This window comes from Miscanthus floridulus, chromosome 10 (assembly GCF_019320115.1).
Source record: "Miscanthus floridulus cultivar M001 chromosome 10, ASM1932011v1, whole genome shotgun sequence".
Classification (NCBI taxonomy): domain Eukaryota; kingdom Viridiplantae; phylum Streptophyta; class Magnoliopsida; order Poales; family Poaceae; genus Miscanthus; species Miscanthus floridulus.
Window position 1 is genome coordinate 8,192,733 of NC_089589.1, and position 70,358 is coordinate 8,263,090.

At 43.9% G+C, this 70,358-nt stretch overlaps 6 protein-coding genes and 1 pseudogene across 15 annotated transcripts; 5 read left to right on the forward strand and 2 right to left on the reverse strand.

The window, feature by feature from the left end:
• The first annotated feature begins 8,528 nt into the window (after nt 1-8,528).
• LOC136487591 (BTB/POZ domain-containing protein At1g01640-like) lies at nt 8,529-10,653 on the forward strand. Its single transcript, XM_066484711.1, has 3 exons — nt 8,529-8,934; nt 9,696-9,872; nt 10,043-10,653. The coding sequence occupies exons 1-3, from the start codon at nt 8,740-8,742 to the stop codon at nt 10,514-10,516; spliced, it is 846 nt and encodes a 281-aa protein (XP_066340808.1). The 5' UTR covers nt 8,529-8,739; the 3' UTR covers nt 10,517-10,653.
• A 195-nt stretch (nt 10,654-10,848) lies between these two features.
• LOC136487592 (uncharacterized) lies at nt 10,849-11,605 on the reverse strand (annotated as a pseudogene).
• Nucleotides 11,606-15,178: 3,573 nt separating this feature from the next.
• On the forward strand, nt 15,179-16,156 carry LOC136485936 (uncharacterized). The gene is made up of 2 exons (XM_066482730.1): nt 15,179-15,504; nt 15,597-16,156. Exons 1-2 carry the CDS (start codon nt 15,273-15,275, stop codon nt 15,974-15,976), a joined length of 612 nt encoding a protein of 203 aa, XP_066338827.1. The 5' UTR covers nt 15,179-15,272; the 3' UTR covers nt 15,977-16,156.
• A 4,282-nt stretch (nt 16,157-20,438) lies between these two features.
• On the forward strand, nt 20,439-21,246 carry LOC136485427 (uncharacterized). The gene is made up of 2 exons (XM_066482311.1): nt 20,439-20,701; nt 20,798-21,246. Exons 1-2 carry the CDS (start codon nt 20,470-20,472, stop codon nt 21,142-21,144), a joined length of 579 nt encoding a protein of 192 aa, XP_066338408.1. The 5' UTR covers nt 20,439-20,469; the 3' UTR covers nt 21,145-21,246.
• A 7,267-nt stretch (nt 21,247-28,513) lies between these two features.
• Nucleotides 28,514-53,322, forward strand: LOC136486175 (disease resistance protein RGA4-like). 9 transcript variants are annotated; one of them, XR_010766706.1, is made up of 4 exons: nt 28,514-29,632; nt 30,953-31,039; nt 42,495-42,636; nt 53,116-53,289. XR_010766706.1 is itself a non-coding variant. In XM_066483015.1 (4 exons), exons 1-3 carry the CDS (start codon nt 28,616-28,618, stop codon nt 34,329-34,331), a joined length of 1,137 nt encoding a protein of 378 aa, XP_066339112.1. In that variant the 5' UTR covers nt 28,514-28,615; the 3' UTR covers nt 34,332-34,377; nt 36,492-36,566. The 9 variants fall into 9 exon arrangements, 8 of the variants coding, with proteins under 8 accessions (XP_066339112.1, XP_066339110.1, XP_066339115.1 ...); XM_066483015.1 differs by lacking the exons at nt 42,495-42,636; nt 53,116-53,289 and adding exons at nt 34,299-34,377; nt 36,492-36,566; XM_066483013.1 differs by lacking the exon at nt 42,495-42,636 and having other exon boundaries at nt 53,149-53,322.
• On the reverse strand, nt 39,253-42,195 carry LOC136487113 (PLASTID TRANSCRIPTIONALLY ACTIVE protein 6, chloroplastic-like). The gene is made up of 7 exons (XM_066484245.1): nt 42,181-42,195; nt 41,584-41,712; nt 41,256-41,324; nt 41,058-41,162; nt 40,135-40,254; nt 39,830-39,919; nt 39,253-39,739 (listed from the first exon to the last, which is right to left on the reverse strand). The coding sequence occupies exons 1-7, from the start codon at nt 42,193-42,195 to the stop codon at nt 39,623-39,625; spliced, it is 645 nt and encodes a 214-aa protein (XP_066340342.1). The 3' UTR covers nt 39,253-39,622.
• Nucleotides 53,323-53,416: 94 nt separating the features above from the next.
• LOC136486176 (RNA-directed DNA methylation 4-like) lies at nt 53,417-57,362 on the forward strand. 2 transcript variants are annotated; one of them, XM_066483020.1, is made up of 10 exons: nt 53,417-53,730; nt 53,822-53,920; nt 54,222-54,316; nt 54,773-54,844; nt 55,038-55,079; nt 56,145-56,293; nt 56,378-56,496; nt 56,678-56,762; nt 56,849-56,919; nt 57,010-57,362. In XM_066483020.1, exons 1-10 carry the CDS (start codon nt 53,616-53,618, stop codon nt 57,156-57,158), a joined length of 996 nt encoding a protein of 331 aa, XP_066339117.1. In that variant the 5' UTR covers nt 53,417-53,615; the 3' UTR covers nt 57,159-57,362. The 2 variants fall into 2 exon arrangements, with proteins under 2 accessions (XP_066339117.1, XP_066339118.1); XM_066483021.1 differs by having other exon boundaries at nt 53,429-53,730; nt 56,681-56,762.
• Nucleotides 57,363-70,358: the final 12,996 nt, after the last annotated feature.

Here is a 70,358-nt window from a genome sequence, read left to right on the forward strand (position 1 = left end):
ATTCGATCGTGGTAAGAGATTTGTTAATTTGGGGACCAATTAGAAGAGTTAATCGTCGTACAATACTATTAGTACTGTTAAATACTCCTACATTGTAGCCATGGTTGGATTAATTTAGCTATTCTGCTCTTGATTCTTGCTCTTCACTTCAACTGTGGATATATGTGCGGTGCCAATTTCCAGTGAATTGCACTAAGTAGGAGCAACTGATTAAAGTGAGTGGATCAACCACATTTTTTTTAGGCATTTCTGAATTAGAATTCATAAATATCATTTTTTGTGCAATATAGACTCGAGCATTGCACATTGAGAATATTTTCTTCTGTCAAAAGGTCTTGATTTGGGATGACTATGACAATGAGGACATTGAAGATAACATGATCTTGCTTACTGATTTTGCTGTTGTCTGTGCACAGTGAGGACAATGTCATGTCTATGTTTTTTTTCCTGGATTAAGTATTTTTTCCTGTAGTAATAGAACATGATATGCTTGGATGGATTTTAAGTATTTTTTCCTGGACTGTGAACAAAATATCTTTGTTCATCATGATGTTCCTTTGGCTGATTTTCAGGTTTGCACTGCAGGGATGGATTTTAATCTCAAAGGTGGTTAGAAAGGTAAAACTGTCATGATAAAAGTAAGAATCTTCTTTTTGGATTGGAAGAAACTTCTTATTTGATACTTTGCTTTCTCTGCACTTCAATATCACAGGGAATTTTGTAGCTGTTGGAAGTTGGAACCACGGATTGTGCCATCAAAATATGGGACTTAGATATGGTAATTTCTAGATATGTAATTTCTCTTGGTAAAGGACTATAACCATGAGGTGCCTAATTGCAAAACAGTGTACATATTCTTTGGTGGACGTTTGATATTTCTCAATAGATTGATGATGTGCAGCCCCACATGGTGCTAGGAGGACTTTAATAAAAGAAGAAAAAGGCAAAGGGCAAAAAGGTTTGCAACTATGGGCCAGTTTGGTTGCCGAAATTTTTGGCAAAATGACACTGTAGTGTTTTCGTTGTTATTTGGCAATTAGTGTCCGATCATAGTTTAATTAGGCTTAAAAGAGTCGTCTCGTGGATTTCGTCTAAACTGTGTAATTAGTTTTATTTTTTATTTATATTTAATGCTTCATGCATGCGTCCAAAGATTCGATGTGACGGGGAATCTTGAAAAATTTGACGAAATGTTCTTATATAATATATGTCACAATTATTTCTGTCAGCATCGGGAAGCTGAAACATTCTGTGGGCTGTTGTATCATGTCCAAGCCATGCGAAAACACCTGTACATAAGTATACTGATTGACATGCGCTTTGCTTGTTTGCAGTTTGTTGATTCTAACCAGTTTAAAGAGAGACGAAAAGGAATTCGATGCTACTGCTATGTGGATCTTCTATTCGGCTGGTGGATGTTAGTGGCGAGAAGGTTTTTGCATGTGGCACACCAAGCAGATTGGCAGCAGGGGCGGTAGTGAGGAACGAAAGTTCAGGGAAAGAGAAAGACAATGGAGTTGCATTGTTTGTTACTCGTATCCATTAGAAAAATCAGGTGGTAGGTAGTCCAATTGCTCAGTAGATAGTCCCTTGATTTATTGACAATGATTTGTACTTCCATTGATGCAAAGTGTGTGTGTCCATTGCTACACATTGAAATAAAATATTCCGTATGGTGAAGATCAATGCTCAAATAAATTTGTTTTGCTTGTAGAAATACATGGGCACAGACAGAGTATATAAAATAAAAAACAAAAATGTACCAAAATCGCTTGCACAGAATTTAAAATGTTTTTACAAGAACGTAGGTACATAATCCACCGTGTCTAGGAAGCGTCTCATGTCTTTTAGACACAGCTTGATAATGTCTTTAGAAAGCGTCTCATGACTACTAGAGACGCTTGATATCATGTCTAGAAAGCGTCTCATGTCTGCTAGACACGCATGACAAAACATATCTACAAGTCTTGACACGGTGCGTGGGGAGACGCTCCTGACACGCTTTAGTAAAGCGTGTCTATGCTTCCGTAAATATGAAATGAAACGTATCTAACCTATATAAATAAAGCGTAGCTACAGGTGGGGTTTTCTTGTAGTAATGCAGATTGGAAAAAGAGTTTTGACTTACACGGATCTTGGGTGACGCTGGACGTAGGATAAGGTGTGGCCGCACACACAATTGATGATTTAGGTGGGGATGAAACCGAATCGGATATGAACGGATATTACAGATAGCTAATACGGTAGTCTCTTTATGAATTCAGAGTCAAATATGGATAGTGTCGGATGCGTCGGATATTACTCTAACTAGCAAATATGCTCGTGGCACTACCAAACCAACTCTACAAATCAATGATTTGTAGGGGCAAACTGATTTGTAGCCCAGCCGCCTCTATAAAGTTTTTTTTAGGGGCGTCTTGAGTTTACAGCCACCCCCTACAATCCGTTTTCCTGCAAAAAAAAAAATCAAATTTTCAAAGAACATATATATATATATATATTCATATAATTCAAAACATTATATTCACAAATCCACCAAAAAATTATATATCCATCAACGACATAATGCATATAATTTATCATTACATATGCACATAATTCACAAGTCCGATCCGGTCCACAAGTCCGATAACATTACAGACACAAGCTAAGACTAATGTCATATTATATACACATTGTTATCAACGACCTAAGCTTTTGTGGCGCCCGGGGTGTTACACCACCATTGCATGGGAGTGAGACACCATGGCGCGTCGCTTGGATGGCCATGACACTAGGTTGTCGCCGTTGGCACGCGAAATTGATCCGCGCAACAACACGATAGCTATCGTATTTTCGCAACGACGAGCGATTGCTTTCCAAGCAAAGCAACAAAGGATCCTCGCTTTCATGGAGGGGAACGGACCCTTTTTTCAGTGTAAAACGGCAAAGATGAATCAATCCCTAGGGTAGCTAGGGTTCAGCAAGACTACTAACTACTATGCTGGAAAAACGTATATGAAAAAAAGTAGATGTATTTTTTCCATGGCGCTATCAGACTTCTGTTTGTTGCCTTCGGGATTCTTCTCCTGTACTTGTACTACTTAGTAGCTTGTACCATTTCATCTATTGATTTAACGGTCACGATGATGACGACAATTATGTTTTGTTTTCTTGCAAAAAAAACAATATGGTGAATGTGATGTGGCTGTCTGTGCTGTGTGTGACTACCTGCCTTTCAGTTACAGTAATTAATTATTGCAAGAGCTTGAGGCATACTTTTCCACTTCCTTCTATTCTAGTTTTAGAGCATTCCCTTTTTTTTCCCACTCTCCACACTTTTTTTTTTTTGGATTTGGATGAGGACCAGGGCCGTGGATGTGGCCCAGTGCGCAAGTACCAAAACTCAGTTTCACCATGGCCCATAAACCCAGAAAGGAGCCCATGTATGTGTGGGCCTGCTGTGGGTGGGTCACTTCCCTCCACCCTGCTGATTGGCTCAACTGATTAATGGGCCATGACGTGTTCCACGTGAACACTTTACAACAAATCATGCACTCAGATACGCTGCGCACTCACCTCAAAAAAAAAAAAAAAAAAAAAACTTTGCGCCACCGTCATTCCATTACTACTGCGACAAATACTATGTGTATACGGAAATGCTGAACGTCCGTGCGGACGCATCCGCTTCTTTCCCAGGCCTGCAAATCGGCCTGTTAGGCCTAGAATGACATTTCTGCATCTCGTATCGGCTGTCGCGGTGTTCCCCACAGCCACGGGTGCACCACCGCGCCGCCGGCTCGCTCCCTTGCTATGGTCACCGCGCCAGCTCCTGCTCCTGCTCCTGCTCTGCTGTCCCTGCCGCTGCTCCCTCTGTCGTCCGCTGCACCTTACGACAAATGCACCGCCGCGCCCACGCGTGGCGACTGCTCCCTTGGTCGCCAGCTGGCCACAGAGCCGTTGCGCGCGTGCTCATGCTCGATGACGCCGACAGGCGCCGCCAGCGCAAGGAGAAGCGTCACGCCCGGGTGCGGAAGCACTTCGGCCTTGCCTCCTGCTACGGCTGCGGCGCCCAATGTAAACGGCGGAGGAGGCCGCACCAGGATGCATGTTTCAAGCGTACATTTTAAATATTTCAGATGTTTTAGAGGTATGTTGCAGATGTTTTATACGGATGTTACAAAAGTACATCAGGATTTTGCATATGTTGCAATGGTTATACACGTATGTTGCAAGTATCTGTGCCCAATGTTTCATGTGTTTTTTCCATATGTATGTTACAAGTGGGTTTATCTGGATGTTGCATATGTTTCACACATACGTTGCAAGCATTTTATCTGGATGTTGTGTATGTTTGTAATGGTTTTCAAGTGTTTTTAGGTATTTTTGCAAGTGTTTTAGAAATATGTTTCAAGTATTTCATCTGTACGCATGTTGCAAGTGTTGCATCGAGATGTTTCAGAAGTAGATCGGATGTGGTACATGGGATGCGCGTGAGAAGTAGGAGGGGGTGTGAGCGCGCGGCGTGGCCCTGCATGAGCGCACAAAACGTAGGCGTGGGTGAGGGTGTGCCGGCACGTGCACAAGAAACGAATCGCATGGGCCACAGTACCGTCAGAGGGATCGTATCCGTCGAATGTCCGCTCGTCAGCAGTTTCCATGTGTATATGCAACCTTTTTTGGGGTTGGGGGGGGGGGGGGACAAAAACCATGTATATGCAGCCGTGGAAAGGATAGGAGCATGATATATTTAAGGACAGTAGGTCAAAGGGAGCCATCCGCGTTGAGATGCGTCCATGCATCATGCAAACAATCATATCATATCCCTGTCACTCAAGGAAAAGAAAACAACAACGACACTAATTACATTGTTTATGTTTGTAGCTAACTAGCAAAACATACATGTGCATTGCACGGAACGCTCAATATGCTTGGAATCGGAATCCGTATCGTCGTTGGATGTGAGTTGTTCTACTAACTCGTATAAGTACGTGTTATGAATTAGGTCACATACCGGATACAAAGGGAGTGAGGATAGTTTGGTTGTTTGGGATAGATCGCCATATATCATCACCGGAGACGATTTGTTGTAGCTCATTGAGCATGGATTATGAATCTAGGTCACATGATACAGATCGAGCACAAGGTCAATTTGAGAAATAAAAAGCAGGATGAATGACGCAAAGTTTGACAGGGGAAAAAACCAGATTGAAAGAAATGTTTCGCTAGCTCTTTAATATTAGGTTGAGAATAATTATTGAGAATTAGGGAATAAAGATAGAGATTATAAGCCTGTGGAAGACAATTGTGGGCTCTGAAGGCTGAAGACAATTGTGGGCTCTGAAGGCTCTGCTTCACACCTTTGGGGAATCAACAAGCCTTAGACTCAATTATGAAAAGTCCATGATGGTCCCTATTAACACAAGTGAAGAAAAGATGAATCATTTGGCAAGAACTTTCAACTGCCAGGTTGGGAAACTGCCATTCACATACCTTGGATTGCCTCTTAGCATAACCAAGCTTAAAATTATTGACTTCACCCCACTAGTTAACAAATGTGAAAGAAGATTGGCTGCAACTTCAACCTTCTTGAACCAAGCAGGTAGACTGCAATAGTAAATTCAGTATTTACTGCCCTTCCAACATTTTGTATGAGTACTTTCCTACTACAACAAATAGTCATTGATCAGATTGATAAATTTAGAAAACTTTGTTTGAGGAGAGGTGCTGAAATAAATGCAAAGCAAAGGCCAAAAACAGCATGGCCAATGGTACGTAGATCAAAGGATGAAGGAGGGTTGGGGGTGCTCAACATCAAAACACAAAATGAGGCTCTTCTTCTTAAGCATCTGCATAAATTTTTCAACAAGGAAGATGTGCCCTGGGTTTCATTGGTGTGGGAGAAATATTACAGTAATGGCAGATTACCTAGTAATTCAAGGCAGGGATCTTTTTGGTGGAAAGATGTGCTCAAATTGCTAGAAAAATTTAAGGGAATGGCAAAGGTCAATGTTAACAATGGGAAATCTTGTTTCTTTTAGGAAGATCTTTGGGGATCAGACAATCCTGAGCATAAATACCTAGAGCTGTTTTCTTTTTGTGAAAAAGAAGCAGATCTCTTTTGAAAAAGGGAAAACTCAAATTCCAATTCGTAGTCTCTTTCATCTGCCATTATCACAGCAAGCACATACACAGATGCTTCACTTGGAGTAAGAGTTACAAAACATCAGCCTGAATGACTCACCAGAGAACTCTAATGTTTTTTCAGTAAACAGAGCTTACAATCATCTTAGTGGGCATCTGCAAATTCACCCAGCCTTCAAATGGAATTGGAGAAGTTCATGTCAAAATAAACACAAAGTTTTTTTTGGATGTTACTAAAAGATAGACTGAGTACAAGAGAGCTGCTAAGGAGGAAAAATATGACCCTAGAAGACTACCACTGTCCCCTTTGTTTAGACATGACTGAAGAAACACTGTTCCACCTGTTTATTCACTACCCTTTTGCTTCTCAATGTTGGGCCTTGATTGGTATCCAGATCAACAATTCTCTGGATCCATTCCAGATGCTCCAAAGCTTCAAAGATCAGCTCCAGGTACCATTCTTCCTGGAGATAATTACATTAATGTGTTGGACAATTTGGAAAGCCAGAAATGATCTAGTGTTCAGGCAGACAGAGCCTTCATTGTAGAGTTCCAAGAACTTCTTCTTCAGATCAGAGCTTGAGCTCCTATCGCTTCGAGGAAAGAGGTGTTACTCTCCAAGCATCAATCAATGGATTGCAAATCTAGCTTAGCCTGGTTCCTTTTTTCCTTCCTGTTCATTTTCTTCACTTCTTTCTTTTTTTCTTGATTTCTCCTTTAGCTCTAGCTCTAGCTCTAGCTTAGCTTCCTGCTTTTCTTGTTTTAACTTGTACTCCTGTTCTGCCTCTGGGCCTGTTTACCCTAAAAAAAACTTACGGGCGACGACTATTATGCAGTAACCAACCAACCCAACAAATCCTCATCGTCATTATTTGAATTATTAGATGCATCAACGGATGTCCTCACTCCAATTGCCTTTACAGCTTCATTACTTGCATGGTCATTACCCCCTTTATGTTTTCCCTACTGGGACAGTGATTATTACACTAATTATTAGTAAGCATGCAAGCTTTCTTTTCTTTTCCTTCTTTTATAAAAAAACTAAAAGTCGTGTTCATTTTTTTTTTCATTCCCTTTCATACTACTTTTGAGAGAAAAAAAAAACAACCTCATCCCTTTTCCCTACTATGACACCAGTACGTGTACATTGCAGTTCCATATATTCTTTTGTCATGCGTGCGCAGCATGACTTGAAAGAGACCGGGCGAGGGCCCCCACATGTCGGGTGAGTGGGAGGATAGTGGTTAACACACACAGCCTTGTTATGGAAGCGTTAATTAGGCTAGCTAAGCCGTGCCACCCTCCAAGCCTCTCTCCAACATCCACCTTTCATTTTCCTTTTCCCCAACAAAAGTCCAAGTCTCTAACTCTCTTTTGTTTAGGTTGCAAAGTCCCTCTCAAGCAACCTACTGTTGGTCCATGATGTGATGATTCTTCTCTTCATTTATTTTATAATAATCATGCAATCATATATCCAAATCATTTTATCTCAATTTAATTCTGGCATGTCTACTTCATTAGAGGGATCCTGATGAGAGGAAGAGACCGTACTGTCCTTCCAGCAGCTAAGTTTTTATATGCCACAACAACATTTTCATTTGATATTTTGGATTTCACATTCCTTCCAGCTTGTCCTGTTTATCTCAGTTCCCACTTCAACAGAGAATGAAGAGAAATAGCTGCTAAAAAGTTACAGAGCTCAAAGTGGCTGAACCGGAAAGTATTCAATTTTAGCTGTGAATACTTTATTTGGGGTCAACTAATTAAGATTTCCATCTGCACTAAGTATGTCTTAAAAAGTCTTTGGTACTACGTACCCTCTACGTTTCTACAGCATGTTCGGAAGGCCGTATCGTATCGTGGATTATTTACTGCTGGCTGGTTTGGTGTGAGAGAAAAACACTATTCCTGGCTGAAAATTTACGATCGTTTATGAGCAAGCGAACAGGCTGCTATAGTCCTGTCCATGAACAGCCTGTTTTAGGTACACAGTAGTTGGCTTAGCTTGGCCAACAATGGACAATTGTACCTAAGCTTGCACTAAAAGTGAAATCATCCAGAAAGACAATGCCTGTTCATACTTTATTAAGCACCATACATTCATTCATTCTTTCTTTCTGGAATGGAAATATGTGTGTGTGTCCCCAACTGCAATAACATTTTGCATGATGATTAGTTGTTGTACTAGTAATAATCTTTTGTCAATCCATATATAATCATTCCATCTGAATGAACTGAAAAAAGCAGAAGAGATACCCGGGCGAGGTCAGTTTAGTCAATGTACTACTTTGGCATACAAAGGTGTCCACAACACACCGACTACATTCATGGGCTACACACAACACATTTATGAAAACCAGGAGAATTTTAATTCCCCTGATTGTCTCAGTCAGCAACCACCGCGTACCAGTTCTAGAAAAAGAAATCGCAGCACACCATCCTGCAGGCTGCCTCTCTTCTCTTCTCCCATTCGTTTTTATACCCTCACCCAACGCAAGGCCATGGCAAACAGCTTGCCGTTAGCACCATTGCAGAGCACCAGAAGCAGAGGGAGGAGGAGGACGAAGAAGAAGGAGAGCAAGGCGAGGCGGCGGCGGCGGCGGCGGTAGCGGAAGCATGGACTGCTGCATCTGCAGCCCCATGGCAGCCGTGTACAGGCTTCCGAGGAACGCCATCTGTGCTCCCTGCCACGAGGGCGCCAAGGCCATCATCGGATTTCTGAACAAGGCTCATGAGCAGCAGCAAGAAGAGGGCGGCCATGGCTCTGTGCTCAAGTCCAGAGGGTCTGTCAAGCCTAACAGCCAAACCAAGGTACAAATTCCTCACTCAATGATCTGTTCCTTATCTATTTCTGATTGAACACATGTTTTCATGTTACTTATATATCCTGATCGATTTTTCATACTGCTATAATTACACATCTGAATTTTCTGAACCAACACTTTTTTTTTTGTTGAAATATAAGATGGTGTGCTAGTTCATTCACCTTTGGTTTGCTAGCATATACCAGTTTTGTTTGGTTTCTAGTCAGCTGAATGTCACAATCTCAGGACGACGTTTGCTGCATGCATGCTTCAGTAGAAAGGTTTTGTAAAAAGTGCCTTTCAGCAACCTCCTTTACGGATGTTTACGGGTCTTTATAAAGCTATTAGTTTCAGGCCTTTCAGCAACCGCCTTTTACGCTTGTGTCGTGTTATTAGAACATACGGTTCAGAACTCCCTACGGTTTTGCTTTGCAGCAAAAATCTCAGAAATGCAGTGCACTAGTGCAGAGTGTATTTCCCTTGATTCTCAGCTTCTCGCTCATTCTCAGTATGTTCAATTTTGGTGCCTTTTCAGTAGAGACGTTCCACTCTTTCCCTGACCCCTGCCATTTCGTATTTGTAGAAAATCCAATATGAAAGCCTGAATAATACCAAGACTACTAACATGTAAATGTAATTAAGGAAATGATTTCTGCCTTACAATCCATGGTCAAAGTGTAATGTAGTAGTAGGCAACAAGATGACACCGAAGGTGATTTTTTGCCAAACAGAATTCAGTTCGTTTTCTGAAGCAACCAACCAACGCAGGGGATGAGAGACGCATGGGAGCAGGTGAAGGAGATGAGAGGCGGGGAGGAGGAGGCCCACCAGAGAGCTGCCTTCCTCGCGCAGGGCCTGGCGATGGCGTGGAAGGAGGGAGTCCACACCGACATCGTCGTCAAACCGGGCACTGGACCCCCAATCCCGGCCCACAAAGCCATCCTGGTAAGTGAGTGGGCTTTTCAGACAGGAATATGCCTACTGGTTGGCGAACAAGTGGGCCTTCATGCATTTCAAACGAAGCCCAGCCAGCCCATCAGATAATTAATAATAATCTGCTAAAAAAAAGATAATTAATAATCTCACGTCTAATCTGATGCACGTACTACACGCAGGCCGCGAGGTCGGAGGTGTTCCGCCACATGCTGGCCGCCGACGAGCGCTGCAAGGCCCCCGCCGGCGACACCATCTCCCTCCCGGAGCTGACCCACGACGAGCTCGCCCTCTTCCTCGCCTTCCTCTACACCGGCGCGCTGGACGAGGACGGCGGCGGCCGCCGCCTCCCGGTCCTGGAGGAGCGGCAGCTGCACGCGCTCCTCGTGGCGGCCGACAAGTACGACGTGCCGTTCCTGCGGCGGGCCTGCGAGGCGCGGCTGGCGGCGGCCGTGGACGCCTCCAACGTGCTGCGCACGCTCGAGGTCGCGGAGCTGAGCTCCAGCGCGGCGCTCAGGGAGCGCGCCATGGACACGGTGGTGGAGCACGCCGAGCAGGTGGTGTTCTCGCCCGAGTACGACGACTTCGCCGTCAGGAACGCCGGGCTGTGCGTCGAGATCACTCGGGCGCTGCTGGCCAAGATGAAGACTAGATAGATAGGCGAAATCACCTCTAAACCTCACCACTAGCGTTGGGCGTGACCTTGCATTATATTTATATTTATACAGTTTGGACACGGTTTTGTGGTATAAAAAAAGAATCTGTCTACCGGTCGCTCGGAGATCTTAAACAATCTGGAGGACACAGAGAGTGGTGCGTGTAATTAATATTAATATTATATGTCCCCTTAATGTTGCAATATAGACATAAATACAGCATCAAGCGCGTATAACGCACATTGTTGCAATAATTATACAACTTATTACAATTACAGAGTAATTTGTCAAAATAATGGGCGGCCAAGATCGAGGACCATGCCTTCAAACAAAATAAAAAGAACAATAAAAACATACAAATAGTAATGTGATGATCTCACATGACACCATGCATGGTCATATAGCTGTCATAACATGCACGTACGGATTAGACACATGCAAATAGAATAGAAAAACAGATGGATGCAAAATTAAAGGGTGTTATCGTCGTCGTCGCTGTCTGGACAAGGGAAGATGTCATTAATCTGCAAATTCCCAACTTTGGCCACAATTCCAGATATCATGGAACTTGTCCACGACGCCGGTCTCGTCAGCTGAAGACGATGACGTCTTGTTCCAGCAGTCCTTCTCGCAGGCTGGTGGTTTCTGGTCTTTGAACTTGGCTCTGACACCCTTATAGGTGAGATAGGCGTTCATGTCGTCCTGCCCAGCAGGGAGATTGACCAACCCCTCGGCCATTGACTTGATGTTGGTGGCGCAGGCCTTGAGGCAACTGGAAGGCTTGCCCTTCGCTGCAGCAAGCAAGGTGTCAGCAGCTCCGTTGTCTTGTTGGCAGCAAAATGCATGCACAAGTCGGCGACCTTGCCGGCGTTATTGTAATCAACGTCCTGGATCCCTGGGATGGACTCGATCAATCACCTTGACGCACGACGGAGAATCTGATGCTACTTGGCACCATTTCTGGTACTTTTCTGCTGTAGCTGCAGGGGCTGGGGTTGGCGCGCTACCGGAATCGACGACCGTGGAGAGGAGCATGAGTAGGAGGGGGAAAAGCAGCAGGAAGCTATGAGTGGAGGAAGAAGCCATGGTGGCTAGCTACTCGTGTTGTTGCTTGCAATGATAAATTCTATATGAGCATACTTAGGACATTTACTTATAGGTAAGTCACCGTCTATTTTTGCAGGCTTGCACTCAGAGTTTGTGGCTTAGGATGCAGTATTGACTTTGTTGGCTCTCCTTGCATTGCATGTATGCCTCTGTAGCTATAATGGGAGAAGTACGTGCATGGAGAACGATCGACCTCATGAATATCTGGCCTATCTCGATCACAAGTGTCTTTTAGTTCATCAAGTGCCATTTTGGGACATTATATATATGTCTTACCGTCCAAATATAACCAACGACGACAGCCACATATATATGATCCACCATTTTCGGTCGCTTGGAGCTAGAGGAAGATGTCGTCCAATCAAGGTGTCCGTCTACCACGGGTTTGTCCGAGATGCATGTGTGTGCATGAGAGATTGATCAGAGTTGCATCTGCTCGATTTAATTTGCATCATCCACTAGAGTGAGTTATTAGTAGTCGAAGTTGAATCTGCAGCTAGCCAGAGCTGGCCAGTAGATCGAGAAATTCTGATACAATATATTGACGTATTATTCTGTGGCAGTGTGGCACGGACTGTAGCCAACACACATGCATCTCTGTTGGTCCTATAAATAACACAAAAAAAAATTTAAGTTGTCCCGTGTGTTTCGTAAAAACCGACAGAGAAATTATGTTTTATGAGGAGCCAAGACCGAAACAGCTAAGTGCATAAAGTTGTGCTAAGATAGCTTTTTGTTGTGTCAACAATAGTGTTTTTTTTTTTTTGAAACGAACCGGCAGGAGAGCTGCCCGCTATATTAAAAAGAAGAAACGTCCAGACGGACACTGTACAACTCAGTCAACTCGACTCTGTACACAACTAGAAAAACAAAAAACACAATAATCACAATTTAAAACTAGGAGAGAAGTTACAATAGTGTTTTTAGGTTCCAGTCCCAATAATAGTCCTGATAGTTCCTGTACTTATTTATTTTCCTTCCTCTCTGTTCTTAACTAGCTATGCATGGGCAAAAGCACTGTAGAGCTTTGCCTTATTTTGCTATTCTGTGCACAAGCCTTCTCTAGTTCGATCTTGCACAAGACAGGGGTATCTGAATTTGCAAGCTAAGTCCAACTGAACTTCTTGTAGGGAGAAGTAAGGACTGAAAAGAACACTGTTGGTGATCCTGATTTACCTGGTCAGCATCGTCAATTTGTAGGGAGAAATAAGGACTGAAAACACTTGAAGTGGGTAAAGCCGAATCTTGCTCCTCTGATTTATGGTTGATTGAGAGTTTTTAAGCTTACCTGCCTTTTTTGCCCTTCTTTGTAGCAAACTCGATAAACACAAGGCAACACAAGATCACGGAAGTCCTTGCTACGGCTGAAAAGGAACATTAGTGGCGTGAAGCTTCATTATTCCTTGATAGATTAGAGTAGATTATTACCCTTTTTGGCAAAGTTGATGGTTTGTGTGCCTATTTACAAATGATATTTCTAACTGTTGGTGCCATTTCTAAACTTAATAATTTGTCGACATGGATGGATTGTTTTATGCTTGTCATTTGAACTTAGCCAAGTGTGCCCTGTGTGATATGACATGTTAAGTGAATTTTCCTGCTATATAAATGGTATCAAAGTAAATTTGAGATTGTTCTATGAATTCCAATTTTTTTGTCAGCTAGTGTGTTTTGACGGTACATGCATGAACCTACAAAATCGAAGTTTCTTTTTTATGGTGGATTACATTTCCCTGTCAGTAAATTGTGTCAACGGATAGACTCGACCTAGACCCGGTGGACATAAATTTTCGTGTCGACGTCCGGGGATTTCCCTATTGACGTCGTACTGGCAAGAAAATTTGCGACAGAGATCTTTTTTCTTATTTCTGTCGCTTTTGCTCTGTCGATATTTTCTATCGGTGAACCCGATAGAAAAATTGATTTGCCAGCAACCGACAAGGAAGTTCTGGTTTTCATGGGACGACTAGCGCCGGGACGTCCGGTCCTATGACCTGTCCGACGTCCAATACTTGCCACAGGAGCCGTCCGATCTCAGCTATGAAACCATGTAATAGCGTAATAGAAGGAGCACTCATCCCACGCCACGCCGCCATCCCACGCCACGCCGCCACCATCGAGAAGAAGCGGAGCGGGCGACGCCCGCCTGCGCTTCTGGATCGAATGCCCAGCTGGCGCTGAGAGAAGGTGGAGACATCGAGGCGAGGCGGTCAAAGGCGAGGAGGGAGCGAGATGCAACACTCAATCTACTTTCGAAACATCCAGATGCAACACTTGCAACATACGTCTGAAGGCAGCTAAAACGCTTGAAACATGCATTTAAATGAAACACTTGCAAAAACATAAAAAAACACTTGAAAACCATGTAAAACATACACAACATCCAGACAAAACACTTGCAACATATTAGTAAAACATATGCAACATCTAAATAAACACACTTGCAACAGACGTTTAGGAAAATAATTGAAACATTGGGAACAAAAGCTTGCAACATACGCGCACAACCATTGCAACATATGCAATATTTTAATCTACTTTTGCAACATCCACATGAAACACTTGCAACATCCGGATGAAACACCTGAATTATTTGAAACATACTCTTGCAACATGCGTTTTCAGCACGCAATGCCACCTTGTTGCTTGGATGAATCGCGGAGCTCGACGCCGGCGCGGAGGTGCGCCCTTGGGCGAGGACCTGCTCGGCGGCCTGAGCGAGCACCTGCGCGAGGCGCGCGAGCACCCTGGGCGAGCATCTGCGTGAGTACCCCTGGGTGTGAGAGCACCTGCTCGGCGGCCTGGGACAGCGCACCCTTGGCGAGTACCTGCTCGGCGACTCGGATGCCGTGGTGGAGGCGAGCAGCACGGTGGAGGGCGGCGCGGTGGAGTCAGGCGCAGAGGTCCGATGGAGCGGTGGATAAGGCTGCGGCGGTGGAGGCCGAGAGTGCGTAGAGAGAATTTTTTTTTTTGGAAGGGGTGTGGACGCATAAGAGCAGGGAAGCCGCGTCCATCCGTCCCCGGACGCCCGCACAAGAGCATTCCTGTACAAGTAGTGGCTACTTGGTTCTTCCGTTCCCAAAACATTCCGAAACGTTAGAGGTCAGACAAAGCAGAGCTAACCATCACACATATGCTTGTTCTTATACTTCTATAAAAGCTAGTAGCAGATTGTGTTATATTCTGAACTGAAGCTAGCTTGCCACGCAAACGCACACAGCTGCTGGAGCTAGCGCGCAGAAGAGGTGAGGTCTACCTGTACCTGCAGGTGGAAAGCTCGCCACGCGCATGGCTGGCCGCCGTTGCCGTTGCCGCTCGCTCATAATCTTACATGAAAAAGAAAGAAAAGCTGCTTCTTCATCAGTTCACTAAATATTCCCAACCATCAGACAAAGCAAAGGTAACCGTCATATTCGATCGTGTCTGTATACTTATTCTGTACTGGCAGGCGAAGCAAAGGTACCCCACTACCTGGCTAGCACTTGCCTCCCCCGGCCGGGCCTCTATATAAGGCATGCATGCCTGTAGAATATTGCGTCGCCAAGCCACACAGAATAAGCGGAGCGCGCAGTGCACAAAGCAGATCGAAAGCACGAAGAACATAAGTGCAGCACACACCGTCGTGCTTGTAACAGCACCCTCCTGATAGATGGCGATCTTGGGCTCCTCCTACACCACCCTCCTGATGAGCCTGGCGCCGCCAGCTCCGGCAAAATCCTCTCCCGCAGCGGGATCACTGCAGCTCCGCAGCAGACAGCCGGCGGCGGCTTCGTCAGTAGCGGCTCTGCGTTGGGCCTCATGCAAAGACAAGGAGTCGCCGTCCCGGGCTGCTGTCTTCGCGTGCCATGCGCAGAAGTACACGTACAACATCGAACGCGACGGTAATAACTTGTAGCTAGCTCGTCTACCATGCTCGCCCCTGTATGTTATATACTACTGACAGTAACTTTGATTTTGGGAATTTGGAAATTAGTCCTGCTGCACATTCCCACATTATCGGGCGACAACTGGAGCGTCATGGAAGACAGGGACCACTTCATCCTCAAGTTCAGGGTGGGAGAGTCGACGAGCAATGACAAATTGGAGGTTACAACGACGGAGGACCTGGCGCGCCTGGTCATCAAGTATAGGGGCGGCGGTGGCGGCGGCGACCACAAGGACGCCTCCGCCGACGACGACAACCCAGCGAGCTCGCTGAACGTCCAGCTCACGATGCCTCCCGGCTACGACGGCAGGAATGCCAAGGGGATGATGTCGTCCAACGGCTGGCTCATTATCGCTATCCCCAAGCCTAAGCACGAGGCCAGGAAGATAGACATCTCGCCGCCACCGTCGTCGTCCCACCAGCAGTGATCATCAAATCATCATCAGTATATATACGACATATATAGCTTCTGGTTCTGCATGTGCGAATATTGTACCTAGCTACAAGCAGTATGTACCATGTAGCTGCTTTGCTTTTATTATTACGGTATTGACAACCAATAAACTAACTAATAATCTTGTATTCTGATGTTGTTTAATCATACGTCTTCTCTATTATATACTCCCTCCGTCGATAAAAACATGCGATTCTAGCACAGTATCGTAGTTTAGTATCTCAAGTTTGATTAATTATATATAAAAAGATATCAATATTTATGATATCAAATAAATATCATTAGATTCATTACGAAATGTATTTTCTTAATAAATTAATTTGAAGTCATAAATGTGAATAGTATTCACTAAAATTTGGTCAAACGTAAACTACTTTTGTCGACACGCAACCTGTAGTTGTATGTTTTCTTCGACAGAGGGAGTATATGTTATAATATAAAATAACTGATAGGGTTGTCTCTATGATTTTGAGGACCCTTGTGCCAACATCCACATACTAGCACTACTGGAAACCGGCACTTTGCCGAGTGTCTGCGGCACTCGGCAAAGCCCGAAATACACTCGGCAAAGGCTTTGCCGAGTGCCGCACTCGGCAAAGAATTAATCGGCAAAGAAGCCTTTGCCGAGTGCTTTTTGTCGGGCACTCGGCAAAGCCTTTGCCGAGTGTCGGAAAAGCACTCGGCAAAGATTTACACTTGGCAAAACGAAATTGCGAAAAAACCCAAAAATAATAGCAAAATTTTTTTTTCGGGGAAGGCCGCCACCGGCCAGCGCCCGTCCGTCCAGCGCCACCGGCCATCGAAGTCGTTGTATTTTTTGCGCAAAATTTGCAGCTAACGCGGCCGGTGGGATTCAAACTCACGGCCTCTCCCTCGCATGTCTACTGCTCTACCACTGCACTACACTGTCACTTGTGTCTAAATTCCGTTATCTATCCTCATATATTATACTAAACTGAGAGTAAATTGCTTGTTTGAGGCCCTAAACGAATTCAAATAAAAAAGTGGTCAACTATAAAGTTTCATAACTTTTCGTGATCTACAATTTTCATTTAGGAAGTTTTTCCATCCGAGGTCGTTTGAAAAATTCGAATTTTAAATTTGAGAGATTCAAACGTAGTTTTGCATGATAAGATGATTTCAAATCAAAAAGTTATCAACTACATAGTTTCATAACTTTTGGAGATCTACAATTTTCGTTTAGGAAGTTTTTCCATCCGAGGTCTTTTGAAAAATTCAAATTTTAAAATTTTCAAATTCAAATGCCGTTTTTGCATGACAAGATTTCAAATCAAAATGTTGCCAACTACAAAATTTCATAACTTCTCAAGATCTACAAAGTTTATTTTGGTCATTTGTTCATCCGACATAGTGGTAGTAATATTATTCACAAATCTTATATATCCCTCATCTACTTTCATGAAACTAATGAGACATATGAGAGAGATGTAGATTTTATGAACAACGTTATTGTCGTTTTGTCAAATGAAGAAATGACCAAAATAAACTTTGTAGATCTTGAGAAGTTATGCAACTTTGTAGTTGAAAAGTTTTTCATTTGAATTCATTTCGGGCCTCAAAAATTGCTTTGAAAAAATAATTTGCCGAGTGCCAAAAAAAAGGCACTCGGCAAAGACGTATTTTGCCGAGTGCCAAAAAATGGCACTCGGCAAAATACATCTTTGCCGAGTGCCAGAAAAAGGCACTCGGCAAAGACGCATTTTGCCGAGTGCCGAAAAATGGCACTCGGCAAAATACATCTTTGCCGAGTGCTGAAAAAAACACTCGGCAAAGCCGTTTTTGCCGAGTGCCCGATAAAATACACTCGGCAAAGCTTCCGGCATTCGGCAAAGTACCGGTTTCCGGTAGTGTAGAGTTGTTATTAGTCGAGAAGTTGAATCTGCCAGAGCTGGTCAGTAGAGGATTTCTTTTGATTATCTGTCCAAAGCCCATTCACATAAAAGCTTCTGATCATCTATATTGACAGTATTCTGTGGGATGGATTTTTTTTATTCTCTCAACCTTTTTATAACTAATACTTTAAAAATAGCCCAGCTGAAAAAATTATTTGTAGATCTAACTTTTTGAACCGCGTCACACCATGGTTCGTCCAACGAGGATAGCATGGCCCGGCTCTCCTCCTCCGTTTCGCGAAGGAACGCGTGAGGGACAACGAACAAAGACGAGAAGTCACCCGATCGGTCTCCCGCAACGCGCGGGGGCTCGGGGGCTATGCTCGCACCTTGACCCAACGAATGGTCACGCCCCCACAACAAGCCAGGGCTCGGGGGCTCCATACGTGCCCCATGATTGCGCGAACGACAAGGGCCGATACACGCAAGGGGAACGCACTCTAGGACAGCGCCGACGGAGACCACTCCGCTCGATTCAAGCCCTTGAAGGAATGTCCCACTCCTTCAAAGGCTCGGGGACTACTGTCGGATACCAATATTTGGGTGCCCAAAGAAGGGGAACTGATGGTCATCGACGATCAGTTCACTCGGACGGTTAAGGGGCATGACCGTGGCCTCGTCCGACCCCGGGGGTGTGGCCTCCGCCTCGTTCGACCCCAGGGACACGGATCCCGCCTCGTCCGACCCCTCAGGGAGGTCTCCGACTCGTTCGACCCCCGAGGGTTGGGTTCCGTCTCGCCCGACCCCCAGGGCGTGGGCTTCTCTTCGCCTAGCCCCCGGGACAAGATTTCCGCACTGCCTCAACCACTACGGGGTGGGGAAATGAGTCCGGGAGCACGTCTCTGACATCAGGGAGGGGCAGGCACGTCCTGATGTGACTAGTGGCCATGATGGGTCGCGCTGGGAGCCTCACGTCGCCCACAGCGTCACCAGGCCAGCACTGTGCTGCCAACTCCCCGTATGGCCTCCATCAGAGGGAGTCGTTGACCATACCGTCCGCCCGGATGGGAAGGACGACAAGAACGGCGTACGACGCCCCCACATGTGCTGCAGCGGCTAACAGGGCTCTGGCATGGCGCCGCTTCCGCCACGATCTACAGGATAAGCGGGACCCACACGAAGAGGAGGACAGCACAACCCTAGGAGCCTTTTTCTCTTTCTCCTCCCTCTTTCTCATGTAACCTGCTCTCCCCCCTTGGTCTATAAAAGGGGAGGCGGGACACCGTACGAAGGGAGGGACTCTAGGACCGGTCGATCCATCGAGGGTCGACAGACACCATCGCACGCACGGAGCACTTCAACTCCACTCGAACACACAGAGACTTGGGATCTGCTCCCTCTCTCGTCAGTTTGTAACCCCCTACTACAAACCAAGTGCTTGTAACACGAGCAGCTCGAAACTGGACGTAGGGACATTCAATCCAAACCAGTATAATCCTCGTGTCCTCTTTGCACACCATCTGGGTCTAGACGCGTAGTCACAAATTTACTTGTCATCGTGTCTAGAGCGCCATTTTAGACACCGATAGGCCCATACTAGGCAGCCACACACGATTTGTAGTTTTTTTTTCATTTTCGTGAGAAATAAACGCAAGTTGCGGTACCAAGGAGTCTAACTCATGAGTCACTTATGGCTTAACATGAGAACATTCCCTTAGTATTCAGTCAAATTGATAATGAAATTAAGAATTAAGGCTCTAAATGGATTTAAATGAAAAACATTCCGACTGCAAGGTTTTAGATCTCGTCGAGAACTACAACTTAGCTTTTGATCGTTTTTCCATCAAAGATCATTTGAGAAATTCAAAAAATTATGAATTTTAAAATCATTAATCTTAAAACATAATTTTTGAGCCTAAATGATTTGAAATGAAAAAATAGTCAACAACTACAAAGGTGTAGATCTTTTCAAATACTACAACTTTAGTTCAGACCATTTCTCCATCCGAGATTATTTGAAAATTCAAAAAATAATTTCTAATTATTGTTTGTAGTGGTGCAATGTTAAGAAAACCTCCTGTATAAATGTATTTGTACTGACTATTTTCTTTAAGCCTACAGGCAGTAGAAATCATGTATTTACACTAGCGGTTCTCTTGTGGTAGACTTAAAAAAACAGTCAGTAAATATGAATTTACATTGGCCGTTCATAGCCATGGACCTGCAGTTTCATTTCTACTGGCACCTATCCATTATGAACCACTGGTGAAAAAAAATCACAAGCGTCAGCAAAAGCGATTTTGTACTATTCCAAACTGGAATGTCGCTCATACTAGCTTTTACAAACGACAACAAAAAATGTTCGTTTAGTTCACCAAATATTCTGAACCGGTAGACAAAGCAAAGCTAACCAACACATATGCTTTATACTTTTATAAAAGCCAGTAGCTTGTTCAGTTCACTAAATATGTATTCTAAACTGGCTGACGAAGCAAAGCGACCCAGCACTTGCTCCGCCACACGTCCTCTATATATAAGCTTATACATACGATGCATATATATCGCCACAGCTAGCAAGCCGCACGGCACAAGAACTACTAGCGCGGTGCGATAGATGGCGATGTTGAGCTCCTACACCACCACTCTCCTGAGCCGTGCGCCGCCAGCGCCGGCACCGGCGCAGGGAAAATCGGCTGTCGCCGCCGCCCTGCAGCTCCGCAAAGAACCGGCTGCATCATCGTCGCCGGTGGTGGCTGCTCGTCGTCCCGGCTGGCTCCTGTCTTCGCGTGCCATTGCCATGCGCAAAATAAGTACTGCCGCGTACAAGTACGATATGCAACCCAGTGGTAAGCTGTACGAAGCTGGTGCAGTATGTACACTAGTTATTATAAAAGTACCATATATATACAGTAAAGTAACTCGGGATTTTGAAATTTGGAAAGCCCTGGTGCACCCTCGAACACCAGAATCAGGTGGCGACTGGACTATCACGGAAGACACGAATTTCATCACCCTCAGGCTCAAGGTGGGAGCAAAGACGACCAAGGATGAACTGGAGGTTGCAGTAACGGACGACCAGGTGCTCCTGGTCATCAGGTACAAGCAGAAGCAGCAGGGTGACGGCGGCGGCAAAGAAAAAGACGACAGCCCGAAGAGTTCGCTGCCCGTCCAACTGCTGATGCCTCCCGGCTGCGATCATAAGAAGGTGAATGCGAGGTTGTTTGAAGGGTGGCTGGAGATTATTGTCGCCAAGCCTAAGCCCAGTGAGGAGATATCAATCACTCAGTAATCATGATCATCAAAATGTATGGATAGATGTACTGCTTTCTCAGAGCTTCTGTTCTGCATGTTCTAATTATATATACTCCCCCCCGCCCTGCAATACAATATGTTCTAAAAAATTTAAGATAACTTTAAGGATTTCCTCCTTAAATCATGATTTCCTTTTTAATAAACCCTATCAAATCTGGGCATAGGCACTACATACATTATATATTTCAGTACAAATTTTGAAAGTCATCATAAGGGCACCCACAATGGGATGAAAAAGGTAGCATTAAGACAATATAGCCTTGTGGACTGAAAGCTTGGCAGCCGTGCCCGTGACGTACTCCTACCTGGGATACTGCTTAGCTGGTTGTGGAACTAAGAGCCGTGAAGAGTGTGGTGCAGACCGAATGGCGATATGATGGTCACTCCTGCGATCGCAGAATCTTCCCTTTTACTGATCTATATACTATAGTATTGTCTTGCCTTCATTCTATTCTGTTGATTCATAACTAGCTGTTCCCGCTAGTAATAAATTCGTTCAAAGACTTGGCTCTGATAATGATGAACGTAACCTTCTTGTGTTGCAATTTGGATCTATGATGCATGGATATGACTCACCAGCCTTGCGGACTCTACTCAGTCGTTTGGTTTGCCTTGGTGTTTAAGTATAATCGTTCACCGGATGAGGAAGCAATACCCAAACTTTAGGTACAGCGTGTTCGTTTTTTTCTGGGCTGTGATATCTTCAAAGCATCACAGAAGCTCCAAGTAACCGCTTGCTGAAAAGGTGTACCGCTGAAGCTCAATCTTTACTGTATCAGTCATGCATAATGCAGCGGCGCACCTTGTCCTGATCGCTATGCTTTATATGTGTATATATTTGTATTTTCCTGTGTTCTTGCACGGCAGTAGTATATTGCGGCATGCCTTCTACAACCACTGACTGAGTATCATTTCTAACAGGGGAGATAAAGGTGGCAAGCTGTTCTGTGTCTTGTCTCTGCTCAGCTCTGTCTCGCCACATGAGCCTTGGCAATGCCCAATCCACATGCTCAGCTCTGTCTCGCCACATGAACCGCTGCGACTACATGCACGTTTGGGAACGAAATTAAATAAAGCATCCAAAAAATGGCATCCACATCATATCTTGTCTGTACTGTAACCCTCTTTTACTTTAAATAAATTAAATGCAGGGGGTGCAAACCCTTTCAGTTCCCAAAAAAAATGGCATCCTCGAAACTAAAAACAAAATACCATTGGCAACCCCACCTATATATGGACCTACCCGCCCCTGCTCCTGAAGCTGGTCGTTGCAAACAAGTGCTCTTGGTTGAGCTGGCGCGAGCCATGATCTGGTAATATCGTGGAGGGACGCCATCCAAGAATGTGTTAAGATGGTTTGAAGAATGCCACTGCAACACGAGTACCCGTACTACACCAATTAACTTTGATAGGATGAAACTAAAACATGATGGGAGTTGGTTGTCTAAGGGCCCTCCTCTAGGATCATAGGCTTTCCACTATACCCATGCGACATTTCAGGAACCGTTGTCGGAATCCAAACAGCAAGCCCTGGAAATGCTATTCTCAGCCGAGTTCGACCCAGTTGCCATGAACCTCGATATGGCTGGGTTAGACGTTGATGCAGTCTAAACACCGTGTACTGCTTCCGTCGCACATATGTTGCTTAATGTCACCATCTTCTAGTTGCTTTGTATGGAACGTGCGTGGACTTAATGGTCGTGCACGTCGAAATGTTGTTAGGGAAGTTCCTCGCACAGGAGCGAGCGACCCTTGTGTGCATCTATAGGAGACCAATGCTCACATGCGTCAACTACGTGTTTCGGATGGAACGATGCGAGTTCACAATGCTCGTGCGCGTCGCATTGTCATTACGGAGTTCGTTGCCCAAGAGCAGGCGACTCTTGTATGCCGCTACTCTCCCGTTGAAGTTGGCCATCTAGATCGAGGAAGGGGCCGAAGACTGGTACATGGCGGGTTTCTGATAGCGGCGGTGGCTCCTGTCGCTACGCTGAGTGCCTAGATAGGCCGCACGTTGTTATCATGTCACAAAATACTATTGTGTAAATCACAACCACGTGTGTTTTTTCGGTCGCTGGTCTCGGTAACCTTTGGATTACCAGGGCCAGCTTAGGATCTAAAAAACTCTATTTCTGCTTATTGAAAAACGTGCCAAGGCACGATCGCGAAAAAAAACATGACCATGAAAATTTTTGGGTGGTAAGCTTTTTGTTAAAGGAATGGCTAACGTCACTGTAGTACTAACATATGCACAATATTAACAATTTGATCCTGAGTTATATCTTCACAACAAAATATTTAATGTCAATGTGTTCGCCAACACGACTTGACATGGTATTTCTTGAAACAAACACTGCAGCCTGATTATCTGAGTTATATCTTCACAACAAAATATTTAATGTCAATGTGTTCGCCAACACGACTTGACATGGTATTTCTTGAAACAAACACTGCAGCCTGATTATCACAGTGTATCGTAAATGGTTTTCGAGATGTTGTCTACCACTCTAAGTCTAGGAATAAAATTGTTTAACCATACGACTTGCCCTGTAGCTTCATAATATGCCAAAAATTCTGCACGCATCGTTCATGCTGTTGCATGGACTGCTTAGTGCTTGTCTACGAAATGACTCCTCGCGCCACTGCAAAGACATATCTAGAGGTCAACCTTCTACTATCAACACAACCAGCGAGATCAGCGTCTACATAACCGTTTACCAACAACCTCAAGGTTATCATACTTCTTATATGTGAGCATATAATGCTTAGTCCCATGCAAATAACATAAAATTCTATTAACAGCCTTCCATTGATCCATTCCATGATTTGACTAAAATTTGCCAAGCAACCCGGTTATGTACATAGGCTAAAACAGGACATGTGCATACTTGTCCATATGTAATGCTTCCAACAGCATAATCAAAAGAATTAACTTCATCTGATCAGATTGTATCTTATTCTTAGCACATTGAAAGTCGCCCAATTTATCGCCCTTCACAACAAGTGCAGATTTAGGTGAACATTTGAGTACTTTAATAGTGTAAATATTTTGAGACAAACCGAGGCTTTCACCGAGATCCTTCATATCAAAATTAGACGAGAGGAACCCTTTAATTTATTATTTGCAGCATGTTCTTATCACTGCTTACTAATAAAATAGTGCCATTGAGAGGAATATATGGTGCTATGGAGCTGATCAGCAACAACTGAGGCGTTAACAATTGAATCAATAAAAATAGAACATTAGTAACAATGTTAAAATAATGTTGTGCATGCAAATAACCCTATGTTGGTCTGATTAAAACATGCTAATGAAACTCTATTCCGTATCACCATTGAGAAAAACCGAAAAAGAACTATGATCATAAATTTATGACATATGCATATAAATAAACATCGGTTAGAATTATATGCAGAAGCCACACTTAAACATTCTCCAATTATATTTCATGTCGGCTCCATCTCAATCAGAGAACTTCAACATAATTTTGCGGCTCAAGTTAACATTATTTCCAGCTTAATAAACATAAAAAACAATGCTACTGGGAAAAGTTCACTAGTACATAAAAGCTTTTTAGAGGCGGTTAAATCCAGTTTTCAGGGGCGGTTGGGAAAACCGCTACAATGACACCAATTTTAAATATTAGCGTTTTTAGCATCGGGCATTTAACCGTCTATGGAAAAGCATTTTTAGGGGTGGTTTCGTTACGATATCCGCCCCTAAAATGGTATTTTAAAGGGCGGTTGCATTAAGAGAACCGCCTTTAACAATGCATTTTTAGGGGCGGCCCAAATATGAGAACCGCCCCTGTAAACCCATTTTTAGTGGCGATTGCTGCACTGCAACCGTCCTTGAAAATGTTTTTTATCAAGGACGGTTGTGGCAACGCAACCGCCTCTGAAAATGTATTTGCCCGTGTGGTTCACTGAACTGCCTCTGAAAATCAGTTTTAAACTTTTGGAATTCAAAATTTCCTGCCATATTTGAAATCGATTTTCCCACCAAGTTTCTAACTCGATTGCAAATGATTCAAATTAACTTCATATATACATAGTAGTGAACTAGTTAACCAATACACACATGACCAACAAAGTATTTGTAGCATAATTTCAAATATATATTACAAACTATTCATTAACATTAATTGTGCTTCTGCCCGAAAAAAATGAAACGAAGGGATGTTTGCATGCCGCGAAGAGACTCAAACTTGGGATCTGTGGCATACTCTGAGTCAGGATCAAAGAATAAGCCCCTTCTGGTGCTTCTGTAGCTTCCTTGTTGCCTGCATCCGTACGTCTCACCATGATGATCCCAAATCTCGTAGTTCTCCTTGAAACCCCTTCTTACTAAGTGTGATCTTATCGTATTTGGATCCCGGCATACTATATGGTTCCAACAATCACAACAAGGACAATATATATCCATTGTCTGCTTAATCAAAGCGTGTCTTTTAGCGGCTTCAATAAAAACATTCACATCTTGTATGTACGAAACATCATGTCTTCGTTTCGTGTACATCCATGACCTGTCCATATGTGGCCTTCGAAAAGAAAAAAAGATATATTTGCATCAATAGACAATATACTATTCACATATAAATGTTGAAGGAATTGTCTAATTTTTTTGTACAAATATTATATTATTCTAGACCTAGAGCTTAAAAAATGTTATAAACACCCTATGGACCAAAAATAAAAAAGTAAATATACATATTAACTAGAGTTCATGTGAGCCAAGTAAGTTGGGCATAAAATCACTCTAAATTGCTAGGAAAAAATAAAAAAAAAACAGTATGCATGTCTCTCTCTAGATCCCCAAGTGAAAGAAATTAGTGAAAAAATGTATAGATAAAGTTTGAAAAGAGTTCTAGAATGCCATAAGCTCACATCTGAAACCGAACTCCTTCGAAGGTTCAAAGGGCAAAACCTCCCCCCTCTATTTCTTGCTATTTCTCGTCCTCCAAGTGAGAGCTGGACAATGGTGTTCAGCGGCACTGTCACGAGGAGGAAGAAGGATATTTACGGAGCTATGTTTAGGGGCGGTTGACTAAGAGCACGGCTTCTGTTAATGGATTTGAGACATGGTTCTCTATAAGAACCGCCTTTGAAAATCTGTGTCTATTAGAGGCGGTTCTGTAAAGACGACTGTCCCAAAAAATCGTATTTTCAGGGGCGGTTGTCTTAACAGAACCGCCCCTAGAAACGGATAGGTTTCTAGGGGCGGTTTTCTTAACGGAACCACCCTTGAAAATAGATCTCCAGCGACGGTCATGAAGCTACGGTGCCTCCCGTGATGGTTAGAGGCGGCGTGCTAAAGAAACCTCCTCTGTTAGAAAAGTGAGGCGTTTGTACAAAAAAATCTTTTTTGTACTAGTGGTTAACACAGTCAATAATGCACTGAAAGTAAAGAAGCCTAGAAACCTGATGAATTCGGCCCATATTCATCGAAAACCCTTTACTGTTTGGCACATATAAGCTTAATATAAGTGAAAGGCATTAAAACATTGACGGACTGAGCAACATGCTGCATTTGGCCTAGTCTATTACGGCCATGCGCGCGTTGCACTAGCTTTGAGCCCAAAGTCCTAGGCAAATGCCGTCATTTGTGCCGCGCGCGCGTGCACCGCAAGGTTGTTTAATGGCCTGTGCAGGTAGCCGTGGCCCATGGATCACGATCTGACAGCCACGGACACCTGAGTGCGGACTGCGGAACAATGCGCACGAGATGCAGCCTGGGCGCTCAATCTTTTTTCCTATTTTTTAGTGTTGCCTTGGCTTAATCAAACCGCCAGTGGAACTATATTTCTCCTACGCACGCGCGGCCAACCGCCAGTGAAAATGCTATATTTTCACTAGCCATTAATTCACTGCTAGTAAAAATCAATTTTGACCTCCAGTACAAGTATGATCATTTGTGTACTATTGAGATGAACTAACACACAAATGAACGACCGTTGGATGTAGGCTCGATGGCTCGGAGTATTGCCTCATGCAAAACAAAATCTCTGGCGCCTGAAAGATATCAATTCCCTTTGTCTGTATGGGTCATCAGATGATTCTTTGCTTAGTCTGGAGAAAAAGAGAGAAAAGAAGATGATTCTTTTCTTGTAGCCAGCTAGCTAGCCAGCCACTGCAGCATCTTCCAGTCGCAAGAAAAAGAGGAAAAACAAAGATGATTCTTCGCTTGTTGTAGACAGCTAGCCGCTGAAGCATCTTGCAAAGGTAAAGGTATTAAAGAATAAAGGCATGCTAGCAAGCAGTGAAGCATAAAGCTATTTGTTCTTTGTTACGTGCCTGATCCGGTTGTACTGTAGAGGCTAATTGAGTACTAGCTTTTTTGGTTGTTTTGTGAGCGACTTAAAGTGATCAAAGATAGGGAATCCAATGCAGCTACATATGGAATTCGAGCAGCACTGGCGTGTTAACTAATCCATCAACCATGCCCTAAAAACGTCATAAATATTAAAAGTTCATGGATAAATATACAGTATCTAGAACGAATCAAACCTGCCTAAATTTGCACTCAATCTCTATGTTCATTTTTAAACATGATACCATAGCGATACTCGTTATCTCTAGCCGATTACTGATAAATTTAGTAATATTTTATATATGATTTTTTATCATATTCATTATTTTTCTCTTTGTATGGCCCCTTCATGTATATTCAATATGTACATTCAATAACTAAAAAGATCAAAATTTAAAAACCAAAATCTAGATTCATGTCATGACACTGGGCTGCAACAAGAGCAAACAAATTAGAAGCTATGTTTTCAACTGAACACGTATTGTAGACATAGGATGCTGTAATCTCTCTACTCATTTGACAACACAATAACCCGGCCAGGACCTGAAGTGCTACTGAGACTCCTGTAACCATTAGGCTACAAGCCCTTTCGCTAGTACCGGTCCACAACTTAAGTTCCTACTAGTTGGTTCCTCTTAATTTTTAACCATTTAGATCTTGTGAGGCAGATGGTTCTCATTATTTCCCAGCGCTGTAAAATTTAATCTTCTATCGTAGCCACTCATTTAAGTTGACTCAATCTTCTATCATAGCATTGGAATTTATTTGATTTAAGGTTGGGCCAAGGCTTATTAAAACCAATAATTTATTTCTTGCGCAAAAAAATAATAATTTATTCGATTTAAGGTGGGCCAAGACTAGACCAAGTAGCGTGTAACAAATTCTAGGTCTTACTGTAACGTGCGGGTACATTTGTAGTCATTTAAAAAGAAAAAAAGGACATCGACTGAGATGCCTTCGACGTTTTCTTTTTCTTTTATTTAAAGATTATTAAAGAAAAAAGAAGTGTCTTACTCGGCTTTTTAGAAACCAAATACCCATATACCAGCAGACCTCTTTTTAGTCATCCACCATCAAGCCGTAGCAGATCAATCCAATCCACGCAAACGCACAGCAGAGCAACAACCGTATTGCACCCATGGAGGCCACCGCGCTGAGCATCGGCAAGTCCGTGCTAAGTGGAGCGCTTGGCTATGTCAATTCCGCTGTGGCGGAGGAGGTGGCCCTGCAGCTGGGCGTTACACGCGACCAGGCTTTCATCAGGGACGAGCTCGAGATGATGCTGTCTTTCTTGATGGCGGCGCACGAAGAGCAAGACAAGCACAAGATGGTCGAGACCTGGGTGAAGCAGGTCCGCGTCGTCGCCTACGACGTCGAGGACTCCCTCATGGACTTCGCCGTCCGTGTGGAGAAGCAATCTTGGTGGATGCCGTGGAGCATCCCATGCATACTGCGTGACAGGCGCCATGTAGCTCAGCAGATGAAAGATCTGAGGGACAAGGTTGAGGACGTGAGCCAGAGGAGCATGCGCTACCGCCTCATCGTTGAGGGCTCTAGCTCCAAGACTGCAACTGCTGGTGATACCGCTGCCACTGTAGCAGCCATGTTTGGCATCGATGAAGCAAGGTATGCTGCGAAGACGAAGCACCAGTCAAGACTGGATCTTAGCCAGCTGATTAACAGAGAAGGTGGGGATCTTGGAGTGATTGCAGTGTGGGGAACTAGCGGCACTGTTGGGCATACGTCCATCATCTGGGAGGCCTATGAGAATTCAGCTACCTCGGAGAATTTCCAATGCCGGGCATGGGTCAGGGTGGAGCATCCTTTCAGCCCAAAAGAATTCATTCGGAGTTTGTTGGAGGAAGCTGTAGGGGTTGACTTTCTGATGGAAACAGAGAAGACAGGGCAAGCGCTGGTAGAGGAGTTCCTTGGCTATGTCAATGACAAGAGATGTCTTATTGTGCTCAACGGCCTATCCACCATTGAAGATTGGAATCGGGTCAAGAAATGCTTCCCAATCAACAAGAAAGGGAACAGAATCGTAGTGTCCACAATAGATGTTGAGGTTGCAAGCTTATGCGTGGGCCAAAACTATGAGGTGTCAGAGCTGAAACAATTATCTGCTGATCAGACCATCGATGCTTTCTACAAGAAGGTAATATTAAACTTTCAGAGAAGTTCTAAAGAGAGAAAATTCACTAATAGTATTATTATTACTGTTATTTTTAGTATTGTTGTTGTTATTTATTTATTTATTTATTTATTTATTATTGAAAGCACCATCCATACACAGCGGCACTGTAGCCCATGTGAGAACAACCATGACCGGGGCCAGGATTTTTTAACCCCAGCCTACAATTCGCTCCCACAGGAAGTCGAACTATGGACACGAGGAGTGCTACTCATACCACCTAACCAACTCAGAAAAGCTAGAGGCCCTTTCGCTTTTCATTTACTAATAGCTAACTGGTTATCATTATCACAAGATAGTAGCTAGTTGCATGCCACCCCATCTTAATCATTTGGACGTTAGTCAAAGTGAAGAAAGGTACTATTTAAATATTTCTACATCAACATAAAATAAAACAAAAATAAAAATAGAATGAAACAAAAAAAAATAAGCCATGTTCGACTGGCTAGAAAAACAGTTGATGCTGATACTGATGTTGATTTGTTGTGAGAGAAAAACACTGTTATTTCGCTGAAACGGCACGTCTGATAAGTTTAAGTGACACTACTACAGAAATGAGATCTAGTCCCGGTTGGGAACTAGCTCTACTCCCGGTTTCCCAACCGGGACTAGCAATCCGGGGCTAAAGGTGTTGTTCTTTAGTCCCAGTTTGCCACAACTGGGACTAAAGATCCTCCTAGCTTTAAAAAAATAATGTCTCCTACCGCTGCGCCCTGTGAGATTCAAACCCAAGACCTTATGCACTGCCTCGCGCGTAGCTTACCACCCCACCTACACAACACATCTAACAATGGATGGGATGCTTTCCTTTTAAACTAACCCATCCGGGGACCTTTAGTCCCGGTTGGTGTTACCAACCGGACTAAAGGGTCTTTTAATTCGGGTTGGTGTTACCAACCAGGACTAAAGGGTCTACCTTTAGTCTGGGTTGGTATTACCAACCGGGACTAAAGGTTGAAGGATTTTTAGTCCCGGTTTAGCCGTTGGGCAGGGACCTTTAGTCTCGGTTGGAGACACCAACCGGGACTAAAGGCCTTCTAGTCCCGGGGGCAAAAAAATACCGAGGCTAATACCAAATTAGGACATCGTTCTAAAGTCTGTTCTCTAGTAGTGTGAGCAGGGCGATAATAGTCTTCTAATAGTTAGAACATTCACAACTTTCAGAGAAGTTCTGCAGTCATCTTATGTTTGTTGTCATCTAGTTTAGCATACTAGCTGTCAGTAGGCAACATGATATTCTCACTTCTAATGCCAGTTTTCTTTTCTTAATTGCAACAATACAAGCCCACTGTCAGACCATCTGTTCAAACATCAACCCTGCCTGATTCTTCCCAGCGGGCCAGAGACGAAGATGGAAATACTTGTACCAAGGTGAGGGGATTACTGATTTTTAATTTTGTTGAAAGCAGTCGGCTAAGCTAAAAAATCCCACGTTTCATTTACAAGCAGCAACCTAGTTATCACAAGATAGTAGCTAGCTTCATGGCATCCCATATTAATCCTACAAGGGGCAGATAAGCTAATCATTTCGATGCTAAGTGAAGTGAAAAAAACAAATAGTTGGCTATTTGAGTTCTTCAGCATCAAAATCGAATAAAACAAAAATGCTTATAGTTGGTGCGCCCACACAAACACAATGCAATTGTAGTTGGGGAACTCAAAGCCTCCCGAATCCTGCTCGATCCCAAATGCTGCCAGGCCTACCACTAGTGCATATATGGGTTGCAGACTGCGAATTCGGGACTAAAGGCCCCCTAGTCCTGGGTCAGGGAACCGGGACTGAAAGGGGTACTTCTAAAGGGACCTCTAGCCCTTGCCCTAGGGCAGGAACGTTTAGTCCCGGTAGGTGTTACCAACCGGTACTAAAGGTCTCTTTTTTCTTTTTCTTTAACTTTTATTTTATGGTTTCTTTTCAATACAATTCTTTTTCATTTGAATTAGCTTTTCGTATACATATTCTATGCTACTAATATATGTCCATACGTATAAGTTTCTGTTCGAGCATTATACATACACAACAAATTAAAATATATGAAACTATACAAATATTTCAAAAGGCTGTACATAGAACCATATACATAAGCTAACAAAAGCTTGTACTGTCCTTGGGATTACATTCAATCCTATCTTCATCAAAGTTGAGAACTAATTTTTTGTCATAGTAGTATTGCCCATTGCGATCTATGATCTGATCAACAAGAAATCCTGCCAATGCCTCTTGAATTGCTTTGATGTATTCCCGTGGTAGGACCATTTGCTGCCTCCATTGAAGATTCGAATGAAAGAAAAAATATGAATATATGATTAGTGTGTGTGTGCGTATATCAACAAAATGGTAATAGATAAATTGTGTATATTGTTTACGTACTTTGAAGAGTTCTTCATTTGTTTTCAGTGAGTAATGCATGAGGTACTCGCAAACGTAGTATCCACATAGGTTGTTCCTTGGTTCCTACCTCAGACACCACTTTACGAGATTGAAGGTTTTGTCCCGGTTGGTGCCTCGAACCGGGACTAGAAGTTGACCATGAGTCCTGGTTGGAGTCACCGACTAGGACTGGAGGTCGCGTCCTGCAAAAGCCTACGGCACTAGCAGTTGGGCATGGGACTTTAGTCCCGTTCGTGGCTTCAACCAGGACTAATGCTCCCTTTAGTCCTGGGCTCAAATCCGGCTGAGACTAAAGCTAAAAACCGAAAGTCTGTTCTCTACTAGTGTACCCACTCTAGGAAGTACTCCCAGCGGGCAAGCGGACCCGTTCGTTGTTCCGATGTGAGGCGTGCCCATTGACTCCAGCGTGCTCCCATTTGCGGGCTTCGCCCTCTCGCCTTTGTGCGTTGATAGTTGTTCGCACATCCCTATCATTGCCCACCTGATCATGAACTGAGTTTATTTTGTCAGGGTTCACGTAGTCGGTGGTTGCTGGTGCCTTCTCTCGATGGGTTCTTAGGCGTCGAGGGTTGACGACGCTGGCTGCGCGTACCCGAGGTGTGGCTTGCCTCAGGGATCTGCTACGCTGCTGCGGCGATCAGCTCCCGAATCCTTCGGAGCATTCAACATCCCTCATCAGTTGAAGGCTGCGGCATATCTGTCGCCTCCCGTAGGGCTTCAGCCAAGTTTTGGTCGGCTCTCGGGTGCAGACGGCCTTCTCGTAGGATATCATTGTGAACCTGGCGTCCATGCGCCCTGATATGCTCCTCGAGTTGCTGGCAAAGCCGCCTATTCTCTTCTGCAAGTGTGTCGTTATTGTTGAGGAGTCGAGCCCGGACCTCATGGCAAGTCTCATAGGGGACCTCGTAGTCGATGTTGACGTAGTTGTGCGAGGGAGTATGTGTGACGGATCCACCCAATTTATACAAGTTCAAGTACGACTGTCCCCGTTTAACACGTTGACGTGCACATACTTTCACTCATATAAACCCAGTAGTCCACCGAGTGTCATGACAGACCTTGGTAAATCAACTTCACAACCAAGATCGCATGATTAAGTAAATACAAATCACATATATGGAGATGCATCAAAAATAATATTACAAATAAGTTCACAAATAATGGTACAAGATTGGATTTCAAAACCGATTAGTGGAAACAACGTAACTTGAAATGATTACAATAACATAAGTTCCAAATACATTGCTAGCATAAGTGACATCCTCTGGCAAAAGCATATGGATGAGAATACTATATAGAGTTGCTGAGCCCACCGACAGTTAGCCACCATCTTTTGCAGGCCGAGAGCTTCACCTACAACATGGTGGGATAAACCCTGAGTACTCCAATGTACTCAGCTAGACTTACCCATCATAAACCAAAAATAAATGACACCAAAGAGTATGCAAGGCTTTATCGGTGGAGCTAGCTTGACAACATTTTGCATAAAAACTTATGTACATAACTTGCATATTATAACTTTAGCATCAAGTTAAAACCTATTCATTTAGGCATCTCTAGATTAGCACCTATACTAGAGCAATCACTTGATTAAGGTAGCAAGCATTAGTAACCATATCTAGTGTAGTGCTATGACATTATCATCATCATCATAACCATTAAGTTCAATTAGGTGTTTCTATGTTGCTGCTGCTCAGTCAAGTTCTCACTATCTAGGAGAGACGGCAACTTGAATCGATTCCTACCCAGCTGGGTGATTATTCTTAACATAAACCCTGGTCTAGCAGCCACGGTACCCTAAGGTCACCTTTGGTACAACTCAGAAACTAAATTCTTGGGTAAGATCAGCGCTGCACCCTCAGGGACACCAATCTGCCAGGATGTTCGGGACTTTAACCTGTCCTTGGGCTCATGCCATTGACTCCCCGCACGCCTCACTTCCTTCATGGTGCGCACTCATACAGAAATGGCTTCCGGCCTGAGTTGAGCTACTCGACTTCACGGTCGGAACGAGTTATCCGGCCAACTAAGTATTAAGCATGCGTTCAATATGATATGAGGACGTACAGCGAATCCATCCTTAACCGACAGGGACGGGGATAGATAGGCGCCCAAGACCTCCATGCCATGTCTCTTCTCTATCGCAATCCCGTCCGGTCTCCTTTTATTTATTAACACTTGGTTATTTCCACGATAGCAAATATAGCCAACCGTGACCAGATATTCACCTATATCTCGCAGGTGACAGGAAATCACCCGACTTCTACCGACTAAGCAAGGCTAAGCATTTATTCGATTCTGGACCTAAATAGGATTCAAGGTACATTATCTGGACAAGGAGAATATATATATATATAGAACTACTGTTCTGCAGCCGGTCATAGAATAACTTATTTTATGGCCACTTTGAGTTACGATAATTACCATGCTAATTTACGAGATTACAGTAACTCCTTACTAAGTGATTTACTATAACATTATTGTAAATATCACCATGAGTTGTAGTAACACAAGTATCGTAAATGCATATTCATGTTATCGTAAATTATTACAAATATTATCGTAAATCAAGGTGGCTATAGAATAAGTTATTCTATGGCCAGTTGCAGAATAGCCTTAGCAAGTGTTTCCAAGCAACTCCCATAACTTAATGCATCAAACATAATTAACTCAATTTGACATTTATAAAAACATAGGAGGCTTAGAATGCTCCGGGGCTTGCTTAGGATTCAACACTAGATTAGTGTTTGTTAGATGACACTCGCTTGACGAGCATCTCCCATCATGGCACTTGCTTAGTCCTTCCATCTTCGGGATAGGTCCACCAAACAACATCTTCGAGTTAGGCTCCAACATCATATCCTTCACATGGTGCATCTAGCGTACTTAGATGAGATGCCAAATGCAAGTGTATAAATGCGAAGAATGGTACCATGAGATACATCACATAAAGTATTCAAGAAGAGCACAAGGTTACACCGAATATACATAAGCACCTTACGTTACTTAATTAGATAGCACACAACCTAGCATGCTAAGATAGCAAAGAAAGCAGCACCAAGCATGACACAAGTTTCACAAGGTCTCAGGTATATTAACTTAACACTATCAAAGACATGAGTCACACTCAGCAAAACACAAGGTAAGGCAAGGTGAAGCAAACAACTTTAGGTACAAACTCAGATTCTGGATAGCAGCACAGTAGTCAATTGTTTCAACCATAACTGGAGTTATACACATCCAACAATCATAATACAAGACTTTCTAGAAAGCTTATGAAATTATCTAAAACATTCTTATAATCATCTAAAGCTAATTCAACAGTTATAAAGGTCAAACACCAGAAATTCTCAGATCTGTCCAGAAATTCCAGAGAGTGGACATTTCTGAGGACCAACTTTGAACAGCCATATCTCACAAACCACTTGGACAAATGCCATGAAAATTTAACACAAGCAATATGAGAAAGTTATGTACAACTTTGTTATAAATAAGTTTCACAGCAAACACCATTTTCATTATGCAATTAGCATGGCAACAGAAACTGTCCAAAACAGCCATTCTCTGAAAATATAGAGCAATAAATATGTGACTCCATATAACCAATCAAATCTGCGTATAACCAATGTTACCAACAGTTTATACTCATTAAAAGAACACTAGAAAATATAATGATCAAGCCCAAATAAATTCTTTACATGCCTTTATTAATTTATTTGGATAATAGGGTGAATTAAGGAACATATACCAAAAGTGCACAGTAAATTCTGAGAAAATTACAGCAGCCCATACTTGCTCTCAATAGTCTACTGTATAAATTTCATGCCATTTGAATAAGCATAGAGACCACTATGAAAAAGACAAATTGCTATTGCAAGAATCCATGTGAGGGCATGATAAACCTAAAGATCCATATTTTTTGTAAACACATGGCCATATTGAGTGTTCTTAGGTCACAAAATCATCATGCAAAGGCAAAGGAACTACATTTCGTATTTTTGCATATATAAATTATTTATAAACCATTTAAATCCATTTATCAAGCATTAATCAAGTTAAATCAATAACTCCATCATACTGCATCCAATGAACATGAAATTATTACCACATTACACACATAGCATCAGTAGCCTACCATAAGAATTTCATAGCAATTGGAGTAACACAACTCTAGATATGAAAATAACAAGCAAGGCAAGCTAAAATTACCTATTTAACAAGATTAAATCAAAACATTATAAAAACAGTACACAACTAGCACGTTTAATAACAAGCAAGAAAAACCATCTTGCATAGAGGCCCCTGATCTATTCACAAACTAAACTACACAGAAAGGTCCTTCCCTGTACTATTCCCCCGAGCCACGGATGTTCTCTTAACCCCCTGCGTTTTCTTCAATTTGAACCCGAGATCCTTCTCTTCTTCTTTAAACAGAGCAGAGCAGAGGAGCTGTCGACTCGCGATTCCCGGCGGAGGGAGGCCATGCCTGTGGCGGTGGAGGGGCGGGGGAGCACGCCCGGACCCTGGCGCTCCTGTGGGTGGTCGCGGCTCGCACTGCGGTGGCTCGACGTGGCCTGGCCACGCGTGCCGGCGGCGACGGCCGGACAGGCACCGGCGGCAGCAGCGCACGGCGGTGATGGAGGCCGGGAGAGAGGTGCGACGCGCACGGGGTGGCTAGAGGAACGCTAAGGTGAGGCCAGTTGGGACTGGGGAGGCTCGTAGGTGGGGGAACGACGGCGGCCATGGAGGCAGCGGCACGCTGCGGTGGCGGCTCCGGCGACTCGGGCTGCAGGCGGTTGCGCGACCAAGGAGGCGGTGCAGGAGAGGCAGCATGGCGTGTGGAGGTTGATGGTGACTCCGGCTGGGATGGAGGAGGCTCGGAGCGGCAAGAACGCCAGCGGCAAGGAGCTTCATCGGCCGTCCATGGCGGCTCCGCCCTGGAGCGGCCAGAGAGCGAGGAAGAGCAAGCAGGAGTGAGGAGTGAGGAGCGTCTGGAGCAGCTCGGCGTCCACTCTGGAAAAGCAGGGCACGCGTCGGGACAGTGGGGCGCTCATTCCGCGCATGGCCGCTAGGCACAGGGCACGCGTCGCCCGTTGGGGCATTTCCCCGAGTACGTGGTGCGCGACGGAGCAGCCGGTTTGGGACGCCATTTTGGGCTAGCTCGGTTCTGAATTGGACACTGTGCCCAAGATCAAAGTTGGATCCCACAAACTTCTCTACACTTTTCATTAAAGGGGCCGAGTCATTAGAGCTCTACAACAGCGGCTAATTAATCCTCAAGTTGACAGTGTCAGTAGGTTGACAGCGATTAAAGGCAAGGGTCAAAACTTGGTCAAACCTGAGCCAAACTTGTTCCAACTTTTTGTATGCTCCTCTCCTAAACATAAACTCCAACTTTTGTAAAAGGACCAAGTCAAGTTACTTAATGAAAACACGAGAATGCGACATGCCAACATGTCAATGTCAGTTTAGTGACAGTAAACTTTTGCTGTTTTGGAAACTATTTTTGAAGATCCAAATGAACTCCAAATTTGATGAGACTTGATTTATTGTTTCTACCATGAAAGGTACTCCAACTCATATTAAGTAATCCAATTGAGCTACACGGTTTCATTTCATTCGCAATCATCCAATAATGCTATTGCTAAGCTATTGAGCTTTCAATTTGAACAACGGGTACCTTTCAGTTCGCCTAATTAAAGAAGATGGATATAATAAACGCCAGCAATGGCATGACGATTAATATAAGCTAGAGCAGAGATAGTGATGGAGTACATATATAGAGAAATAATAAAGCTGCATGCATGTTGTATTGTACACGACGAGCGAGATTAGGCTAGCTTTGCATGGTGACGCAAACAAAAACGCGTCCTGAGAAGGAAGGAAGGAATGCCATCTCACGCACGCTAGACGTACGTACGTGTCTCATCGATGATTGCTTTGCGTGTGTGCTTGAGTGTTTTTTTGGCAAGGTAGCGCGTACAATGCAGGTGGTGTACATGCATACAACAAGCTCTCGTGGGGGGGCGTGAGCTGTACGCGCATCCAGACTGCCTCTCACGGGCTCTATATATATCCCATAGAGCCAGACGACGTCCATGCCTGTCGCTGTACTTGTTTTAGCACTGAAATATGCAGCAAATGCATGATCATCGATCCATGGGTAGCCAGCTTTAGCCTTTAATTTCCTACTTCCCTCTTTGTACGGTACTCCCTCTGTCCCATATTATTTGTTGTTTTCGGTTTTCGTGCCACAAGTTTAACTTGATTTGTAGAAAATACGTACAACATTTGTATCTTCAAATAAATTTATTAAAAAACTATATTCAAAGATCTTTCCAATGATACTAATTATGTACCATAAATATTAATATTTTGTAATATATATTTTATCAAAGTTGTTTCTCGGGAAGCGAAAACGACAGATATTTTGGGACGGAGAGAGTACTCAACTTCAGTTGTACTTTTACTGCACTAATATACATTATATGCATTGGGATTTGGGACCATCTGTAGGGAAAGAATTTTACCCGGGATGGGACATTCCACAGCAAAATTATGATCTGAACGAAATATAATCTAAAGTCTTATATAATCCATTGTCTGACCGAATACAAAATGGGTGTTTTGGGGGTCTAGTGGTATGATTCTCGCATCGGGTGCGAGAGGTCGCAAATTCGATTCTCGCAACACGCCAAATTTTGTCCTTTTTCACATTTTGCAACCCTTTTTTTCTCTCTTTTCTTCTGAACAGCTTTTCACCCCAAATTTTGTTCTTTTTCACATTTTCCAACCCTTATTTTTTACTCTTTTCTTCTGAACAGTCTTCACATTTTCCTCTCTTTTTCACATTTTGCAACCCTTTAGTTCTTTTTCACATTTTACTCTCTGCTTTCACATTTTGCAGCCCTTATTTTTTCCTCTTTTCTTTCTGAGCCGTTTCTTTTTTCTCTTTTTACAGTTTGCAACAAAATTTGAGCCATTTTTTTTCTCTGGACACAAAATTCATGTCCTACAAAACCTGGCTTCTCTTTTCACATTTTATTTTGTAGCAAGATTGGCAAGCTCCAAAAACACGTCCCTCGTCATCAACCGTGAAAAAAGACTGCAAGTCCACAGTTCTGGAAACAATCTCAAAAGCGCCACATATTCGTTCGCTACTCAACACGCAGTGCAATCATTTTTAGCTTACATGCTCCCTAGATGCCACTAGTCCTTCGGACGCGCCCATGCGCGCGGGCCACTGGCCACGGGCTGACCAATGGCAGAGACGACAACGTCCTGGACGCATCAGGGCTCTGATTAGACGACGCCTACGCCCGTCGGTCAACGCAACGAGAACCACCCATCACGACTTGGACGGCCAGCATTCCATTTGCTATCGTGGACAGCCTCAGCGCGCGTGCTGGCCACAACAAATGTAAACTTTAAATATATTCTACTTGCTATAACTAGTGTTACACTGAACCTATCTAAATTCAAAATTGTATCCTCAGTTGATCAAACAAGTGGCTAGCTCTAAGAGAATCAACAGTAGATACGGCACAATCACAGCATATCATTTTCTAGAACCAATTCGAGTAGTCAAAGTCTCTAAGCTTCTTGAAATGCTTCTCCACGTCTTGTCTTGACTTTGCCCACTCTTCTCTTTGGATGACAGTGGCTGCGTCGTCCCTTTTAGTCTGATACAGTGATCATTTCATTAGTCAGAAAGACTAAAAATTACTACTGGAGCCCACTTCAATGAAACAGAAGGCTACAGATCAGACTACCTTGTCGATAATTCTAAAAGATTCCCCTCCATCACGTATCAGTAGCAGATCATTCCGCCTATCTCTTTTCTTTCCTTCAGGAACACTAACCTGTCACAAATGGGTGGATATCACTGATCTAGGAACATAAAAGTAGAGATATTCTTCTATCTTTTTGTGCTTGCTGACATGTTGTTTTTTCTAAAAGATCATTAAAACGATGGAGACATACTCCAAAATTCTTGATGTCACAGCTCATGGAACTGAAATGTATCAAAACAAGTACTGTTCGAATAGGTTAAAAAACTAGAATTGGAATATCTTACCACAACTTTAGCTCTTGTGATTGACCTTGTTTTCGAGTCAATAACATAAATCTCCTCAAAATCAAGGAAAAAATCTGGGTCATCAGAGCGCCTGTTTCTGTAGTGTTTGGTTAAGAAAACCTACAGTATGAAACAAAATAAAGCATATTATGGATATGAAAAATTACAAGGCCATACTAGTGTCAAACAATAATGCACATAAACAATAAGAATAAAGCTTTAACATGTTATGCATTAACAATCACGCTTCACATTCCAGGGTAGTATCGAGTTAAAACTGGCCTAACAGAAGCCCACCGATTAAGGGTAAGCAAAGCAGGATAATACAGAAATATAGGTAGACATTTCTAGTTCAGACGACTGGGATCTAGGGTCTTCAGAAACAAAGATATATGAAATCTAGAAATAAATTCAGTATGGTGCAAGCTGGGCCAACCAATATAATGCGGCTATAGTGCTATCCCCTAACTTAGCCTGTAATATGTCTTGTTTCTCTGATTTAACAGGGTGCTATGAGACACCCTGATAGTACATTTTGTTGTAAGATGTCAGCATTTACACTTTCTTCCTAATTAGCATGCAAAATCATGCTATTGCATTTTGTCGAAGTAAAAGCAGAAACCTAGGCCATTCACTGTTCAAATATTCCTGTTTTAGGAACTACAGTATTTGCGCCGCTAGGACAACAGACAATATAAAAGTTCAGAAAATAATCTGCTTCATGAGGAACTCAAAGCTCTGCCGAATGCTTTATAAGATGCTTCACTAAATCAGCTTCACATGAGTAGTAGCCTACACATAAGTGCTAAATATGGATAGTAACTTGCAAAGCACATTCCATCTTGGCATGTGGCAGAAAAGGAGCATAAAAGGGGTGGCAGGGAAAAGAAGACTAGAGTGAGCAGAAAAGATTCTCAGCATACCTTCATGATCTCCCTCTCTGTCTTGTACAGGGGATCACGCAAGTGCTCAACTGGTGGCTCGCTCATGTGGTCACGGCCAAAGTTTTTCTTCGTGCACCTCACGTACTAATCCCAACAAGAGAAACAAGAATCACACCTCAGGGCACATTCACATTCATCTGAACTGACATACAGAATAGCTGAAACGCATGTTCCCACCACCTGCGGCATCGGGGCAAGAACCCTCGGAATGGAATAGATATCGGTATCCGGCGGCGTGACATACATCTGTTGCACAAAAATGCCATGTTCAGCAAATGTGCATCACACAATTGACTCAGAAGACATGTACATGTGATTGTCAATTTGGATAGCATCGGCAGGCACGTGTTCGATGAAATGTCGCACTTGACCAGAAGCATAATTATGGACAGCAGGTTTGGTGAGATTGAAATGCCGCAGGCAGTTGTCACAAATTGCACTAAGCAGCTCAGAAGTAGTATTGACCAATGAGGGGGATGGCTTATGGGTTTATGGCTACCTATACCTCTCTGAGGTCGAAGACGTCGTCGTCGGGGTCGGGCACCTTGCGGATAAGGAAGTCACAATGGAGCAGCCTAATCTTGTGGAACTCGTCCTCATCCACAGCGTAGTCAACAACAGTATCGGAGTATGGCTACTAGCTCGATGCCGAATAGCGCGATGGGAGTATGGCTAACTGGAAAAATGGTGGAGTGCTGCTAGGCTACTTTGCAGAGGCGACCGTGTTCGGAACTTAAAGCGACCGGCGATGGTGAAATTTGAATGGACGCTCCGACATCGTACTACCGCACAGTGGTGGGTTAGGCACCGCCTGTACCTCCGTTCGTCCTTCACACGTGCATGAAAAATAAAGATGGCCAGTACAATGGTTTGGCCAGCCACCGTCCAACACAACATGACAACAACTTGCGTGGCTTTGTGTGCAACATGAAAAGGAAAGCCAATTGCATGCATGCGTTCATTAGCCTTTTTGTTTAATAAAAATTCGTTTAGGACACCAATAATATAACGTGACATGAAACTTAACATTTATTTCTTGTTTCGGATAAATGTTTCAATGTCGTATATTGATTTATACTCTCAATTACACACATGTACAAACAAGTATGATGCTCATGCAGAACTTAGCAAAAAGCTGTACAATGTAACACCGAGGGTGTTACAAATCTACCCCCCTAAAACAAAATCTCGACCCGAGATTTCATGTGCCTAGTGTGAGAAAAAAATAAATAGGAATTACATCTTGACGCAGCAACTAACTATCAAAACCAGAGAGGAGGTGGGGATAATGCTTCAATAAGTAACTCTCTTGCTCCCAGGTGGCTTCATCCTCGAAATGGTTTTGCCACTGCACTTTGTAAAACTTTATCACACTGTTCCTGGTTACTCTTTCTTTCTCATCCAGGATTTTTACAGGGTGCTCAACATAAGACAGATCTGGCTGGAGAGGAAGTCCTTCAATTTTCACAACTTCATTAGGAACCCGCAAACATTTCTTCAGTTGTGATACATGGAACACATCATGTACTGCAGAGAGAATATCTGGAAGTCGTAGACGGTAAGCAACTGGGTTACACCGCTTCAGGATTTTGTAAGGGCCCACATAACGGGGAGCTAGTTTGCCATGGACACCAAACCGATGCACTCCCCTCATAGGAGATACCTTGAGGTACACATGATCCCCAACTTTAAACTCCAAAGGTCTTCTACGCTTGTCAGCATAGGCTTTCTGTCGACTCTGAGCTGCCTTCAAATGACTCTGAATAAGAACGACTTGCTCACGAGCCTCCTTGATGAATTTTGGCCCAAAGTATCCACGGTCTCCCACTTCAACCCAACTAAGTGGCGTCCGGCACTTCTTTCCATACAGAGCTTCAAATGGCGCCAGGCGGATGCTTTCTTGGTAGCTATTATTGTAAGAGAATTCGGCTAGCTTCAAGCAGGCATCCCACTTCTCAGGGAAGGAAATGGCACAAGCTTTTAACATATCTTCGAGCACTTGATTTACCCTTTCGGTTTGGCCATCAGTCTAGGGGTGATAGGCTGAACTGCGGAGAAGACTAGTTCCAAGACACTCCTGGAGTTGCTCCCAGAAGCGAGAGACAAAAACTGATCCCCTATCAGAGATGATAGTGAGGGGGACTCCATGTAGAGTCACAATTCGGTCCCAGTACAACTTGGCATACTGTCTAGTAGAATATTTAGTATTCACTGGGAGGAAATGAGTTGACTTGGTGAGACGATCCACAATAACCCAGATAGAGTTATAGCCTTTGGTTGTGCGGGGTAAACCCACAATGAAATCCATAGAAATATCTTCCCACTTCCAAACAGGGATGGGCAAGGGCTGCAGATATCCTGGAGTACGCATATGGTCTGCCTTAACTCTACCACAAGTGTCGCACTCGGCAACATGTCGGGTGATGTCCTGCTTCATGTTGGACCACCAGTACAAGTGACGCAGATCATGGTACATCTTATTGCTGCTAGGATGGATAGACAGCTTTGAATGATGAGCTTCATTCAAAATCTTTCTTTTCAACTCCTCATTGGATGGAACCACCAGTCTATCCTTGTATCTCATGACCACTTGCTCATCAATGCTAAAGTGAGGGCCACGCCCTTCAGCCATCAACTTCCTGATGTGAGGAATCTCTTCGGGGTCTTCCTTCTGCTCCCGAATAATCTGCTCCAGCAATTCTGAGGTCAATGCAATATGAGCTAACACCTCTGTGTGGTTGAGAGACAAAGGTGTTTACTCAACCTGATGTGCTTTGCGGCTCAAAGCATCAGCCACAACATTAGCCTTTCCAGGATGATAATGGACTTCCAAGTTGTAATCCTTTATCAACTCTAGCCATCTCCGTTGCCTCATGTTCAGTTCAGACTGAGTGAAAATATACTTGAGGCTCTTATGGTTTGTAAAGATGTGCACCTTATTTTCCAATAAATAATGCCTCCAAATCTTCAGAGAGTGGACAATAGTAGCTAGCTCTAAGTCATGGGTGGGGTAATTCACCTCGTGCTTTTTCAGTTGGCGCGAAGCATAAGCTATCACACGCCCATCTTGTATAAGCACACACCCCAACCCCGTCTTCGAGGCATCACAATATACATCAAAGAGACTATCAATATCTGGTTGGGCCAACACAGGAGCAGTGGTCAGAAAAGTCTTCAGGGACTGAAAAACTTCTTCACAAGCTGGACTCCAAACAAACTTAGCTTCTTTCTGGAACAGCTTAGTCATGGGCTGGGCTATCTTGGAGAAATCAGGGATGAAACGCCGATAGTATCCAGCTAGACCAAGGAACTGACGGATCTGGTGCACAGACCGGGGAGACTTCCAATCTAATACATCTTGCACCTTGCTGGGATCCACAGAAACGCCCTCGGGTGTCAACACATGTCCCAAAAACTGTACTCGATCTAACCAAAACTCGCACTTGCTGAATTTAGCATACAACTGGTGCTCCCTTAGTCGAGTCAGGACTATCCAGAGGTGACAGGCATGCTCTTCATCATTCTTGGAATAGATCAAGATGTCATCAATGAACACTACCACAAACTTATCCAACTTCGGCATGAAGACTGAGTTCATCAGGTACATAAAGAAAGCCGGGGCATTGGTGAGACCGAAAGACATCACTAGGTACTCATATAGACCATATCTAGTAGAGAAAGCTGTCCTTGGTATATCCTGTGGCCTGATCTTGATCTGATGGTAGCCCGATCGGAGATCTATCTTCGACACCTTGGCACCAGCTAACTGATCAAACAAAATATCTATGCGGGGCAAAGGATACTTGTTCTTAACTGTTACCGCATTGAGGGGGCGGTAATCCACACACATCCGCAGAGTACCATCCTTCTTCTTCACGAAAATCGCTGGACAACCCCATGGTGAAGAACTTGGGCGGATGAAACCCTTGTCCATCAACTCCTCCAGTTGCTTCTTCATTTCTGCTAGTTCTCTCAGAGCCATGCGATACGGACGTCTGGAGATAGGAGCAGTACTAGGCTCAAGCTCAATGGAGAATTCTACCTCACGGTCTGGTGGCAATCCAGGAAGATCTTCAAGGAAAACATCCGAGAACTCACATGCTACTGGAATGGAGGTAAGATCAGAAACGGCTTCAGCATGGGCAGCAACAGGTAAAACTGGTTCTGAGGGTATGATGAGAGACATCCTATCCTCAGAAGACGGAAGTCGTAACTCTACATTTCTTCTCTTCATATCCAATACTACCCCATATACCCACAACCAGTTCATTCCAAGAATAGCATCAATGCCTTGCCTAGGCATTATCATGAACTGTAGGCGGTAAGTGTGGGTGGCTAATACCAAACTTACTGTATCCGTGCGGGTGTTGATGAACATCTGAGAACCCGCAGTACGGATCTTATAGGCATACGGTATAGCCAATAGTGATAAGTTGTGCCGCTCTACAAACCCCATGCTCATAAAGGAATGCGATGCACCAGAATCAAACAACACCAAAGCTGGATGGGATTCGATGATGAACATACCAGCCATAACTGTCTCCTGCTGCACAACTTGCTGAGCATCCGTGAAGTACACCTGACCAGATCTGCTAGGCACATTTCTCTTGATGAAAGTCCTCTTAATAAGCCTAGAATTTGCAGACGGCTGAGATGACTGAGTTGCCTGCTGCTGAGGACACTCCCTGGCATAGTGGCCATCCTTGCCACACTTGAAACAAGCACTAGGCTTATTCCCGAATCCCTGACGAGGTGGGACCTGCTGTCCCTGAGTCTGCTGGGGCTGCACCTGCTGTGGAGGTGCCTTGTACTGAGTAGAGGAAGTCTGTGACGTCTGCTGGGGTGACAGAAACGGAGGTCCGCCGGATGGTTGATAGGACCCCCCGCCTCACAATTTGCACCTTCTGAGTATGAGGATGGCTGGAGGATCCAGCTGCCAACCGCTTCCGCTTCCAATCCGCCTGAGATGCTCGCTGAAAAACCTCAAGAGCAATGGCGGCGTTCATCAGTGCCCCAAAAGTCTGATAGTTCCCCAGGTACAGTTTCTCCTAAAGAGCAGGAGTGAGACCGCGAAAGAAGCGATCCCTCTTCTTGTCATCCGTGTCCACCTGACTACCAGCATACTGAGCCAAGTGGTTAAACTGGGTCACATACTCCATTACCGTCCTGCTCCCCTGACGCAACTCCATGAAATCGATCACCTTCTGGTGGATAACGCCAGCAGGTATGAAGAACTCGCGGAAGGCGGTGGAGAACTCCTGCCACGTTGTCGGGTGATCCGGCAACTCCGCGGCCTGGAAAGTCTCCCACCAAGCACCTGCGGACCCCAAAAGCTGCTGGGATGCAAAATGCACCTTCTGCTCATTGGCCACTCCGAGCAGCCGAAACTTCTGCTCCAGCGTGCGAAGCTAGTGCTCCGCCTCCAACAGATCGTCCGACGGCGTGAACGTGGGCGGGTGGGTCTTGAGGAAGTCCTGGTAAGAGGACTGTCCCTCAGGACGACGAGCACCACCCCCGTTCCCACCGTTGCCCCCAGGGCCTCCACAGGCGAGACCCGCGATGGCCTGTACCATAATCTCCAAGGCACGAGCAGTCTCCTGACGAGCAGCGGCTGACTCCCGACGAGCAGCCAACAACTCCACCATGACCTCCGCGGCGGACAGCGACGGAGGCGGTGGCGGCGGCGGAAAAGGATGAGGAGCCAAAGGTGGAACCTCCCGAGCTCCCTCGTTGTCACGCTCAAAAGCCCGAGCACTGTCACCATGGCCCTCGTTGGCTGCTCCCGAACTAGTGCTCCCACGTCCGGACCTTAGATTCATCTGTAAGAGAGACGAACCATCCATTAGGACACCCTTCCTGATCAGGATCCAGGGATTAAAGAGATGACAGCACATTTATTAAAGCATTCATTAAGTTAGTTCTACCAATTTACTACTTTCATTATACGTGAAGGGGGATTCCTAGTTCAAGTAAGATGCTATTATATGATGCATGCTTCGACCTATACGTTCACTCAAGCCGGAATATAGCGGCGTTCGTAACATTTTCGGTACATCGCACACTCACTTTCCGTATACTAAGTGATTTCTTACGTCACGTAAGTCAGTGTACCTGCAGAAACTGATTAGGTAAAACCAGTGCCGCTATCCTAGATATACCATATAGCTAGGGCTTATACTTAACTTTAATCGCATCCTACTTTTCGCAAAACTTTTGTTGATCAAACTTTTATTCTTGTAAAAGAGTGAGGAACTCATGACGATTATTGGCTCTGGTACCAACTGTGGCAGAACCGCCCGAAATAGCGTACTTACGGAGGCGCTCGTCTTCCACCAGACACTAAGCACCCCGAAAGCGAGCTACAGCGAGCGGTGTCCGTCGGGACACACCCCGAGGGAGAACCCGACAGATCCACATTTTTCCCAAGGATCCAATAATGAAAACGAGTTACAATACTTGTCCATTTTCATACATCAGAGTTTCTTAAAAAGTACATTATTACAATACCAATTACCAGAGTGCGGAATAATAAACAGCGGAATTTAAATAAACATCTAGCGATAAGGGACGAGGATTTCGTCTGAGCCCACCAGAAGAATCCTCCAAACAAAGGTACTTCAAGCATCACCTGCAACAGGGGTAAATAAACCCTGAGTACACAATGTACTCGCAAGACTTATCCGACTAGTGAGAATAATTTTCCGACTCCAAGGAATATGAGAGGCTTTATGGTTTGCTGGTTTTCTTTAGCAAAATAGCACTAACAGTGAGTCCTTATTCATGTCTTATTATAAGCCGTATTAAGTTATCATCTAGCCAGTCTATATGAAGCACCTGTTCTACTTTCAAGCAAGAGTTGAGCAATCAGTTCCATTCTTCTCCTTTCAACTTCCAGTTCTTACTACGATGCTAGAGTTAAGACAAGCCGTACTGACTCGGACGGCGATTCACGAACCAATGTGCCCAGCTGGGTGCCCCGAAAACACACGCCCCGCTTGTACCCCAGGCACAAGCCGGACCAACCCATCACTCTCCTGTCCCGGGTGTCTAGGTCCCCGTCCAAACTTGGACTCCAAGCCCCCACTCCTGAGTCCCGGACTCAGTGCGGTGCAAGGACCTCCACCACACCGCCTCCCATCAGTCGGTCCGGAAAGAGCCGGATCCGCGACAAGAGAGCAACAAGCATTCCCTACGCCCATACCCAAGTATGCGCTCGGGACAATAGATCTGTGACTTGCCTAGCGTCCATTGCAACGACCGGTCCTTAATTAACACAGACAGGAAAAAGTGTAACCAAGTCATGTCCTGTTGGCCTGCAGGACACAACCCCTTACACCCACTAGTACCCAAACCATATCCCTGTCCGGTCACCATTTTCCTTTCCATCATTTTATCATGAGTGATCATATTATCACCTATTTGCGAGTAACGCATGTTACTTCACGCTACCGATATCCTGAGCATAGCAGCTACTCGACCTGTACTAGTAGGACTCATAAGTAGATATATTTATGCATGTAGTATCCATAAAATGCCTGTAACGTAAATGTACATTATAGATATATATTCGGTGATCTTTTAAAAATAGGGGTTATGCACCGGGGCTTACCTTGGGCAGACGCGGGGTCAGCAGGGTCAGCACCAACCGGCTCCTGGGCTTCCTCCTGTGCGAAGATCTCCTCCTCGTACTCCTCGATCACCTCGTCGTACTCGGCTCGCCGACGGGCACGAAGTCTACCAGCTCGTGATCTACATGCATGAAATGATGATGCAATCCTTAGGAATATAACAACAGCAGCTCTCAAAATAAAAGTACATTGATTTAGCTACTAAGCTTGGCTATCGACCACGGTACTAGGCTACCTATGTCACCGATAACCATTTCGAAGTATCATTATTGTTATAGCAACTACAGCTATTCTTACCCTTAATGCTAATTTACGCTATATACGATAAAGCAAAGGTAATAGCGACTCCATCTAGCAACTCGTTCTAATGCTACAAAATTTACAGCAAGTACATAATATCCTAGTGAACCTACTGTAAAATTTTCAAAACTAAAACTATTACCGATTTGCCACAATAATTCCTACAAATATTAATCTATATAATGTTAAGCTTACTAAATAGACTTTATGAGCCAAACCTTGTCACAGCTAACTGCAATCTAACTGGACTAATACGTAGATGGTATTTTTGCGAACCCAACAAAATTAGTTTCACTATTTTTTGGACATCTACATAATTCACTACCAATTATTAAAGTTCAGCTTTAAAACTAAGTTGAATAATCATTTCTATGCTTCTGGAACTTAAGAAAACGAATTCTAATTCACGGCCCACAGCGGCTCGGCGTAGCCCAGCAGCGCGCGGCGCAGGCCAAGCAGCGCGAGCGCGGGCGTGGCAGCGGCCCAGCCGCAGGCGCGCAGCAGCGGCAGCTGGCGCACGTGGCCGCGGCGAGCGGCAGGCCACGGGCCGAGCGCGGGCAGGCCGGCGCGGCCCAGCGCAGCAGCGGGTCGAGCGAGCGTGGGCGCGTGGCGGGCGCGGCCAGCGCGGCAGCGTGGCCCAACGCGGCGGCCCAAGCGCAAGCAAGCCCAGGCGGCTGCGGAAGCAGGCCAGCGGCGGCAGCGCAGGCGCAATCGCGAGCAGCGCGGTCCAGTGAGCAGGCCAGCGAGCGGGAGCAGGTCCAGTCGTATTTCTAACGTATTACGGGCTTTATTTTCCTACATGAAAGCGGCCCTAAAATAGATGTGACGCAGGAATGACATCATGCTGATGTCAACAAGCTAACAACAACAGTACGCACCTCCGGCTGCTCTGCTTTCTTGCTTGGACACGGTGCGTGGGAGTTCGTCGGCGTTGCTACTAGCTCGATGCCGAATAGCGCGATGGGAGTATGGCTAACTGGAAAAATGGTGGAGTGCTGCTAGGCTACTTTGTAGAGGCGACCGTGTTCGGAACTTAAAGCGGCCGGCGATGGTGAAATTTGAATGGACGCTCCGACATCGTACTACCGCACAGTGGTGAGTTAGGCACCGCCTGTACCTCCGTTCGTCCTTCACACGTGCATGAAAAATAAAGATGGCCAGTACAATGGTTTGGCCAGCCACCGTCCAACACAACATGGCAACAACTTGCGTGGCTTTGTGTGCAACATGAAAAGGAAAGCCAATTGCATGCATGAGTTCATTAGCCTTTTTGTTTAATAAAAATTCGTTTAGGATACCAATAATATAACGTGACATGAAACTTAACATTTATTTCTTGTTTCGGATAAATGTTTCAATGCCGTATATTGATTTATACTCCCAATTACACACATATACAAACAAGTATGATGCTCATGCAGAACTTAGCAAAAAGCTGTACAATGTAACACCGAGGGTGTTACATGCCCCATGCTTCATCGTACTGCTGGCGGCGAATGATCTCTTCCGCGTGGCGCGAGTTGCGCCGATTATTGATATGGCGACGAACATCATGACGATTGTTGAGATGCTGTTGTAGATCACCAGCGGGTTGTTCAACCTCCTGGTTGGCGGTGGGGTTGGCGTACTGCGGCCATTCCAGGGATTGACAATGTAATTGCCCCTCGATCCCCCTTGGAGATAAGGGCCGCCTGCCTGGAAACGACTTCCACCAGGTCGCTGAGATCGGGCCCTGTGTGGGCCAGCGGATCGGTTTGAAGATGTGGAGTGGGATGGCGCTTGATTCTGGCGATTTTCGTTAACCTGAACCACGGCCGCTTTGAGCATGGCGGTGGCTTTGGCGAGCTCTGGTGACGGCGCGAGCCTGCCTAGCTTGTTCATGGCGATGGCGAGGTTGACGCTTGGTGTCGGTAGGACCTCATGCCCATCAACTTGGATGAATTCCTCATTGACGCTGCGGGCGACACGGTGCCCTCCCTGATTATGGGCGGTGTCGCCACCGGCGGCTGCGCCAGGATTGGCGTTTGCTACAGCTGCGGCGGCGTTTGCTTCTGCGCGGCACCGAGCACGATCGGCGTTTCTTTCCTCTTGCGCGGCGCGCTGGGCGTCAGTCTCCCCATTGTGAGTAGCACTGTCGGCGCTGATCATGAAGATTTTCATGGGAAAGCATCTAGGCGGGGATGGAGAGCTGGCGATGAGGTCGGTGATGGTTTTGGTGGAGCCTTCCGACTCCACCCCCGGATCTGCCTCTAGGATCGGGAGCAGGGAATCGTCATCGAGATGACGAATCTGCACCATGTTGGCAGCCGGTGCAAACTAGTCGGCGCTCGGTAAAACGAGCTCGGTGAGCGGGTGGATGTTGCCGATCTGGTCGGCGTAGAGATCACGTAGGGCCTCTTGATATTAAGTGGCCACGTTGGCCAGCCCATAAGGGTGAGCCGTCATGGGACCCCGCGTTGGAGCATGTCGACCAGCCCTGGGCCGATCGGATCTAGAAAGCGGCCGGCACTGCACGGTGCGCCCTCGTGGAGAAGCCATGATGGTCAGATCTGCATCCTGCCACCTCGGACGGCGTGACCGTGCGGAGCGCTTAGGGCGAACCATCTGGAACGGAGGGTACTCGTCGTCGTAAATAGACCGATCTTGGATCGATTCCACGAGCGACAAGCATTCGGTGAGCTTCTCGTCAACCCGATCTATAGACGCGATCTGGTCATCCTGCTAGACGGGCTTCCTCGGCTGGCGTGGCGCCGAAGGGCGAGCTGCCGGAGAAAAAGACGAACCCGGGAGAGATCCCGAGATCGGATCTACTGACGCAGATGACAAAGCTGCCGGCGCGGGATTGTCCTGCACCGGCTGGACGACCTACCCATCACCGTTGGCGTTGACGACCTAGGTGATGGAACCGACCATGAAGGTTTGGCCGGCCCTGGGAGCGAACGAAGAGCTTGGAAAACGTATCATCTGGCCCGCCATGGGATCAAGCACACACCCTTATCTGGCGCGCCAACTGTCGACTAAATGTGCTCGACAGTCCACTGAGGGGTATACCCGCGATGGTAGATTTGTCGTAGAGGTGAACGAGATCAGGAGCGAGATGGTGACAAGACACAAGATTTAGACAGGTTTAGACCGTCAGCTCGACGTAATACCCTAATCATGTGTCCCGTCAGTTTGTATTGGCTATCGTATATGATTCGTGTGTTTTGAGGGGGTCCCCTACCCGCCTTATATAGCCCGGGGTAGGGTTACATGCCGATCAGGTCAGAGTCCGATCGGGTAAGAGATAATCTTTACATGAAACTATACATTTGGCATATCCTAACAGATTCTACGCGATCTTCATGATGTCGCCGAGGTGCCTTGCGGCATGCGCCGAGCTGTGCCGTGAGCCGCAAGCTATCATCTTGTGGGCTGGACCGTCTCCTACGGTGCGGCCCATGTAGTCCGTCGTGGATATTGAGGAGTCATCGTGACACATGGTTCACTTGCATTTTACTTGCAAGTTGCAATAAGCCTACAATAAGGAAAATGTAGCGTACCTCTGGAAGGTATGGTATCTGTATGTCACGTTCACCACCCTGAGAATCATCATCTCGCTAACAGGGCAAGGCGTTTGTTTTGGCCTGTGAAGCAACCAATCCATCTGGAGCACAGCACACATTGTTATGAATAATTCAGAATTTGAGGCACAAAGCAGCTACTAACAGGCACACCAGCACACACGGAGGAGAACATTTGTTCCCTTGTCCAACTTTTAGTGCAACAACACCAACAACTTCAAAATTGAGGATGCAAGTATTTTTTTTTAATGCAGAGCATAGCAGCCTCCCTCCGCTCGAGGCTAGAGGTTCGTTTTCTTAAATTATTGTTTTTTCAACGAAGAAAGACCAAGTCGTAAGTTTGAGGGGGAGAGTTCAATAACTCAATTGAACATACAATTTTGCAAGCGCATTCCAGTCTACACCAAGCATTTTAATCTAGTTGATTGATGAAGCCAGAAGCAGCAAGACGGTTATCGGCCATCGGCCACTTAGATCGATATAGCCCTGGATTGAAGTCTCCTCCCAGTCCCACCCAAACAATCTTCTTCTAGTTTTTATCTACAGAAAATTCACACATGGCGGCTGCGGAAGCCACAGGGAGGAAGACAAGGAGCAGGAGGAGGCGGCGGCGGCGGCTCACCAGTGGCTTGGGCTTGCCGCCGCTCCATAGACGTCATAGCTTCGTCGACGAGGAGAAATCAAAGCTTCCTCTTCTTCTTCTTCAAAAAAGGAAGTGTTTGGATCCAATATAATCCAACAAGGAAGTGTTGACGAGGGAATGAGTCCAACCACAAGGGAAGGAGGTGCTGTAGACGGACTGGAACTGGACTCCATCGGTGGCGGTGGCGGCGGCGAGGGCGACCGACGAGACGAATGGGGAGAGGATGGCAAGAGGTGGGCCCCGTCCCGTCTCCCTCCGCCTGTCGGACACGTCCGTCGGATGCGGCGGGCACGAATCCTAAAGCACGGGCAGAGTTGGAAGAGGCACTGTCCCTCCCTTCTCATTGTGGGTCGGTGGGTGTCCAGCCGCCCTCGTCCTTGTTAACCCTGCCCGACCGCCGGCCATGGCGTCTGCGGCGGCCGCCGGCGAGGCCTCCACCTCGGAGCCCGCGGAGAGGGGGAAGCCCATCGTCGTACGGGTCAAGCGCAAGCCCTCGCAGACCCGTCCGGACGCTTTCTGTGAGCTCCCCTTCTCCCTCCCTTTCGTCCCCCTGAATTTCCATTCGATACAAGGAGAGTTTTGACATTTTTTTTCCTGCCGTATTGTCAGGGCTAGAGATCAATGAGAGGCCGGCGAAGAAGGCCATGCTCGATTTCTCCAGCCTCTCCATCTCCGACCCACCCTCTTCCTCCTCCGCCAGTGCTAAAGGTACACGAGCCCCCATGAAAATGATTTAACTTGTCACTGGTACTGATGGTTCTTACATTGTCAGTAACTTGTTTATGCAAATTACCCTGCGAGACTGCGTGATTGCCCTGTCTGCTGAATGCTGATGATGCAAAACTTGAAATTTGCCAATGCGGATTTGCCACCTTGCATCAATTCGATACTGTACATGATATAATATACCATATTCTGCTCATCCAGACGAACAATTATACATCAGAAAAAAAAGATAGTAGTGCCTCCTTCATCTGCAAAATGATTTGCTTGTTTGCCATGCCCACAGCTTCAGAGGAACCACGAGTTAAGAAACTTCTTGTCCAGCACATCGAGACAGTACACCATTCTGAGGCTGTTGAAGATGTTTTGCGCTCTCTTTTGGTAATACTTCTTTCCTTTTCATTTGTCCGTTTCCTTGGTTCCTTCTTGTTATACTGGCTTAGCACTCAGATTTGGCATTTAGCATGGCATAGCTGTTTCTAAGTCTGTGTCTAAACCCAGTTGATATTTCATTTCTCATATGTATCCAGTGGTACTACTGCGTTATATGACTTCTTTGTTATTTTTCTTCTCTGTGGACTATATAAATCACAATTAATCTTTATCACAGCATCTTTTATGCATTTCTGGAGTTAAAATACTGCAACTGAACAGCTTCTTTGAAATAGAAAAAAAATGTTGCCATTTGCACCTTAAGTATTTATATTTGTTTGAAAGGAAAACAGCAGTCTGTTTCTGTTATGCACTCAAACATGGTTACACAATGGATGGGCATTACTTGTTCTCTATATCAGATGCACAAGGCTTATACGTAAACAACTCCATTTGTTTCTGCAGCTTGCTGACTCAAATTCCAAGGAGATAAAGAGCAAGACAAAGGAGTGGAATTACAGAATCAAGCAAGATAAAGTAAGCAAAACTGGTAGTGTCTACTGCATTATTTTTGTGTTCACTGGTTCCCACAAGGACTATTTTTAATTTGCTCCTGGAACATTGTTGGCACTAACCTTGACTATTAGCAAAATAGTGTTTTTCATATTTATAGCTGTTGAAATGAATTTAGTTGGTTAAATACTAAAGTGGACACTCTTTGTGCGAACAGAAACCAGAGGAGCTACGATCAGCAGCCAGACAGAGGCATGAGGTACACGTCATATTATTCTGAGTTTCTGACTGCAGTTAATTTCTTCTTCTCAAGTTTCTGCAAGTACTAAGGAGAAAATGAATTTGATGTTTGGTGTATATGATGAAATGGCTGTAAAGTGTAAACCAAGCATAAGGTTATCTATAGGAGGAAAAGGGGTTCATGTAATTTGCTATGCAGACTTTTAAGTACATCATTTACCAATAACCATTTTAACTTGCAGAACATTTCCCTGTTGGCCTATTCTATTTCATCAGGGTAAAATTGTGTTTTCTATTATATAATTTTTTTGTTCCGCATAGTCTAGTGTGAAGTTTGTTTCCCATACTCTGATTGGTACATAATTTAATTGACTAGTACAGGAGTGCTCCCACAATAATGATTTAGTATGGATTTTTAAGTGCTTACATCATTGGTACTTCTGCATTCTAGTTTGACCTCACCTACAAGTATATGTGAATTTGTTTTAGCTCCACATCACAGAGATTTATCCATGTTGAGCCTGATTGCAATGTAATGCTGTGGGATTGACCATGTTAACCAATCTATATATGCTAACAGTGTTGCATCCCAATTCCCAAATAAGGTCATTGGTTGGGAATTGGTTGAGAATTCGACTCTGGGAACATTCCCTTGCCACAAGCACATGGAAACTAGATATGCAGATTTAGCTAGTAAAAGGATTAAAAGCTAAATTAACTATTCTATGGTCCACACTACCAAACCTGGAGGCCTGGGTGCACTTGTGTATATTGATGGATGGCGCTGGACACTACTTGTGTTAGTATTTTAAATCGTGTGGTCGTCAGGTTCTTTAGGAGTAGCATACTTGATTGTTGCAAGTGAGCAGGTTTGGTCCATTACGGAACATGGCTAGTCCCTAGGAATTGCTATAGCATGGGCCTTGTAGTGTTAGATTGTGTATTAGGATTTCATGAGGGAAGTGCTACTCCCTAATTATCCTGAGACTAGAAAATTGTGATAGTATTTAGTTTTAATTATTTATAAATGCCATAGTGTTCTTTTTCATGCACTCTTATGCATGGTTTTGTTCATTGACCCTAGGATATGGGTAGAAATGCTCGCTTTGCACAAATATGGAAGAGTCGAAAAGGAGAAAATAATGATGCTGATGACTCATTGAGAGAAATATGTCATCTTTATGATGCTGTCCAAGTAGATCCCGATGATGAGAAGCATCCAGCAGAACCACGGTAAGTCTTGATTTCTGATAATTTATCTAGTAATTTGCAATGTGAGTTGTATAGTTGCATGTTTCCTTACAATATTCCCTGCAGGATTACCTCTTTGAAAGAGGGCGCTGTTCTATGCAACTTTCTTCCGCTTATACGGGAGTACTTGCCATCAGCTGCAGAAGAAATTGAGTCAGATATAATTTCATTGGCACAATCAGAAGGTATTGAAGCTCCTTGCCTTGAGATGCTCTCAACAGTACTGGAAAGGTTCTTGGTGCTTTCTTTATTAACTGTAATAGAAAGTGATTTCAAACTCTAGTAGTTGTAGTACTAGTGCCCAAGTAGTAATGGTGACCAGTTTAGCCCCACACTAGTTTTGACGAGTCTAAATTTGCTGTTTAGCAGATTCTGAAGTTTATGATATCTATACTGTCAAGGAGGTGGATGATACAAACATGGAGGCCACATCAGCAGTTTCATATCCAAGGTAAATAACTAAATATGTATCGCATGGTTTTATTCCATTGGGTTCCTGTGAGAGTGTCTTCTTAACGAGTGGTCTTGTTACATAAGGTTACAAGTGGACGATGGAGAAGATGAATGCTATGATGATGACTATCCGTATGACACAGATGATTCAAATGGTAACCGTACCATCATTATACTCCCTTAACTAATTAGTGAGATCCTTAGTTACTTAATTATCTGAAACTCTTTCCATATTGAATATGCAGCCGAAGACAATCCACTTTTTGATTATCCCGATGAATTGTCCGAGGACGAGGATGATGGTAGCAATGATGAGGATCCTTTTGGAGACGAAGAAGGTTCTGACTCCGAGTATGAGAAGGAAGAAGTAGAAGCGGAAGAGGATGAATTATGATGACTAGAAATTGCAATGAAACGCTCGATTGTAGATGCAGAGGAGACTAGTGCGTGAGCTGAATGTGTTGTTTGACGATGAGATAGGTTTGGAGCTGACTGATGAATGTTTCTGTTGCTCATGCTGAAAAAAGAGAGAAGAGAAATGGAATTGTGTAACAGTTAGCATTGTACATCACGTGCGTCATTTGAAGGAAGAATTCAAATATTTGGAAGTGCTTTCTTATTTGTTCTTGTTATTAGGTTATTGCATGTGGCATCTATGGCTTATGTTCCTTTTAGAAATCTTTGTTAAACACTCACATTTAAAAAAGACTTAAGCCAAAACCAAGTAAAAAATGATGAAGCCGAAGTTGTTTTGGTCTAAAAGCCGAAGCCACGAAAATATTGATTTTTCTAGCTTCACTATTTTTTGAGAAGCTAAAGCCATGCCAAAGAGGCTCATATTTGTGTTTGTGTGTTGCAAGAGAACGTACATCTTGTTGCAAGATCAACTGCATGACTCGTGGCTTGGAGATTTATATAACAGTCACGTAATCTGTTTCAATATATACTAGAAGAATACCCCGAGCATTGCTGTGGGGATTCTAGATATTTTTTTTTTAAATAGACTATTTATATTTACAGTTATATGAATGAAACTATCTTAAATTAATTTTGGTGAATGGTTTGACACATCAATGTGGACAACTAAATGCATGTTAGTGGATGAAGAGATAACTGTCATAATTATATGTGTTAGTTGGCTATAATTGCAAGTTCTAGTAGATTGTTGATGTGGATAGTTTGCATGTTGAGAGAAATCTCTAGTGAGGTTTAGCTTTATAAGAGGATATGATTGGAACTGAATTTTATACCGTTACTTGATGTACAAACGCCCGCAGTCCTAACTTATTTGAGCATGGATAGTGAAACCGAGTTGATACGAGACAAGAAGAGATGCAAGGTCTTTTGTGAAAAAGTAAAAAAAAAAAGATGCATGGAAGAATCCATCCGCTCTTTGGTATTATACAACAAATATGTTTTTGTGTGTTACGCGGTCAACTTATGGACTTATAGCATCTGACGTCATCTGAAGGCGTAAGCGGTCAATTGATCCACTTTAGGGTGTGTTTGGTAGGGATCTGGATTCTTAAAGAAATGTTTTAGATCCAGATTCTCTCAAGAAATGTTTTAGATGATGAATCAGAATCGCTTTAGTAAATCGTTTGGCTTGTAGACCAGATTTTGATTCATACGAATAATATTCTTTTCAAAAAAAAATGTAGAAATAAAAATATGCTTCAAAAAATATGAACTTTTTGTGGACAAAGAACAACAAAATACAATCATTTTAATTTATTGCATTAGGAAACAATTAACTAAAAAATAGAAGTAGGAAGCACCGGAGGAGAATCTATTCGAAACCAACCTCTGGCCATTTCACGTATAAACGCTGAAACATTTCTGTTTCGAATCACCGGCTGGAAGTATCTTTTGGTGCCGGTTCTTCTGATTCGCATGAGAAACAGAAACGTTTCTCTATCCAAACGGGGCCAGTTAGCATTTGACGTCATGTGAAGGCACACCATTCGCAATTGTGTCATGGGTAATATCATATTCACAAGCTCTTACCTATTTGTGAGTACTTTATTACTTGATGCCTGATCATTTTCGTCAAGTAGCTATTCTTTTTGTGATCATACACCACCTTTCGCTTGATCTTAGCGAAATGTGAAATCCTACTGTTCGCATGACAAGTCACCAAGGTGACTAAACTGCTTGCAACAAATTTAGTTGTATATACAAAAATCGTCCCAAAGTAGTTTCCATGCTTAGCCCAAGTGGCTATCATGAAATACTCATCTTTTATTTTAACTAGGTAGTGTGCCCGTGTGTTGCTACGGGACAGCAAAACTTTTGTACTAAAAACACATGGACCGTACGATAAGATAACAATATTGTGAAATTAAATACTGACGTTAAAGTGACATTTAATCCAAATAGCAAAGTTCGTGAAATAAACACAGTCACGGAGAGCGCGGCATCGTAGGCTCACCAACTCTACTGTATAGACATTTCCATAATGCGGCTAAGATAATATTTTATATTGGTAGAAAAAAAATCTTTGATATCTATTTCTTTCGTGCGTCAATAAATCCACGAATAAGTTCCGCCGCATCTCCATACCATCATCAGCCTGTTCGGCAGGCCGTAAACGATCGTATACGATCATGGATTATAAGCTAGAACAGTATTTTTCTCTCACACCAAGCCAGCCAACAGTAAATAATCCACAATCCAGCCCAGCCAGCCGAACAGGCTGCATGTACACAGGTTCGAGTATATATGTAAATATTAAAGTCTGTCACATGGGTAATACTGCGTGTCTTGAAAAATCTATCACAAAACCTAATAACAAAGTATGTTATACTCACCGTATAAATATGTGTGGCTTTAGGATATTCGGCTGATTGGGGCGGGGCAAGGATGACGGCGCGGGTGTGAACGATGACGTCGAGCGAGGGCCTTCTTGGCGGTCCTTCTGCTTCTCAGCACTCCGTCGGTGGGCCTTCTCCTTCTCGGCATGGGCTTGCGGCAGCGGCGTGGCTTCGCGGCAGGGAGGGAGAGCAAGCGGTGGCGTGGGCGAGCGCGGAGGCGCGAGGGAGAGGGATCGTGGGGACGGGGAGGGAGCGTGATTGGACGCCAATTGTCAGATGACATTTTCTAAGAATCACTGAGGTGGGGTCGGCAGGGAGTAGCATTTGGAGGGAAGGGGTCGTAGGGTTTGGCAGACGATCCGAGGGATTTTTTCGCACGATAATGTTGTCCAACAAAATAATACAATGACGATTCAAGTTTGAACGTGTACGTCATTCTCACAAAAAAGCTCCTAGGTAGATGATACCAAATGTCTAAATTCTCTCATAATAAAGTGATACACTGAGATTTTAATTTGTTCTCATATAAGACAAATTCCATACCAACACCGCTCTTCTTAACCCTAGATCCACATGTTTGCATCTCTAACAGAGCTCCACCCTCACCACGCTCATGTACTCATGTCTTAGTGTTGCCGCCGCCTTGCCATTGCAGGATTGCAATCTGGACCTACTTAAGGTGAAGACAAAAAATGCGTTAAAGAAGGAACATCACATATGTTCTTGTGAGTTTACAAACTTGTAGTGTAACCTTTCTAACATTATGACAATACGAGAAATAGCCCCATGCACGATTTTATTTCAACATACCCATACGGGGTAGCAAGCAAAAACATTTACAATGGGTACATGACACAATATGCAAGTCCATTATATAGCAACTCCATTACCAAATTAGGCATTAAAAACCAATTCTCAACTCAAACATATATCGAGCAGGGTTAAAACAGTATAGTGGCTTATTGGATGATTTCCTAGAGCCAACCGTGGTAAAGGGTGAAGGTGGTGCACTATTATTTCTCTCTTCCAAAATTGTCTTTCTATCAAAATATAAGTGGTTTTATAGTATCATTTTAATTTGACAAGTAAGGTCATTGCCGCATGTTTCATTAATGGAGTTTGCTGGTTTACTGATCTTTTCTTTCTCTTAGCCTGATACCTTAGCGGCACATCAGTTAGTCTTCATATACATGAATTAAATAAGAAATAAATTTAAACCCAAATTTCCCAGTAGCCTGGTACCTTAGCAGCACATCAGTTAGTCTTCATATACATAAATTAATCAAAAATAAATTTAACCCAAAATATCCTAGAAGCACTGCTAGTTAATAAATCAATCTTGTAAACCAAATCATAGTTGGAATTTGAATGCCATAACCACATACATCACTGTGGAATTTGCAGGCTAGTGTAAATCTTGAAATAACTGGCATTGCCTTGAAGCAGATTAAAAATATGTGATTCGTGATTACAATTGCAATCCTTCTGAACACCTAGAACTAGACACGGTGCTCCGGTTCACGGGGAGGGCGGATGGCATGACGGGGTCACCAACTCTAGCCACAGTTGTTCATAATGCTGTGCTTGAACAAAAAAATTACCATCTCAACAGTCACTGCCTATTGGGACGACACCGCCAGTGTGTCCGCATAGCTGGTCATAATCTGCCATTTTGACAACCTTGCATAGGCTGCTGGTAGTACCATCACATCCATTCCAATGAAACTTAAAGGCTCTCTATAATCATTATTTAGCTGTGTCAAAAACACTAAGCTACATCCATTTATCAATGATCCAAATTTCCGTTTTAACTGATGTATATAACAAATAAAACTGGGGATGGTGCTCCTAATTTTTCATAACCATGCCTTTATGGATCAACGAAGATGGCTAAAAGCTCACTCTGTTGTGTCACCAGAAGCATGAAGGAGCCATCAAGGATGATATCATGCATGTTTCCAGCACCCTCCAGGAACACCACGACCCTACAGGTGTTCATGTCAGCATTTCATCAAAGAGGAACTGCTCTTGCTGATCCTTCAGGTCTTGTCTTAGAAAAATGCAGATTGCCAATACTATTTCTACATAAAGTAAATGCCAATACTATCTCTACATAAAGTAAATGTAGATACGTATTTATGAAGCAAGAGTTACAGTTAAAAAAAATTAGTGTGTTAGTAAAGATGATCTTCACACTTAGCAGCAGCCAAAAAAATATTTGGGAACTCATATATGAAATACTAATCGCAATGAAATACAGAGTTTAAATGAAAAAATTGTGGATTCAGAAACTAAATGCTCAATACATCATAAAATTTCACCTCCACCGAAACAATGCATCATAAATAGTCAATCCATACTGTAGTTAATTTCTTAAAATTACTACCAAAATCAGAAGTACCTTGAGAGGTAGGTTTCAGTTTCACTCACAGTAACCATTTTGAGCTCATAGATTGGGTCCTAGCAAGGGCATCCTTGCTCTTCCATGATTGGAGATGTCAACGGCCTTGCTTGCAGGCTTGACCTCCTTCCAGGTTCATACTGCGTCAGCCTCCTCGTCTAGGGCCACATTCGATGCATCCTGCCCGAGGTTATAGTTGCAAACATTACATATTACCTTTCCTACGGACACTAACGGCAGCTGACGTCAGGACACTCCAGTAAAAAATGAAATATGTACTTTTATAAAACCAAAACCACTATCTAAAGCGATGTTTTGAATTAAATCAAATTCAATACTTATCTTTGTGTATGCATACCTTTTTTGGATATAGTTTTCATATTCATTCTACTTGGTACTAAAAAATAGAATAGCTGATATCTTGACACGAATGAAGTTTTAAAGGATAGAGTCACAATACAAGCAACTACAGATTTGCTAGTGTATTTCACGAAATCTGAATATGCCATCTTGCTTGACAGTATGGCACTGAACCATGTGGTGGAGATGGTAGTTAATGGGAGGGGTGAACTGGCACAAACATGTGTTCTAAATTAGGAGGGCTAATTTAGCATCTAGTTATGGACAGTCATTTTAACAAACACATAGCAGATAGAATGTAGCTTACACTGCACTTGGCCACAGCTCCGGCGTTCTTGCTGCAGCGGCTGTCTACCTCCTCGCCACCCGAGATGCTGCAGTGGCTTGGCGGTTGGCCGGCCATGCTGAAGAATGGAAATGACAAGCCTCATATGTGCCATGTGAGCACATGTAAACAATTGGTCTGGTATAAATTAAACTTATGACCATACATGTACAAGATATCATCAATATCTCAACAGGGTACACTAAGCCAACGATAAAATCATCTAATGTTGCATAATCAGAAAGACACTGAGCATTCCTTGATTTCTTTCATTAATTTCCACATTATGCAAAGCTGTCAAAACAAGCTGCACACTTAAGTTTCATGATGATTAGGTGAAAATTACTACGATTTTGCCCTTTTTCCTACTAATAACAGTAGGTGAACCACCTCATCAATAAACCTTGCTCGAGTAAATCCCCTGAGCTAAGGACGAGACTTAACTGGACATGAACATCAAATGGAGATAGAATCAAATTCATTGTAGAATAGGAATAGCACAAGAAAATAGAGGAAATTCTTGCTGAAGCTGAACACTGTACCTTGCCTTTGCCAACCTCAAGGCAGGCCCTCTTGTCTCTTGAGCACGAAGATGGTGCCAGGCTGCTGCTTCCCATCAACCATCCTGGGTAGGATTGGGAGCCCACCCGCAGCCACGTGCTCCTCCTCCCCTGCCGCTGCCTCATCCTCCTCGGTGCTACTGATCTCTGGCGGTGAGGATGCTGCCGATCTCTGGCAGTGACAGACAGACAACTCCTCTGCTTCTTTGGCCCATGCTACATCCGAGTCACCGTCCAGCATGGTCCATCTACCAATTCGTCTAGCATACCCGAGTCATCATCATCGCCATGTCGGCAGGTCCAGCCACGCTGCCGACATGGCGAGCGCTAGGATGGGTAGGGTTGGATGTCGACACGCCAATGGGTAGGGTTGGATGTGACGACGGAGTGGGCGCGCACGACGAGGATGACGGTGCGGCCACACGGTGGGATCTCGCGAGGGGGAGCGCATGCATGGGGGAGCGAGTGGGATTTTGTGAGGGGAGCGCACGCTCGGGGGAGGGGGAGCGAGTGGGATCTCGCAATGAGAAGCAGAGCTAGATCTCAGGATCTTGGGACTCGAGCGAGGGCGACGGTGCGGGCGCGACGAGGGCAAGGGCAGAGCGAGGGGAGGGGGATCGAGACCTAGGGCCGTGGGAGGAAATGGCGATGGCGCGGGGGAGAGGTATCATACGAGGCAAAGCGACAGGACGAAGTTGGATTGTCGCACCAAAACATTGTCCACTTTTTAGTCTTTTTAGTTGTGAGATTTTTTTATTTCCAACATGCAGGACTACACCACTGTGAGATCGCTCACCTCTCTCAACTAACCTGACTATATATAGCAAAATATTTTTCAAATGCATGAGTATACCCTGGTATTTTTAGTATCCATCTAGTATTGGTTTCGCATAATCATTAACATTAGGCGAATATTGATTCTAGCCGATCATGGATTCTCTATTGGCCCTCATAATATTGGATTCCATGGAAATGATAGATTTCTTTGATCATTGGCATTCGCTATGTATTCGCCATTGACTACGCTTTTGCCGGCATTTTGGCAAGGGGCTTCACCATCGACTTCGATGTCATTATTGACTATGTCGACGTTTTGGCGAGGGGCTTCAACTTCGAATTTAGCATCATCAACTATGCATTTTTGTCGTTATTTGTTGAGAGGTTTCACCACCGACTTGGCAACATCGACCCACCTATGCCAACATATCGACAAGGGGCTTCACTGGCGTAATCGAGACATTGCCTTCGCCAACGTTTTGTCGAGGGGCTTTGACCCCAACTTCGGCGTCATCGATTGTGCCTATTCACCAACCTTTCGGTAAGGGCTTCACCACCGACTTCAATGTCATCAACTATGCCTTCTTCAATGTTTCAGTGAGGGGCTTTAACTTTGACTTAGGCAAGGGGCTTCGCCACCGACTTTGACGTCATCAACTAACCTTCGCTCACTTTTTGGCGAGGGGCTTTGCCATCACTATTGGCATCTTTGACTTTGCCTTTGCCATCAATTTGGAGTAGAGGGATCATCGAAATCTTCAACTTCACCTTCACCATCAATTGGACCAAAGGGTCGCCATTGACATCTTCTACTTTGCCTTCGCCATCAAATTGAAGCTTAGGGATCGCCATTGGCATCTTTAAGTTTGCCTTCACCATCAATTGGAAGCAGGGGGATCACAATCGACATCTTTGGCTTTGCCATCACCATCGATTTGAAGTGGGGGTCGCCATCACCATCTTTGACTTTGCCTTCATCGTGAATTGGAGCAGGGGTCGCCATCGGCATCTTTGGCTTTGCCTTCGCCATCCATTTGAAGCAGGGGGTCACTATCGACATCGTCAACTTTGATTTCATCGTCAATTTGGAGTTGGGGTCACCATTAGCATCGTTGGCTTCGCCTTCACCATCAATTGGAGTGGGGGTCGCCATCTATGACAATAACCACACATATGTCATCTACTTCAAGCATGTGAAAGAATTTTTCACAAGCGCCAGCCAAGAGGGGTTGGCGAGGAGCACATTGGAGAAGTGATCCACCCGAAGATGCAAGACTTTTCTAGCACCCATGAGCGAAAGCTTGAAGATGTGTCATGATCATCTACAACTAAGTCGCTTACATTGACCAGATCAACTGCTTCATCGAAGGCTCAGTTACAAAGAGAAGCTACCAAGGTAGGCTAGACAAAGGGGCAAGCTACCAAAGGCGAAGTGTTGACACAAAAATATGGTGATGTGATCGACACATAGCAAGCCAGAAGATCTAAGTGGAACGAGACCAGTGATCTGCTTGGCTTCAACACAGAACCAGCCGATTCTGAAAACCCAACGACGTGCCAGTCAATTTGACCGTCAATTGACAAGGAGAGAAAATCTTATCAATAATTTAAGGTGGAACATGTTGGTGTTGCACCAAACAGTTCCAAATGTGCGGCTAGATAGCCGATTCAATGAGGCTATCGACTAAATAGTTGATATCCGGCGTATCCATAAGAAGTGATATAAGAAAGCATCATCAGCTAAATAGAACATGATCGATATAAAGCATTGAGCCGATAAGTTTGATGAAAAGAGTATAATATGCGAAACAGATCGACTGTCTAATATAAATGAATCTACAAACAGCTTTGACTCTAATCTATTATCATCAATAGTGAGGTTTGATCGGATCGATACAGCTATGATAATTATAATTAACTAAAGCCAAAGAATTTATAAAACCATCTATATGTTGACAGATTTATGAAAACATGCTATATGCGTGAGAGTATAGGCAAATCGGCTAAAATAGCCGATGCAGTCATAGCAAACAAACAAAGTACATATCTTGATCATGAACAAAGCCACTAATCGATAATTTCTAATATAAAGTCTTACCAGTGAGGTTTGACCGGATCGATGCAGCTATGGTAGTGTCATTAGATTAGATCTCATTAACTATTGAGTTTATTCAAGATTGAAACATGTCTTTGAATGCATACTATGTTTGATTGGAATAGAGATAAAACAACCGATCTAGCGGAATTAAGCCATCAATTATAAGATTTGAAACGTGACCAGATCAGAGGACGACCAATAAAGATAATATGATGCGATCTATCTCTATCTCAATCGGATAATTTATTATAATTAATAAAACATTAATTATAGCAAGATTGATAACTGGTGAATCAACCAAAATCAGCAAAGAAAATCTTACTAATCTTAGCAGATTCAATAACTAGTGATATTGTATTAAATAATAGGTTATTTAACACAAGATTGATAACTTTGATCTATATTATGAGTCGTAAGAGATCAATCAGCTGATATAGCCTTACAAACTATGATACAAATCGATAACTAACTTATATTATGACTCATAAAAGATCAATCAGCTGATGTAGCTTTGCAAGAACAATACAAGTTGTGACGGTACTCACAAGCAAGCCTGAGGTTAATCAGTCGATGCAGCCCTGTTTGGTGAAGAACTCACCGAGATCTACAGTTCTCCTACTCCTAATGCGATGGCAAAAGCCAGAAAGATTGTATTGATTGAGTGTTCGTGTCCTTTTTTACAATAACCAAGGTCTAGTATTTATACTGAACCTAAACATGAATCCTACTCAAATACAACTCATTACAATTCTTAGAATAAAAAATCTTTCTAATTTAATAATACCTTGGACCCTAATTTTCCTTATTTGTAGAGTCCGATGCATCTTCCTGGCACCATTCAAACATAGCCCATTGACACTGTCTGCTAACGTCATCCATAAAATAGCCGATTCTGGCATCACATCTAAATCAGCTAATATTGATTCACATCTAATCGATTCCTTGATGACATAATCCTAGAAGCTTCGAGTTCCCGTGTTCTTCTTCCCAAATTTTGGTGTAAACACATGCCCCCTAATTTTGGGATAAAAATGATTTTATTCCAAAATTCCTATTCATCTGTTCACCGTGTTGCAACCACTCATTCCAAAATAAACACATAACTCCTTATCTCTCAGGCCAAATTATATATAATACCCCAACAATATCATTTCCAGTTCGCTCGGCCTGCTTAGTTTTCCCTTCTTTCTCGAACAAACTTCAACAACCAAAGCCGCCACCGTCAAAGCCTTAACCCTAGCAAATCCTCTGCTCTACCAAGCTACCGTTCAAGTAACCTTCCTCAGATTTAGATCCATTTTAGCTACAATGGCAACCAGCGACCACATTCCTAAGGTATGCCTTCAAACTTCTGCCTTTCAAGTGTTAACCGCTACTCTGTATTTTCCTTTTTCCTAAATTCATCCCGACTGGTTTCTAAGAAATGAAGAATGAAATTCTGATTCCATCAGCTGTTGTTCCTAATGCCTATTACCTTGGACCCATGGGTGACCCTGATCCATCTGATTTCATCAATCAAGAAACCAACCGAATCCCCTTCAAATAATCTATAGTAGATTTATCTTCTTGGAATACCAAAACTCCTTTTAGAAACTGACCCAAAATGCCTAAGGAATGGAGGGATTAGTTCCGTAGGGTATAGAGAAAAAGGCTAGAGATTAGGAAATTTATGACTTCAATCAATGCCTGACACTCTCACTGTCTAGAATGGAGAGGAATGACTCACTTCTGATTTCTGCATCTTACTTTTGGTCCAACACTTTGAATGCTTTTGTTTTTGGTCACAGCCTAATGACTATTACTTTGACTAATATTTACATGTTGACCGGCCTTAGAATAATAGGATCAATGCAACCCTATGATTTCTTAAGTGCTGGGTCTAAGAAATTAGCCAAAATATCATACTGTACAGGATGTGCAAGCTATATTCTGAACCATATTAGGGGTGGATTGACTATTGATAAAAGAGAGCATGTAGCTTTTCTGAACATGTGGCTAAAAAAATTCATCTTTTGTGGGTCATCTTGTGGGCCAACTTATAATCATAAATACATGGCAGAACGTCCAGCAACCGGTAATGAAATCCCCCTCGAAAAATATCTACTGGGGTTCGCTTATCACATGATGCACCAAGTATCTGTTCAATTACTAAAAAATGAATCAGTGCATGCCATCAGTGGCCCTTGGTGGTTAATACAATTATGGCTGAATCTGTACATGCATACAATTGTAAGACCCAATCTCAGGAATCTAAGCTTCCCTTCTTCTAACTTTGCTGAAGATTATAAAGGAAAAGAAGGAAGAACTCGACAGTGTATGAATTATGGTGAAGCTGCATCAGACATAATAATTGTTGTTGATATAGGCCACCTTTTAAAGAAAATTTTCAAATGGTTTGATGCAAACATCTTGACTTAGCTGCCTTATGATGGGGTTGAAGACAATGAACTAGTTCTTCTAGCCAAATTTGGTTTGAATCAGGTTGCTCAGATGAAACAGCTACTGCAATTTTTAGCTGTATCATCAAACCTTGTGTACTGCCAGCCGAATTTTGCCATGACCGTGGCAAAATGGCTACTGGTTCTTTTCTCCCAAATAACCTCCAACTTATCAATTCTATAATCCTTCTTTTGTGGCCCGTCAATTCGGCTTCGTCAACTACCTCCCCGGCTATTCTTTAGTAACACTCTAAAGCCAAGAGAAGGTATTAGCGAGATGATGGAAGCTTCTAGAGTTTTTCAACTGGGATCAAACCTTCCTTCTCTTTGCATGCATGAATGGACAAGGGCTACCTTCTTCTCAAATTTGTTTAATTCCTGATGACAAGAATGGCACTCTCACCTCTTCTGCAGTCCAATTCATCCCAACAGTTTATCCCTAGATGGGGAATTTGCTTCTGAAAGTGAGGTAATTTACTAATTTTCTTTTAGAAGGATTATCTAACAAGTTCTTCTAACAATTCATCTAACAGATTCTTTTACAGGATACCGAATTTGATCCGCCAAGCGTGGACAGGAAAGGGCATCCCATAGAATATTATCCACCATGTCCAGCCTCAAGAATGGGATCAACTGCACCCACTCTGAAAAAGTTGATGAAAACCCTAGCTGCCCCAACAATACGCACATATCAGTCTTCAAAACGCAAGGCAACCCAAGGTGTAACTTTGAAAACCACCACTGGGAAGAGACTTCACAGAACAAAATCACCAATTGCTCAGGTAACTTAACTTATCTTCTCTCTTAAGATGATATCCAATTTCTAATTCAATCCCTTTCTTGCAGCCATCGACTATTGCATCTCAATCTGCCTTGGGTGCCGAATTGTTGTACCACGAATTTGAATTGGCGTCTACCAACCTCTCATCGGCTAATCCCCTAAGGAGCCAATTACAACTGAAATAACCGATGCTTCTGATAGACCTAAAACAGCAGAAGATGAGAACCTCTCTACTTCACCTCCTGATGCTACTAAGGTATCTCCTCAAGCCTTTTAATCTTATGCAATCCTCACTCTTCTCTGATCATTCTCCTTTATTAGATACCACCTGAGAAACACATGTGCATAAGAGCAAAGGTCTAACAATCCAACGGTTGAAGATTGAAAGGATCAAGATGCCCAAGATGGGCGTGAATTGGGCTAATTATAAATTCTTTGCAATAATTAAGTCCTACACTTAGCCCACTTCACCCCTTGTGCATAGAATGTGATTCTATTGATATACAGCATAAAAGTTTTGCACCCTAAGTTCTAATCCTACTCTAGCATGTCAAATCTAGGAATGTAAAGACAAGAAATGAATTGCTCAAATGTAAATGCTTAAAGTAAAGAGAGGGAAAGGAACGCGATGATGTTTGGTCGAGGTATCGGAGAGTCGCCACTCCCCACTAGTCCTCATTGTAGCACCCACACAAGGGTGTAGCTCTCCCTTGATCCGTGCAAGGATCAAGTGCTCTCTACGGGCTAATTCTTTGACACTCTGTCGTGGTGAATCGCCCACAACCGCTCACAACTTGAGTTGGGTCATCCACAAGCTCCGCCAGATGATCACCAAACTCCCAATCACCACCAAGCTGTCTAGGCGATGGCAATCACCAAGAGTAACAAGCACAAACTCTCACTTGACCATGACAAGCCTAATGAGAAGGGTGGATGCACACTTGCTTCTCTCCTTGCACTAATGAGGCCTTAATCTTGGGTTCTCAAATCTCAATCACCTCACTAGGCTCTTGCTCTCCTTTGCACTCTCAAGGGTGTTTC

Excerpts from the sequence above, each read along its gene's own strand:
- LOC136486176 (XM_066483020.1), top strand. The coding sequence starts at position 53,616 with ATGGCGTCTGCGGCGGCCGCCGGCGAGGCCTCCACCTCGGAGCCCGCG. Across the intron at positions 56,294-56,377 it reads AAGCATCCAGCAGAACCACG|GATTACCTCTTTGAAAGAGG; the intron begins GTAAGTCTTGAT and ends TATTCCCTGCAG. Across the intron at positions 56,763-56,848 it reads TCAGCAGTTTCATATCCAAG|GTTACAAGTGGACGATGGAG; the intron begins GTAAATAACTAA and ends TTGTTACATAAG.
- LOC136486175 (XM_066483012.1), top strand. The coding sequence starts at position 28,616 with ATGGAGGCCACCGCGCTGAGCATCGGCAAGTCCGTGCTAAGTGGAGCG. Across the intron at positions 29,633-30,952 it reads TCGATGCTTTCTACAAGAAG|CCCACTGTCAGACCATCTGT; the intron begins GTAATATTAAAC and ends CAACAATACAAG. Across the intron at positions 31,040-36,491 it reads ATGGAAATACTTGTACCAAG|AGCAGAGCAGAGGAGCTGTC; the intron begins GTGAGGGGATTA and ends TTCTTTAAACAG.
- LOC136485427 (XM_066482311.1), top strand. The coding sequence starts at position 20,470 with ATGGCGATGTTGAGCTCCTACACCACCACTCTCCTGAGCCGTGCGCCG. Across the intron at positions 20,702-20,797 it reads GTACGATATGCAACCCAGTG|CCCTGGTGCACCCTCGAACA; the intron begins GTAAGCTGTACG and ends AAATTTGGAAAG.
- LOC136487113 (XM_066484245.1), bottom strand. Across the intron at positions 41,325-41,583 it reads ACGTCTTCGACCTCAGAGAG|ATGTATGTCACGCCGCCGGA; the intron begins GTATAGGTAGCC and ends TTTGTGCAACAG. Across the intron at positions 39,740-39,829 it reads CTTTTAGAATTATCGACAAG|ACTAAAAGGGACGACGCAGC; the intron begins GTAGTCTGATCT and ends TCACTGTATCAG.
- LOC136487591 (XM_066484711.1), top strand. The coding sequence starts at position 8,740 with ATGGACTGCTGCATCTGCAGCCCCATGGCAGCCGTGTACAGGCTTCCG. Across the intron at positions 8,935-9,695 it reads AGCCTAACAGCCAAACCAAG|GGGATGAGAGACGCATGGGA; the intron begins GTACAAATTCCT and ends CAACCAACGCAG. Across the intron at positions 9,873-10,042 it reads CGGCCCACAAAGCCATCCTG|GCCGCGAGGTCGGAGGTGTT; the intron begins GTAAGTGAGTGG and ends TACTACACGCAG.
- LOC136485936 (XM_066482730.1), top strand. The coding sequence starts at position 15,273 with ATGGCGATCTTGGGCTCCTCCTACACCACCCTCCTGATGAGCCTGGCG. Across the intron at positions 15,505-15,596 it reads GTACAACATCGAACGCGACG|TCCTGCTGCACATTCCCACA; the intron begins GTAATAACTTGT and ends TTTGGAAATTAG.